The sequence below is a fragment of the Amia ocellicauda genome, chromosome 12 (assembly GCF_036373705.1).
Source record: "Amia ocellicauda isolate fAmiCal2 chromosome 12, fAmiCal2.hap1, whole genome shotgun sequence".
In the NCBI taxonomy this organism is placed as follows: Eukaryota; Metazoa; Chordata; class Actinopteri; order Amiiformes; family Amiidae; genus Amia; species Amia ocellicauda.
In genome coordinates, this window is record NC_089861.1 from 9,917,664 (window position 1) to 9,970,876 (window position 53,213).

The 53,213-nt window shown below is 42.4% G+C and overlaps 3 protein-coding genes and 1 long non-coding RNA gene across 4 annotated transcripts; 1 reads left to right on the forward strand and 3 right to left on the reverse strand.

Annotated features, from left to right (window-relative positions):
- Positions 1-6,999: 6,999 nt before the first annotated feature.
- On the reverse strand, positions 7,000-10,693 carry LOC136763991 (uncharacterized). The gene is made up of 2 exons (XR_010821130.1): positions 10,461-10,693; positions 7,000-7,673 (listed from the first exon to the last, which is right to left on the reverse strand). It is a non-coding gene; the product is annotated as an uncharacterized LOC136763991 (long non-coding RNA).
- Positions 10,694-13,007: 2,314 nt separating this feature from the next.
- On the forward strand, positions 13,008-26,457 carry ankrd53 (ankyrin repeat domain 53). The gene is made up of 8 exons (XM_066719540.1): positions 13,008-13,011; positions 13,525-13,577; positions 23,519-23,675; positions 24,321-24,460; positions 24,668-24,867; positions 24,955-25,119; positions 25,263-25,383; positions 25,660-26,457. Exons 1-8 carry the CDS (start codon positions 13,008-13,010, stop codon positions 26,323-26,325), a joined length of 1,506 nt encoding a protein of 501 aa, XP_066575637.1. The 3' UTR covers positions 26,326-26,457.
- Positions 26,458-27,940: 1,483 nt separating this feature from the next.
- On the reverse strand, positions 27,941-32,815 carry tex261 (testis expressed 261). Its single transcript, XM_066718299.1, has 6 exons — positions 32,623-32,815; positions 30,160-30,239; positions 29,446-29,599; positions 29,173-29,240; positions 28,793-28,895; positions 27,941-28,652 (listed from the first exon to the last, which is right to left on the reverse strand). The coding sequence occupies exons 1-6, from the start codon at positions 32,690-32,692 to the stop codon at positions 28,537-28,539; spliced, it is 591 nt and encodes a 196-aa protein (XP_066574396.1). The 5' UTR covers positions 32,693-32,815; the 3' UTR covers positions 27,941-28,536.
- A 2,280-nt stretch (positions 32,816-35,095) lies between these two features.
- On the reverse strand, positions 35,096-52,892 carry shtn2 (shootin 2). The gene is made up of 17 exons (XM_066718301.1): positions 52,634-52,892; positions 49,375-49,424; positions 48,540-48,600; positions 48,192-48,286; positions 47,687-47,855; positions 47,361-47,458; positions 46,538-46,619; positions 46,149-46,243; positions 43,220-43,366; positions 42,961-43,114; positions 41,710-41,869; positions 41,351-41,409; positions 41,007-41,107; positions 40,629-40,658; positions 38,325-38,378; positions 36,518-36,665; positions 35,096-36,279 (listed from the first exon to the last, which is right to left on the reverse strand). The coding sequence occupies exons 1-17, from the start codon at positions 52,644-52,646 to the stop codon at positions 36,131-36,133; spliced, it is 1,665 nt and encodes a 554-aa protein (XP_066574398.1). The 5' UTR covers positions 52,647-52,892; the 3' UTR covers positions 35,096-36,130.
- Positions 52,893-53,213: the final 321 nt, after the last annotated feature.

Below are 53,213 nucleotides of genomic sequence, written 5' to 3' on the forward strand. Positions count from 1 at the left end.
AAATGCATTAACTCTTGTTTCCACCAGAGGGAGACGAAGATGATCAAGTCCTTATTTACAGTCCTCTAATTAGATAATTCTTTCGATCAGTCTTTCTACTGCGGAAGAAAAACATATTTATTACTTTTTTACGTTTGTTTTTGGTTCAGAAGAGTGTATCTGCATTTTTTTTCCCTTACTTGTTAGAGATATATATGTTTGTGCCTATGTATTATGCAAAACGATGTATTACTAGTATAAAAGCTTTTGTGCATCCAATTTGATTTTCTGTTTCTGTGCGGGGGTTTCCAGTTGTGAATGAGCCTGACAGTTTGATGATCCTTGATTGGACAATCTTTTGACTTTCAAAGAATGCTGGACTCACTCTTTTCGTAGGTTTGCATTTACCACCTGTTCTTTGCTTTTAGCACATGCCTGCCCAGGGTGTGTGGGCGCTGTAGGGCTCTGACACAGTCAAAAGGCGTGCGGTGGCTCCGGTATGCTTTACGCCTTGTGCTCTCATTCTTGTGTAACTGTTAAGTTATTTGTAAAGTGTAGGTCTCGGTGAGGTCGGTTGGCACTTTTTTTAGATACGGAGTTCAGATGCAGGTCTCTGCTGTTGTTATGCAATGTGAAAGCAGCAGCACAGGTCCCAGGTGATTACCCAGCATGCCACTCTCTCTGCAGATACCTATGGGTTCTGACAGTGCCTCCTTCACTCACCCGGCAGAGGCTGCATTTCAGGGTGAAATCACCTTTAGTGGCGGCCTGTACACTTTACATTTCTCTGGCTGACATCCTAAAGACCTCGACATGTGAAGGATAGTGAGTATACACCGAGGCCTAGTCTTACGAAATAGATCATACACTGAATAGAAACTAAAATGCACCTTGTTCTTACTTTCTGGGCATTTAGATGCATTTACACGATTCTTCAGTTGTTGGATGAGTCTCTCTGGGTTGATTTAGCAATATGCAGATGAAAGAGAGGAAGGAATCAGATGCATTTATTTTAAATACACAATGTCCAAATTCTTTCAAACCCTGGTAATCAATATTTAGCTTATCCATTTTGACTGTTATAACATGGAGGAGGATTGCTAAATCACCTTAAAGTTATACTTCATTACAATAAATGAGGAGGCTCCTGTATATATTCTCACATGTTACATACACCGATCAGCTTATGACCACTGACAGGTGAAGTGAATAACACTGATAATCTCGTTATCATGGCACCTGTCAGTGGGTGGGATATATTAGGCAGCAAGTGAACATTTTGTCCTCAAAGTTGATGTGATAGAAGCAGGAAAAATGGGCAGCGTAAGGATCTGAGCGACTTTGACAAGGGCCAAATTGTGATGGCTAGACGACTGGGTCAGAGCATCTCCAAAACTGCAGCTCTTGTGGGGTGTTCCCGGTCTGCAGTGGTCAGTACCTATCAAAAGTGGTCCAAGGAAGGAAAAGCAGTGAACCGGCGACAGGGTCATGGGCGGCCAAGGCTCATTGATGCACGTGGGGAGCAAAGGCTGGCACATGTGGTCCGATCCAACAGACGAGCTGCTGTAGCTCAAATTGCTGAAAAAGTTCATGCTGGTTCTGATAGAAAGGTGTCAGAACACACAGTGCATCACAGTTTGTTGCGTATGGAGCAGCCGCAGACCAGTCAGGGTGCCCATGCTGACCCCTGTCCCCTGCCGAAAGCTCCTACAATGGGCACGTGAGCATCAGAACTGGACCACAGAGCAATGGAAGAAGGTGGGCTGGTCTGATGAATCACGAGTTCAAGGTGTTGACTTGGCCTCTAAATTCCCCAGATCTCAATCCAATAAAGCATCTGTGGGATGTGCTGGACAAACAAGTCCGATCCATGGAGGCCCCACCTCACAACTTACAGGACTTAAAGGATCTGCTGCTAACGTCTTGGTGCCAGATACCACAGCACACCTTCAGAGGTCTAGTGGAGTCCATGCTTTGACAGGTCAGGGCTGTTTTGGCAGCAAAAGGGGGACCTACACAATATTAGGCAGGTGGTCATAATGTTATGGCTGATCGGTGTATATACATATATAAGCAAAACATAATTGAAGCCATACGTAACATTCTGTGTATACACAGGTCAAAAGTTCAAAGCTAAATACTGCCATGGATGAATCATACCGTGTAATAATTAACATTCCTCTTTAGGTTATTTAATCACCCGTGTGTTCCTCACAAAGAGGCATGGGGTCACTCTATAGAGCGCTCAAGGGAGAACTGCAGTACTTTTTAAAAAAAATATTCACTTATACAGCAACCTTACAGTATTAACAAGTCAACCCACTGGAAGTAATTTAAGGAACCAGGAATAATCTATTCTTACCTAACCCATAAAGTCAATCTGAGGCTAAGTTACATAAATGTTCACATTTTAAAAATGTATGTCATACCTAAAACAACCTTATTTCCTAATGACGTAAGATGTTCCTCACAACGAGGCAGTATCATGACCAGTACATTTAAAAGGGCCTCATCTTTTTAAAGAGATGTGTTAAGCTCTAAGAATAGTCCCAGCCTCTTCAAAAGAAACCTTTTAACCGGCACGAGCCCCCATAGACAGTGTTACGGACCCAGGGTCAGGTGTTATCAAGCAGGGAACATGTAGGACCAGATAGACAGTTTTCCAGAAGAAAGTAATTTAAGTTTGTTTTAATAGCAAACCAAAAAACAAATAGCTGGACAGAATAATGGTAGAAAATCTATCCCTTCACATGAGAACGGCAAAACTCCTGAGAGCAGGGAAAACAAGAGCCGAGCCGAGCCGAGCCGAGCCGAGCCGAGCCGAGCCCTTGGAGGAACCCAACCTTCCAACTAACCCCTAGCCGTTCTCACACTCCCTCTTTATACCACAAGGTCTAGCACTCCTCCCCCAAGAACGTACCACTAATAAAATATAAATATCTCAATATCTAAAAGTATAGACTCAAATACTGTAAATTGCCCATTCTCATGATATCAATAAACAAAACTAATTATATCTAATACCATGAAAAAACAAACCAACATTAGTACAAAGAAAAATAAAACAAAACATTATTGCAAACACCCCTTTCCTATAACCCCTTGAACCCTTCCCTTATGGCCAGAGAATTAAGAGTGTCTACCTTACTACAATAAATAGGGTAATGGCCAAGCATATATTGCACTTCTCCATCAAGGCTTCTGTAACCACTTTAACCCTTCACCAACATGGCCGCCAACACACCAACCCCAGCCCAACTCCCCCTTTCCCTTCACCGCAGGTAAGTTCATAAGAGTTGTTAATACCAACCATGCCCTTCTTTTTTAAAAATATTTGTTCCCTTTTTTTAAATACAATAAATTACCAGTTTAACTACAACACACTGCATCACACTAAACCAGCGATGAGTAGTGTAGTTGTAATAGTGATGGAATCACTCCATCACAGACAGATTTAAAAGGATGGAAGCAAGTTATGCACCACACTATACCAACAGCATCATCAAAGCTCCCTGTATTACACAAACACTGCATAATCCACCAGCAAGGGAAGGCATTTGTGTTGGTTGGCGAGAGTTCAGTGAGTACATTGGAGGCCATTTGACCCATCGTGCTCGTCTGGTGTCCATTAATGCTCCAAGGATCCTATCCAGTGTATTTTTGAATGTTCCCAAATAGTCCAACCACATCGCTGGGGAGTTTGTTCAGATTGTGACACCTCTCTGTGTGAAGAAGTGTCTCCTGTTTTCTGTCTTGAATGCCTTGAAGCCCAATTTCCATTTGTGTCCCCGGGTGCGTGTGTCCCTGCTTGTTCTGGAAAAGCTCCTCTGGTTTGATGTGGTCGATCCCCTTCATGATTTTGAAGACTTGAATCAAGTCCCCACATAGTCTCCTCTGTTCCAGGCCTATATATCTGCAGACTACGCGGATAATTTCCAGTCCTTTCTAATTAAAGACACTGATAGTTTTGGACAACAGTGTCAATTGACACCTTTTATTTTCTTTAAAAAAATAACTTAAATCATCAAATAATGTAATTAATGTAATTTCAGAATGGGGAAAATATGGCTGGCATCTCCACAATTCTTGATAATTAACCTGATTTCTAAAATGCTGTCTCTTGATCCTGAGAAAATTGAGAGTTTTCCTAACAGTTTTGAAACATCAAACAGACAGAAATGTTTCCATGATAAATACAGTGCAGGATAAATCCCCCTGATGTTCAAAGCAAGCACCCCCCCGCCAGCCACCTTAAGCAGACACCTTACACCTGTTCTGAAAAGGAATACACCTTATAGTGGGTTTATAATTACTTATACCTCAGTCGTGTACCAGTGCAGTCAGTAGTGGCCATTCATTACACATTCAGTTCACACAATAAGAACATAGCTCATAAGTTAGACTACTTCAGATGAAATTCAAACCATCACACTGGTGCTAGTAAATGAATACAGCAACAGGAAACAAATGAATAAACAAATGTCCTTTACCTCCCAAAAAATTCAACTAAGCTGAAACTAAATAATCACATTCATTTTGTTTTAATGTTACTGTTATTCCATTCCAATCATTCTCATCAGATTTGCACAGTTCAGCTGAAATGCCTGTTTAACGCCTCACTCTACAGTACTGCACAGCTGGCTTTCAAGTTGCTGTCAGCTGAATAATGCCCATCAATTACCACTACACAGCTGACAATAATGATTGGGTTCAGCGTAGCTCTTAAGTATTATCCCCTTCGGTCACCGTATGTACAATTGTGTACACCACTTCTGTCAGGCATAAAGGCTAACTATGTCCCTGAAGGGGTTATATTAGCTTCTGCACTATTATGGTCTGAACATGTCTTCAAATGCAACAAGTGGCCAACAAGAAAAGCCTCTGTTTGGGATCATGTATTACCCAGGGAGACAAAACAACATCTAAAGACTGACAGTAATGTGGCATTGTCCCCTAAAGTCAAGTGATTCAAGTAATAGATTTGTGAAGATTAGAGCTTGAGCAATCCTAAATGTTTTTGTTTTTATGCGCATGCAGAATTTTAGTTCTGAACAAATACATGTAAAATACTTATCTTATTTCTAAACTTGTTAACTGAAACTGAAATGAAATACTAGAACTGCCTGGCTTGGAGATAACTAGTCATTAAAACAAACGCCTTCACCTCTGGATCAGAGGAGACTACGTGGGGACTTGATTCAAGTCTTCAAAATCATTAAAGGCATCGACCACATCAAACCAGAGGAGCTTTTCCAGATCAGCAGGGACACACGCACCCGGGGACACAAATGGAAATTGGGCATCAAGAAAACAGAAAACAGGAGACAATTCTTCACACAGAGAGTTGTCACAATCTGGAACAAACTCCCCAGCGATGTGGTAGAAGCAACAATTTGGGAACATTTGAAAATAGACTGGATAGGATTCTTGGATCACTCAGACACCAAACGAGCACGATGGGGCAAATGGCCTCCTCTCGTTTGTCAACTTTCTTATGTTTGTATGTTCTAAGTGTGGAAAGAGGCCAAGGATGTCCTTTTCAGTTCATGGCTGGCTCTTAAATAGAGTAGTCTTCTTCCATATGGTCAAGGTCAAACACGTTAACAGGTGACCCTGATATGCCACAGCACTTGGCAGGTTTAGCATGAAGGCTGTATATATGTAAGGGCAAACATAATGTTATCCTGTACCAAAGGTCATAAAAGGGTGGTGCTCAACCTTTACCTCACTCCTCTTTCATGCTTGCACCAGCTCCATAGCATAGGAAAGTAATTTGCATGCTCCTCTGCTGTGGATGGTGCCTAACGTTGGTGCTGCTCTACAGAAGACTGCAGATGAGCTTTACACAATGCTCCCTTCCTTCCGCCTCTAGCCTACATAGTGCAGGCTGGTCAGGCAAAGCCGTGAGGGTACCCAGCCAGCTTTCAATGATGGCAAAACTACATTTCCAACCCATTAAACTGAAGACCTTTGGAAGAACCAATTGTTAAGTTATATAAAGGAATGAATTAACCATTTACCAAGCAGTCCAAGCACCCCAGTTGTATAAATAAGGCTTTTTCATTTATTTCTGCCTGACCACTGTGTATCAGACAGCCAATATATATATTAACTTTTATTGCCTATGTAGAAAAGAACCAGAAACCCTCAAAAGAGTCAGTCATCTGAAAAGTACAGGCTTTCACCAGTAATTTACTTCATTTTATCCACTCCTCTTCAACAATTTTCATTAACTAAAATGTACATCCAAAATGCAATATAAAATGATCACGTAGCATTTCTCTACTGAAGCAAAAAAAGGAATAACATTCCTAAGTGCCAGGCCATTATTTTAGAGTCCAGTGTACTTCACTGATCATCTGTTTAGTTCTCCGTTGATACAAATTAGTGTAAATCTCAAGATCCTGATTTTCCTTCGGACTCTGAATGCTAATTTGCTTTTGGTTTGCCCATGACTGGAACCCAAATCTGTCAGGTTTGATTTGGTTTGTTTGAATGTATCAATGGCAGGGTTGTACTTGTGTTATTTTAGAATAGGAGTGCAGGAGGGGAGATAAAGGGCTGTTGGCAGAATGCCTCCAGAGCAAGAGAGCATTTTGTGAGTGATTTCACAGCTTCTACACATATGTAAAATAGTCTAATTAGAGAACCAGGCATGTAGTGTACAGCACATTGTAAATTCAGAAACCTGACCCAAATACTGTGTGGTTTTAGTGCTTTTATAAATTAGTTTTCTGTTTTGTAAATCAAAGACTAATCTACCAAAAAGCAAGGTTTTAATCCTAAAATGTTATTTGGTTAAAATGTGTATATTGTTTTTTTAAATAAATAAATAAATAAATAAATACATATACAAGACTAAAATGGGATGGAGTGTATTTGGAAGAAACCACATGCTGTTGAAAGGAAATTTACCCACTTGCCTCAAGGGAAAAGTATCCAGTGCTCACTTATGGCTCTGAAACCTTGTCACTACTCACCAAAAATGTACAGAATCTGCAGACAACACAAAGGAGCATGGAAAGATAAATCCATTCATTTATTTTTCTGTCTCTTCGACAACAACAAAAAAACAGTGACATCATTGAAAGAATGAAAATGCAAAAAGAGCACTGTTCTGGGAGTGGCCACCCCATCACTGGGGGGCACAGGGGCTTTAAATACTCAAATTATCCAATTAAACTGCTTTGCACTCCTTGACATCTGGAGAGGGAGTACACAAATTAAGACGTGCACAGTGAAAAACCTGAATACAATTAAAGTAAGGAAAGTGGAAGAACATGCAGTGTGCTGAGACTGTTACAGATGTATAGAAAATGCACTCTTATATGCAATGATATTGGACATTACGTTTTACCCAATTTCTGTCTATATTATACTGTAATGTTGTGCTGGGTTACAGATTCACCTTTTCAACAATAAATACATACACTGATAAATAAAAGCTGCTTGTCTATTTAACACGATTAGGGTAGACTTAATCTGAGAACATTTGATGAAAAACAATCACTATTAGACAACTACTGGACGTACAGATTGATGATGATGGTGATAAGCATATCCGTTACAGGCAAAATCATTACAAAGAGAGGTCAAGAGTTCATACGAAACCACGTGGTCGTCCACATCTGCCGCTGTTGCCATAGCAACTGCCTCCGGGCCGGAGACGCGTGCGTCTGATGGACCGCAACCCCCTGCGACAGACATTAAATGGACATATATGTTTCGCAGAGCAACTGTTTCAGCCCACCTACATAATATCTGTTATCTTAACACATTTGAACTTGTGCATTTCCATCCGTAGGGGAAATGGCTCCGAGTGATGAATAATACAACAATAAATTACACATGACAATCTCTGGATCTCGGGGTTGCTATTTTCAGGAGGCCAGGGATCACAGCCCAAAATATGTACACACTCCTACAGTGGGGGAAACATCATTCAGCCTAGTGAAAAGCTAATTTATTGTAACATAAGCACCACTGCGATGTCCATAATCAGAGCTGATTTGGGTCTGTGAAACCAGCACATTGAGTAACAGATGCACCTGAGCTGAATCGATGATTAGCATGTCTTACTATAATCATAACAACAATAATAATCTATTAGTTCATATAGTTATTATTTTATCATAATGATCTCGTTAGTTTTGTTTTTGAATGTGTTGGCTTTGAGCACGTTTCACTGGAAAGCTCTCTCCATTTCAGATGACCTCATCCCATAGTTACAAAACACACCCGCCCACTCACTAAACTAGTTTTAAGTCATTTTAGGGCAATCCTTTAAAAAGTGCTGTAGGCGGCTTTAAAAAAAATATACTAGCGACTTGAGCAGTGTAAGCAGATGGGATGCTACACTCGGCCTGACCCGGTGGAGCTGTCATGTGCGGCAGCCCGGGGCCGGCGCTGGCTGCTCGGTCAATGCGCACTGACGCACGCAGGGCACGGGCCGGGCACCGCGGCAATTATATCATTAGAAACGCGCAGGCGTGATTGGGCACACAGCGGGCATCGTGTTCCAGGGAGCGGGTTCATCTACAGTTCAGGCCACATCACATATAAGTAAAGATCGCACTTTAATGCAAATTGTATTACTACTAATACTACTACTATTATATACTTTTACTACTATACTACTACTGCTGCTGCTAGTAGTTGCACTATGCTTTCATTGTGTTTGTTGTATGGTAGTACTTCTTAAATAATTATTAAGCTAATGCATGAATAATGTGAATATTGTTTTATGTTTGCCTGCATTTGAGCCAACATCGAATAAACACAATTGTGAATATTACAATTCAAGGTTCCAAACGAAATGTAATTTTGAGATAGTTGTGTATTTTACTCCAATTTGAAATGTAATTGTACTAATGTACTGTATATAATTATTATATCTTATATGAAACTTAATAATGTGTGTACTTCAGTATATTATGCCTATGTGCACAGGCTGTTATGACTCAAATAAATAAGTTCTTTTATAGAATGTTAAAAACTTACTGGGTTTCATAACTTATAAACTGTACATTATAATCCATTCACAGAAAGGGCAGCATAAATCAGTGTGACAGGACACAGTAAGCCTTAGAAGATTGCCAAAAATAGCCTGGTACACAAATAAAGACATTTTGAGCCATTTCGACCCTGAAGCAACGCATCTCTGCAATCGGATCCTATTGAACACTTAGATGTAGCCTTTTGCTTCGTGTAGTTAGTAACATTAAGGTATTGCGATTATTATCATTATGATTTAGTAGGAATTACCAGCAGTCCTTGTATTGCGTATAATGTGTATGAATGTTCGTGTCAGATGAATGTATTTTAATGTATACGTTTTATATATTATATAATTACATAGCATATCAACCTACACAAGGCCTATAATATGCCATGTAGCACAGCATTACTTTTCTTCATCTGAGCTTTTGATACGGATACTTGGTACCTCACCAGTGCAAGATGGTATCATTATAGATGTCAAGTTTGCTTAAATTAAGTACCGTTTCTTTTCCTATACAGCTCTACAGACATGCAGCCAAATATATGCACAAGTGATATCACAACTTGATATAATAACCAATTAATAGTATATCCACGCGTATACATTTTGAGTCATTTAAGATAGTTTTATATGGAACACTTTTAAACGCATTTGTTTGTATGGTTTGTGTCCATGGAGAATCTAGCACTACGTTTTAAACACATGTGGAAATAAAAGTTTCTAACCGAAAAGCTGAGCCGAGGTGCGATGAATATCCTTACAGAAAACACGATGCAATGCACGAATGGGTTCAGCAATTAAGATGCATCGGAGTCAATCAGCGCTCAGACGAAGCGCAGCGCACAGACCCGGCGGGCGGTAGGACCCGGCGGCGCGGCGGCTCAGGCGGCCCGGCTCCCCGCGCGCGGTGCACGCACGGTTCAGGGCGCGCGCTGAGTTAACGCGATGTGACGCGAGATCTGCGGAGGCGGCGGCGGGAGGACGGGATCAGCGGGCCTGACCGAGCCGCGACCCCGGCGGAGACACCGAGCGGGTCGGCGGCGGCGCGGAGGCCCGGCGTCCTCACGGGCGGACAGCGGTGTGAGCTCTCGTCGGGGCGGGGATGCATAGTAAATCTCTGCGGCACACACCGGTCAGGCGCAAGGGCATGGCTGAAGCGCTGAATGCGTCCTGAGCGATTCACGTTGACTTTTTGGTTTGTATGGTTTTTTGAAGGGAAGGGACACAGTTACGGGTCAACAGAGCTGGACATGTGCTTTGTTATTCATGCAAAACACCACAACAAATCCACAACAGCGTAGGTCAGGAAAAACAAATAAAACACACGAGCAGCACCAGCAGTCTAATTTAACTCTCTGATCAGTCATTTTTTTCTCATACTGGAGAAGTGCATGGGGTGAAATAAAGTTTAATAGTTCATAAATAAAGTATGCTATATATATAAAAATCACTCTTTAAAAACAAGGGGAAAGTGACTCACCATGTGCTGTTTCTCCACAGCTGGGTGATTGACAGACAGGTTGTCTCCAGTAATGTCAGGTGGCTCCCTTTGCTTTGCAGTTAAGGATTCATGTAGTTGTGTTTTCTTTAATGTGCACCAGGGTCCCAGCTGTTCCCAGTGTCACTTCAATTGAAAGAGTAGGAGTTCACTTCACCGCTGACGTCTCCCTTCTATTACAGTGAGGTCCACAAGCTGGGTGTAAATTGCTTCCCCAAGACTTGGGAGGGTGTGGTGGGGTAGCCCTACATGTGTCCTGCAGACACTGAAACAGGTGCAGAAAGGGCTTGCTTGAATGGTGAGAGCCACTCCCCCATCTATTGAATGCCTTTTAAATTCAAAGCCGGTCGAGGCATTAACTCACTTCTTACATGGTCTCCTCAGGCTTCATCTGCTCTGTGCTGAACACAGAGAAAGAAGTTTTAAAGCTGTGAGAATAAAATTAAACCTGAGTTGTAACATCAATTAAATGTATTGTTTTGATGCTGATCTAGTGCTGTTAGAGAGGAAAGCACATGCTTCTGTTGCCCTGAACACTTGCTGTTCTTCCACTGTAATGTTATATAAAGTTTTTCTTTAACACTCTGTGTAAAAATGTCACCCCGGAATACAATCATCTGAGAGAAAATACATAAATATGTTATCTTAACTGGAACTCTTATGTAACTGGGAATGGTAATACAGTATTCTGATGTGCTTTGTAGAGCTTATGGAACAAATTCAGTAGTGATTATCAAATTATTTATTTTTGCCCATAATAATGAAAGGAAATAATATGAGTAAAGCTATTTATTTTAGAATGAACAAGAATGTTGTGCTTCAAAATGAATTAAGAAAGCTTTCGAAGAAGTAGTTAAATCAGTTTTTCTGGATACTGTCTGTAATGGGCAGCACTGAAACATTCTTTGTTGTTGTTTTTTATTTCGTTATTGTATTTATATGTATATATATAAAACTAAATCAGATTTAAAATGATCCTTTTTATTATTTTCCCTTTCTTTGCTGCTCACTATTTGTATTCTTTCTCTGTGCGATGCCAAGGTGGAAGTAGCAGAAAAGGAAAAATTAATCCAACCACAAAGCACCAGACAGCAGGTTCTGTATTTTTAATAATGCATGCATTTTATATAAATTATATACATGTATATAAGGAACCTTAATGCAGAAGCTCTTGTGTTGTAGGTTTCAGCAGCTAAGTTGACCAAGTCACACCTTTACATTTTGAAAGAGTAATTTAACAGGCTAAATTTATTGACAATACATGAATAAATAATCAAAAACCCATGCAATATGAATATTTAAACAGCACTTGAGACATTAGATAATATCCAATTTCTGACCTTGTATTGGTATAGCGTTTTTTTTTTTTTTAATTGCTTTGTTTTTTACATACTTTCATTTTTGCTACAGTGGATAGTTTGTGTTGCATGTCTTTGTGTTCTCTCCTTGGCTCTATTGTTAATGTGCAGATTTAAAATGCATAACAGTTATGCTAAGATATGTATGTTCACATATTGTGGTAACATTTGTTTTCTAGACCAGCGCACTGTTACACCTACCTGATTGATGATACCCGAGTTTTCATGTTTCAATTGATTGGGTTGGATTTTCACCCCCCTCCCCCCAAAAAATAAAATAAATGGGGTGACAGATTAAATGTTTAGTTTAGAAGGTTGTGGATGAAGCGCCACAGCTGAAGAGCCTTCTTTATAAAAACCCTACATTAATGTCAGGGAGATTTGACCTTGTACATCATAGGTTGTGGAGAGTGGTTTGATTTATTGTACATTCATTTTGTATCTTGTAGAATATAGGGGTTGTGTTTCTAATAGGAAACTGATGTCTTGTGTGACGGAGACGTGCCGGGAGTGTGCCTGGGACCGCACTGACACAGGCCGTGTTGAGAGAGCATTCCAACACAGGCTAGATGTAACTAGGAAGTTACACTCTTGGTGTGTTGTAACCCACAGCGAGACATGCTAAAAAGTGGGCAGAGGAAGGTTTAAATGCATGTGCTCTAGTTGTTAAAGAGGTGGGATGTCAGGGCTGTTAAAACTGCGCCAAGCACATTCACACAGATATAATCTCGCTGAAAGAGGCCCGTTTTCCTGTGAAGGGATTTCGCCACAGAAAAATGAACTTGACAAACAACGTAGAATACTTTTTTCTTTATTTAAAGAATCATACATTTTACCTTAAATACATCCATGTGCGTGCTTTGTCACAACTTCTCAATACACTTTTCACCACATGCGATCCTTGACAGCCATACTGTATTCAAATTTGGCTCCAGTTAAGGAATTATGGCAGTGAACAATTATCACTTTTCTCAGGTTGATAGCCAGGGATGATTTAAAGAAACATACAGGACCTGCAGGACTCTAGCCCTCTAGGATCAGTTCTAACCTTTAAAAGAAAAAAGAAAAAAAAACCTGACAGCTGTTAACAGAAAACCAGCCAGACGAGCTGAAGTTAAAGTTATCATCATGCACACAATATGGACTTGCAGTATCTACAAACAGTCCAACAATGGGTAAGAAGCTGCCTGGTCTGTGTGAGTGTTGTGTCACAGCTGAGGGGGCTCAGTGTGAAACATGTGACCAACTACGCCACCTCAATTGTTGAGCGAGAGAGGAACTCGCAACCCCCTTCGAATTCTCTCCCTGGGCACCTCGATCGGACCCCAAGACACAACAGCAGGAGGTAAGTAATAACAATATTTTATTTAAGCGGGTTTGATGTAACATGCACTGGGCACAAAGGCTGTGCAAGACATGACAATTACACAATCAATTTAATATTCAGGGTGCATAAAAGACTAAAAATACCCTAACCTAAAGAACAGAAATAATAAAAGGACCTAATAAAACATGCTATATTGATATAATACTAATCTTCCCATACTGTATACATTCACACTAAGCAGCAACAGATTTAGAGGCGTCTCCCAGAGATGCTCAAATACAGCAAAAGGAGTTCACAACCAGGGATACTGTTCATTTACTTCTGTCTTTTACTACATTTACTTTCTGTTCGGTGCCTCCAGGGCCGGTAGCCGTTTTGGGCCAGGCAGAAGCTCGGATTCTAGGAGAGATACAGGTCAGTTGTATTCGGAAAACAGTCTCTGTGCAAAATAAGCAAATATGAATGCCTCTTTCCTTTTCTATTATACGTTATAAATCCCGGGACAGCCACCAGAGGAGGGCGCGGGAGGACAACAACAGTCAAACAATGCAACTGCAATTTCAGTCCTGGTTCCAAAAGGACTCCTACCATCCTTTACCACTTTCGGTGGTATTCGAAATAAAGTGCACAAAGTGCTGTGTTTAAATCTATTACTGTCTCAATCCCTTTTCCATCTACAGGGAAACAAAGTACTTATCCACGCTGGGCAGGTCAGTCTTTCTACTACGGCCTCCAAACATCACATTCTTGATCCACTGTTAGTCGGGTTCCACGGCTCTTCCTTCAATACAGGTCCCCGGCGTCTGTTGCTTCCAAGTGTTACCAGGTCCTCTCCATAATTTCCCCCAAAACTGGTCCTAAAAATCCCCCAAATCACAAAATATGTGATTTGGGGGATGTGGCCAGGTGGCATATGGATGGCTGTTAACTTAAATAACACAAGTGAAGCAATAAACCAATTCAAAAACAATTAAGGACTAAAGAATAAAGGAAACAAGGTTATTAATAAGTGGAAATAAAGAGAAACCATAAAATAAGATCATTTAGTGCACTCAATAATAATTAGTGAAGAAGGAACCAACAAACAATAAATAATAAGTGATTAAGGCCAGTCACGCCCCACTTGTGACAGCTGCGCTACCTCTGTCAAAGACATGCATATCAATGTGATCATCCGTGAGCATCCTTTCCCCATACTATAGCGCTGTCAGCACTCCGAGACACTGTCAAGACCTCGGAAATGGAGATTGCCGATTTCTGATTTATTGACATTGAAGGAAAACGTATGGTGACCGTTACAAGGTTCTGATGCAACTCCACTGGAGTGCTTGCCAGTGACAACCTGTATCAGTCCTCTGTTGCTGCAGCTGGCTGTGGGTGACCTCAGTGTATTTGAACGTCTCTTGGAAAGGCTGAAACGGTTTCTGCCGGTTTCATTTGGGTTGGCAACCAAGTTCCCATCCTACCATCTGCTTTCAGCCTCTCAGAATTGTACAGACTTCTGATGATTTATCCCAAGAGAATGTGTTTGTCAAATCAGGGTTTGGAAATGAAACCTTTTTCTGATCAAACTGACACCATCTTTTGCCTAGCTTCCTGCCACAGTGTGAAATTAAGACATACGACGTACATTGTGTCAGGACTCAGAGCGGCAGTTTTACAAGAGCTTGTTTTTTGTAGTTTTCTACCTGTAGCCTATTGTCAATGTCATGTCTGCTTCCTGTAATGCAAGAGGAAGGCAAGATTGCTGGTTACAATTTTCAGAATGAGAGAACGCTCCTCCAGGGCACACATTAGATTCTCTTGTAGTTGGACACCACTGTTGACAGAGCTGGCCATGAAGTCAGTGGCTGTCATCGTGTATAGATTGCAGACTGTGCCTAATCTGACTCTTGGCGTGGTCTTAACAAAATGACGCATGAATGCTCTGAGGGTCCCCAGTGAAAGAGAGAAGAATGGTTATTGCTACCAGGCTCTTTGCACGGGGAGCAAGAGGCAGTCGAACAGGGCAAGGCTGTCCGCTTCCATATATCCAGTAAAGCTCCCGAAGCTTTTCGCCTTCCATACAAGCAAGACGAGTAAAGGCAGAGTATGTGAACCAAAATGATGTCTATCATTCTTAGAAAACAGCCAAGCAATACTTTCTACAACTATGAAATAGCACTGTGATCAAAAATGGGGTTTCATTATTTTATTAAATGGCTGCAAGTTCGACCTAATCATAAAGGACTTTAAATTGTACATGAGCACTGAAGTAGTCAAAGATATATGATGAAGTGCTTTTTTCCCCTTTTTCCCAATCCCACAGCTGGGCATGAGTAGCGATTGATTGAATTGCGTTTGCTTCAGGGGGTTCCCAGGTTAATTCAGCCATTAAAACATTTTAGGACTCCAGCCGCCTTGTAATACCCAATCCTGCACAATATAGGGAATTTTAAAGGCAGCACGAGGAAGCAATGAGCAGATCCATGCGTTTGAGATAAGAAAATAACCGAATGACAGCAGGCCCCAGCTGTATGAGACTTGATGTGAGGAAGTGCTACGTTGTTTTTCCGAGGGACTTGCCCATAACTTACAGATACAGGGCTAGATCAGCTCAAAACACACATTTCAAGTCTTTGCATCAGTGTGGCGACTACCTCCCCCAGACCTCTTCACCAAATCAGGCATTACGAACATGCGTTATATCACATTATTATTTAGAAGCAGTAGAAAGTAGCTTCGGACAGATTATACCATAACAAACTGGAGGTTTGTAAATTGAGGGTCATATGTAGATTCAAGTTTTGAGTTGGTCCATGCCATTATCATGTAAAACAGGTATTGTAGTGAGTATGGATAGAAAATAGTGTGGCAGGATAACTGTGGTGCCAAACCAGGAACCTTTACCCACTAGTCTGTGCTGTGAACAGAACTTTGTCCGAAAGTATATCCTGCCATCAATTATAAATTCTCTATTTCTAGACTTTGAAACATATAATCAAACCAAAACAGTAGTATAGCCTTCCTTTATGAATGCAAACATCAAGTATGAAATTAAAAACATTACAACAGTATGTATTCCATTCGTCCTATAATAGTCTTTACAGAGATTTAATCTTCCTGTTCTGGTTTTACAATATATTACAGTGTAAGGTGACCCAGTCCTGGCACAGGTCCAAATTGGGATTTAATTACCAAAGTTTGTGATATAAGATCCTAATCTAAAGGTCATAAGGTCATCATGTAAATAACATGACAGTTCATGTAGAACCCACTCCCTCTCTGCAGCTGGAAGCTACTGCTGACACTCAAATTCAGCATACGAAAACATTTAATTTATCAGCTTAGACATCAAAAGCTGTTTTAAGATACCCCCTTAGCAAGTGCGTTTGGCAATGCTTACAGAACTGGCCCACTGTATCACAAGGCAGAGCGCACGTGCGGCACGAACAGTGAGTACAATCAGTCCTGATGCGCTGGCATTCCCGTTGAACTCTGAATCTACGCATTCATTTTTTTTTTTTGGTAACTCAAGGGAGGAAAGGAAACCATACGAACACTGAACTTTTGATCTTCAGGTTCTTGCATCTCTGGAGACGTGCCTTCATTGAAGACAGAAAACAACAGTCTAATTCTCACACTGCTTCGCTTTTATTGCAGTTCACAAAACAATTCCTACTGAATTATGTAAAGATTTATAAACCAGCAACTCCGTGCATCCGTAGTCTGATTTGTTTGGCAAGTATTCAGGGCCGGGATCCTGGATTACTGTTTGGATGTGTGCTCAAAAACTGGTTTTCTTGATGCAAGTTCGTTCAGTTATTGGAATGAAGCTGCAGGAAATTAAAAGGTTCTACCGGCTTTATGGTTCTCTTTAGAAATTTGAAAGGAGCGTTCTGGAGATCATTGCTTATTGTGTTACTGCAGGGGTCTGAGTCTTCAGTTCTACCAGTAGATATCTGACAGAGCCAAAGAATCACCCTTTTTCCTGTCAATCTTTGATTTTTGCAGTGGTTTATACAAAAAGAAAAGCTTGATTGTTAGTAATATGGAAAGTAGAGAAAAGCAACCATTAAGTTTGACACCTACACCTTAGTTGTACAAGATTAAAAGAAACATAGATCCAAAGATTTTGTATACAAATCAAATACGCTTTTTAAAATATTGTCTCTAGTGATTGTTCAGAGACATGTCTGTTTCCATGTTCCAGGCTGTTAACATGTACATTAGATCTGTCATAGAGTAAGCGTTTCAGATTTGCTCACTGGACATCCCTATCAAAGCCTTGACACAATGTGCCATTTGCCCCCAGAAGCTGGAAGGTGTTACAGGGTATGTCAGCATGTTCTGTCACATCCTGATAAGGCCCGTCTCTTCCATCTGTCTTCAGCCTTCTCTCACAATGGCTGCCACCCTTGGTTTTGCCAGCGATGTTAAAGGGACCATCTACATCACTGCACTCTTTACTGTGGTATCTACTCCACCAGCACTCACCTTTGTAGCTCTGTGGCTCTTACCAATTGTGTCACAAACCAGTCTCTTCTTGCCACTAAGAAATTAATTCACTCATCGACCATCGTTTTTGTAAAAGACCTTTACAAAAACCTGGAACTATACATATACCAGTTTTAATAGTGAGCTCCAAAATACATTGTGCAATACAACAGCAGCGATTGCATGTGTGGGGATTATTTACAACCTTTTCCACTACTTACACTTTCAGCCGAGCCTTTTTTCTTCTTATAAATGATGAGGAGTACTCGGATCTCCTCTGTCTCGCTCTGCGGTTTCTCTACTTTACTTCTTTTGCAGAGACTGGCTTCCTCACATCCTTAAACCACCCCCCCCCCCATGTGCAGTGCAGCTGAGCGGGGTCGTGGAACGGTCAGCGCTCACAGCCGAGTGGCACTGTGACTTTGAGCTGCCGAATGTGCCAGTGTGCATTAGCGCCCCGCCGCCTCACTGAGCAGCAGCAGCAGTGAGGGGCTCTGAAGGCATCAGCGCACTTACACTAGTGCAGCTCCCCTCCCCAGGGGCAGGGGTCCTCTTAAGGTGGCTCATGAAATATAAACCAGAAATTGTGCTGTGCCTAACCAACCCCCATCCCCATCTTTTTTTATTTTTTCTTCTTCTTTCAGGAACAGCATGTTCTGTGCTTCGGGTAGAAAAAAATTTTTTTGGCTTTCAACGCTTTTCAGAAAAATAGTTCCCTTTGAGTTAGTCTATGTATGCATCCATCTACCTGTCTGTCCATCCATCTACAGCTCTTCAATTCTTTCTGCCTGGCACATTATTTAATCTCGTCTTTCTCCCTCTGATATTTCTATGGATCTTTGGCTTCTGCCTCTCGATATGGATTGGCATGTGTTTTCAGAGCAGGGAGAGGGTGTCCCACATGTTCGGTCAGAGCCAGTTTTTCAGTTGTGCTGGTGCTCTGGGGGTTTGAATTCCTGGGTCTTCACGTCTGGGGCTTCGATGCCAACCAAATCGGTCACCCGGCCTTCATCCAAGAGGAGGAGGGAGGCCTGCGTTCCTGGTTCCTGCAATGAGCTCATTTTCTTCCACGCCTTCAGCTGGCTCTGTCATCTTGGTCCTGCCCGTTCATGGTCTTTAATTCCATAACTCTCTAACATCCCCTGGTGCATGGAGCTAAGAGGGGCTAGAGGTTCATTTCTAGAGGCATTCCCCCCCCACCATCCTACCTTTGCACGCTGCAATAGGCAAGTGAACCATGTGACACTCTGTTCCACATCACAAGACCAAACACTCAGCTTGTGCGCAGGTCCACGGGGGGTGTTGGTGATCTGTGGGGCTAATAGATTGAAGAGGCTTATAGATGGTGCATAGATCACTACTGAAATGCACTTCTATGCAGATATTTTGGAGATAAAGGAAACGACAATAGCGATACTTATTTGTAAATATTCTTTATATTAATTAATTGTCATGTGAAATGTCATTCAATTGCTTTTGATGTGAAGAAGGACAGCAGTGTGTTGACTGTCATTCCTACACATGCTCTTACAAGATTTAGGACCTTCAACTTCGACTTCGACCTTCGTCCATTGTCATGAACGCTGACCCAAAAGATCATTGGCACTGTCTTTGGATAAAACAAAGGCTACAAAAGAACTATTTATCCTCTCAGGCGACAGTTCAGTGTAATTGACTACTCCACATTGATAAAAACAGCAATTCTCAAAGGCTTAAATGCAAAGGACTGTAGGGCAAAGCCAGACCAGGACAGAAGAGTAAAAAAGGAAAGAACAGCAGAATGATCTCAATTCCTAATTCATTAATGTTTTGGACCAAAAGAATTGGAAATATAATTGCAACCCAAAGTGCTTAAGACAATTCACCAAAAAATATTATGGAGGTAAAACGGGATGTTGAGCAAAGCTGATTCAGCCGATCCATCTCAAAGATCAAACAACTAGCTTACTAATGCATTGACCGTCGCAGCACAGAGTTTGGATTTTGCCAGGAGGGATCTATAAGTAGCGTGCAACTCCAAGGTGAAGATCGTAATCCATCTCATTATAAAGACAGATGTGCACCAATCTTCTGCTGCAAACACACTTCTCTGTAGTATAACAAAATATGACAGCACTTTCTTTCTACCCAATACTATATTTCTGTATGCCCACATGAGTTTTACCGCTGAACTCGCTGACCGGCTGTAAGGTTTGTTATCATCAGTCCTGTGATGCAGTTAATTAGCTTTCAGTCTATATTAATGTGCCGTTCAGCTTCTTCAGTACTGACAATCGCAGAGCAGCTATACCTTGATATTGAAATTAACACTGTGGCGACCCTCTAGTGTTTTATTGTGACAAGAAGCAGTGATAGTAAACGTGACAGTAGACACTGGCATCCTCTAGCAGACCCTACACCCAGGTTACTACACGCTTTCAGGCAACAGTTTCAACAAGAGGGTCAGATCTGCGGTCACGGTGCCGTTTCACTCTAACCGGGTCAGTACTGGCTGACCCAGCTCTTGAGGGGGGGATGCTCTTAATCCAGGCCAACCCACTTTCCACCCCTGTCCGTGCTTTCACACTCACGAGAATCGGAAAGTGGGTCACAACCCAGGCTGGTGTGCTCGGATAATACAGTAGTAGCAGTACTGTGTGGATAACACCGTAGTAGTAATATACTTTATAGCTCCAAGTGCCACACGCATCGAATTCTGGAAACACTTTTTTTGTTCTGATCCTTATCGCCTTTGGTAGGATCACAGATTGTTTTCATGTTCATTCGTGGGATTGAAGGCGAAGCTTTCAAATGCAATTTCTCATTCTAGGGTTAAAACAGCAGGCGATTTCACTGCAGCAGTATTGCTTGCAGGGCCGCGGTTCTTGGGGGCCGGAGTGTGACAACAGTGCCTGCTCTGACACCGAGCGAACAGGAGCCTGCTGTGAGAACATCACCCTGACTGTGACAGGCCAGTGCGCGGCTCTCCCTGTGCGGTGGGGGAATCGGTTTTCACTGTGCTGCTCTGTATTGGTTAATGCCATTAAGAACAACAGAAGTTAATTCTCTGTGTAAATTCCATAAAGCTGATTTTGAAACCCACTGCACTTGTGCCGAGGAATAAGCTGTCAATTTTATTTTATTTTTTTCCCCCAACATCACTCTGCAAATGTGTATGTGAAGATGCCAATTAAAATGCTGTTTCAGTGAAATGATCCATGTTTAAATCCTAATTAAATCAGGTTTGTTTTTAACGTTAGCAGTGCATCACAGGGGCTCATTTAAGATGAAATCCAGAAGCGCATTAATTGAACTCGGATACATGGAATGGACCATCCTTCGGCCAGTAGCATTTTATATAAATCTCATTGTCTAATTGTAAAATATAACATTCCCCATGTGATTTATAAGAACATAAGAAAGTTTACAAACGAGAGGGGGCCATCCAACCCATCGTGCTCGTTTGGCGTCTGTTAATAACTAAGTGATCCAAGGATCCTATCCAGTCTATTTTTAAATGTTCCCAAATTTTCAGCATCTACCACCTCGCTGGGGAGTTTGTTCCAGATTATATTGCAATTCTAAAGTAGCTCAATCTTGGTTATGCTGATGAATCAATCAATCAATATACATAAATACATCACCACCTAGTCTATAGTGGACAACTATACTAAATGTTAGGTAATTGACTTACTGTGAACAGCTGAGGTCAGTGGCGATTCTAGAGTATGTGGGGGCCCCAGGCACAATAGTTCCTGACGGTGTTGGTATTTTCTCCCGTGAGAGCGGGGGGGGGGTGGACGGTGCCTTCGCTGGTTAGAGCTGGGGGAGTTTTCCCATTTGGGCCCCCCCCCCCAGCCCGGGGCCCCAGGCAATGCCTACCCCCTTGCGACGCCCGTGGCTGGGGTATCCGGCAAAATATGACAATTAAATTGAATTTTGTTCAGGTTTATGCAAGATAAATCATAACTTTTGGTGTTTTGATAACGTTTTTTCTAACAATTAGAAAAATCATTGTTGCATAGAATTGTATATATATATATATTTTAATTTAGATTGATTATATACTAAATTCACCTTATCTCGTTGCCATAAGTTTTTGCATTTTATCACGAAGGATATATTGGTCAGTTATATAAGAAAATAAATTCAAGCTGAGATGCCCTATCTATTGCACTTTTCACATGTCCTGATGTGACCTTGCTTTCATCAGCGTGATTGCCTGATGACGTCAGCACGGAAACATCTGCTGACTTGAGTGGCTCAAACTTAATTGCGAACAACGTGTCATTAAAATATAATGGGTTCAATTATCAAATCAAATTGTAATTGGTAGACTATTGGTATAATATAATTATAACATACTGGGCTGAAGAACATGCTTTATAGTACCAATAGACAACAGTAATCGTGGTTTGCAAAATTGACAATAATAATAATAATGTATTATAATGTGTATAATTTTAATTGTAATATGGCATGCCTGCTGTAACTCATCTCCGTGCAAATCTTATGACTCAGTGGATCAGAAACACTTTTAAATTCAGATTGATTCTACTCACTCAAGTAAGTCAACGAATGTGAGGTGGAAACATAATCGACCAATAAAGAATATTAATTATTATTATTTTAAATATTTAATTACACAGTGAAATAACTATTTTCATAGATAAGTTATATAACTGACTATCACCCTCAGAACCCTTGACTCCTGGCATCTTAATCCCCAATTTAAAAAAGAGGGTGGGGGTGTTTCTGTTTGCGCCCCCTGCCGGTCAAGATGTGTTATTAATCTATGAACAGCATTAGCCTCCACATGGTAAGGGTTGATCCAAGGCTGCAGTACACTCATAGCCTCACTGTGACTAATAAAAAAAATACAAATAAAAACATAATTAAGTGCATGATTATGCCCAATAGCACTGTTGGGGTAATTAAAGCATTCATGTATACATACAAACATTTGCATTATCGTTCAGTCACCTAGGACAATGCTAATACTAATTGTAAACTATGCTACTACTAATACTATAAACATTACTACTAATAATAATAATACCAAATAGGTTCATGGTGTTCTAGGAGTAAACTGGTAGAACATGCAGTTGACAAGGAATGGGTTTCCATTGTCCTCTCATCCAGGGTCCCTGGGGCTGATGGTCTCAAAATGTCACTTAAACTAATAATCAGTTTAGCCCTGAGTGGCAGTCGTGGGCCTCACCATTTTGAGTCTTTAGACCTGGGAACTGGTGTGGTCTTTCCAGTCAGCTAATCATCGGATAATGTCTCAAGAACAGGATTGGAGCTCAGCCCTTCTCGTTTTCTGGAGAATATCAACTATTCTTGGTAATATCAACATATTGAGTGGCTGCTGCTGTTATTAGCACCTGCTGACCGACTGCAGTCTGTGTTTTCTGTTAGTCGTGAGGTTATGCACATGATAATCCCACTGAATCAATCCATGTTCAGGGAACTGATCTGTGTAACCCCAAACTGACTAAAACTTGATTTTCAAAAGCTTAACACTAACAGTGACATGGAGATCCTTTCACGGTATTGACAAGTCAGGGAAGCCAAGACCGCTTAGTTCAGGAGAGGGCCAGGGTCTGCTGGGTTTGGTTCTGGCTCTTGGCTCCTTGATTGGTCTAATTAAGCAATTTACTGGAGTAATTTAACACTGCTCTTCAGACTCTGAAGTGTTCTGTGGGTTCAGTGTTTTGAGTCATCAACAAAATGCAAGGTATCAGCTATACAAATACAAAATAAAAAGTTTTAGATACGCATACCTGATTATATAAGGACAATAATTAAGTAATTGGGCTCACAAACCAGCAGACCCTGCGGCCCCCAGGCCTGGAGGGTTGAGGCGGGTTTGACGCAGTTGTCGCATGTGCCAGTAGAGGGCGACATACCGCAGAGCGAGGAGCTGCGCTGAAGTGAGCCCAGCGGGGCGGGCTGCGGGCTGCGGGCTGCGGGCTGCGGGCTGCGGGCTGCAGCTGCAGCTGCGTGTGGTCTCTGTTGTGGATACAGATCCAAAGGCGTGCACGATGATGCACAGTTATGCGAAACATTTCGGACAAAACAACCCCCTGCAAGATGCGTTTTAGCTTCCAGTGAGAAGCCCAGCAAAATAATAAAATAATCTTTGCAACATGTGAGTATATTCAAACGCCTGGGTGAGATCCGAGAACTTCTCGGAATGCGATTTTAACGACGCAATAAGCACAAGCACAATCGCCGTGATGCTACATGTTGCACATTTAGTTCATTACTTTATAACCCCAAAGCGCTAGGCTTGTTCCCATAGCAACAGCTAAGCCCATTGCTCAAACCGTGGCGGCACCAGCTGAACATTTCATTTTCACACTGCATTCACACACACATAACTCATGTCAAGGTATCTGACCAACAGGCGAGTGTGACACTGATTCTACGTCTATACTAGTTAGTAACGTGTTTCTGACCACCTTTTTATTTCGTTGTCTGTTTTCTTAGCTGATGTAAACGCTTCTAATACCTCAGGGTGCTAGGTTGGCCTGCTTACATGGGCTTCATAAGCATACATCTGCATGTGTCAATGACAGGTTTAAATGATGAATAGCCTGCATGAGTTACAGAGGGGCTTTTACCCCGTTAAGGGTGTCGTACTAGGTCTGGATCATTTTCACCTACCTTGCCGAGGACGGTGTGGTTGACTGTAAGCGGTTGTGTGCAGCAGGGCCCGGGCGCAGAGAGCAGCGCCGCCTGACAGCGACGTGTTCCAGGCGGCCGCCTCGGGGGACCCGGCCTGGCTGGAGCTCAGTCTGCGGGGCGCCCTGCCGCCAACACAGGTGGACAAACAAGTGAGTTAACTAACGTGGAATTGTCTTTCATTTTCAAGATAACTTAACACCCAGCCTCACCTCTCAGTGGCCCAGAGCCTTATGGTCCTTCTAGCAGGGCTTCATTGTGAAATCCTTATCCGTAATACCGGTGTGTAGTCTGTGTCCGTGTAGTTGGGCCTGTGTGTCAGCCGTTTCTGTCCTTGGTACGTGTTTGTGTGTATGCAGGGTCTGACCGTGCTCCATGTGGCTGCCCAGCATGGCCGCCTGCAGTGTCTGAAGCTGCTGCTGGAGTCTCAGCACCTGGATGTGAACGTCAGCTGCCCCCGAGGCCAGAGGCCCATCCACCTGGCCATCAACTCCCAGAACGGGGATCGTGCCAATGCCTGCCTGGCTTACCTGCTGGCACAGGGGGCCCAGCTCAATGTGTAAGACACTGCCAGCCTCTTAAGCATGTCGCTCTGTGTATATGTGTGTGTGTGTATGCGTTAATGAGGCCGATGTGTGTTACGCAGACGCACTGTGGATGGGGTGACTCCTCTGCATCAGGCTGCCAGTGAGGGGCTGCTGGACTGCACTGTGACTTTGGTGAAGGCAGGGGGTGACCTTGGGGTGAGGGACAGCAGGGGCCACACCCCACTTGACATCACCAAGCTCTGGGGCCACAGGGCCATCGCCAGGTATGCCCCTTGAAGACCAGTTGCAATACTGTGTGATCTGAGCAATATTTTCAAGCAGCCGTACGATCATAAGAAAGTCAACGGTGTGTTGAATGTCTTTCTCTCAGAGTGACTGGTAATTGGATTGTGTGTGTTCGTCTCAGGGTCCTGAAGGACGCCATGTGGAAGAGAGGGAAGCAGGAGCAGGCTGAGCAGCACAGAGAACTGCAGCAGCTCAAACTACGCCTCCTCGGGAGACACGGGGAGCTACAGCAAGAAGCACAGGTGCTGTGAAGTACACACAGAAGGAAACGCCAACCTTTTTCTGTTCAGGCTTTCCTGTCAGTTTTGTAACACAACTAGCGAAACGGGAAAAACAGGAACTACTTAAATATTAGTCTTAGTGTGGTTATCATCATTGCTAAGGAATACTATGTTCTGTATGTATTCACTGCTAAAGTTGCCAATGGCATTCTTATAGTTACAATATAGCATAGACACTTTGTAATATCATTATTATAGGAGCCCTGTCTCACTGTAGTATTGTGCTTGCTCTTCTAGAAGCACAGAGAGCATTTAACCCAGCTGAAGTTTGAGGAGTGGGCACAGGAAAAGGCTCTTCCCATCCAGGCACGGACATCCAGCAACCTACTGAGGACAAAGCAAGCCTCGGGCCAGGACAAGATGGGAGGGAGAGAAGAGGCTCAGGAGGGCAGGAGCATGTCCAGACCCAGGAAAACCAGGGAGATGATCAGACATGAAAACTACAAAGAGATGGGCGGTTCAGCGACTGCCAAGTGTGTTCAGAGTCCTGGGTCTCGGAAGGCTGGCAAGGTGAGTGAGGCCTGGAATAGCAGCACTCATCCCACCAGGCCCCCAGTGGTGGGCATCGACAGGTCGCCGGTGGTACGTCTGGGCACGCACCCTGAACACGACCCCCGGGTGCTGGATCTGAGCGGGTGTGTCGTCCTGGCTCAGGGTCAGGATGGGCAGCCTTACATCGTGCCAGTGTTGGGGGACGAGCCTCTGCCAGCACCAAGCCTGCCAGCGGATGTCCTGCACCGGAGCCTGTTCCCCGGAGCCCACCGCGGCCGCCTGGCCTCCCCCGGCTGCTTCAACCCCGCACACCTGCTGGACCTGCCCAAGAAATGCCCCCCCAGTGCGGACAGGGGCACCTGGTCAGAGGTGGCCATGCACCTGTCAGAAACCCCGCTGCCTGGGGATTAGGATTTAATTTGTTCCTGTACTGTTTTCATAAGAAGTCACTGTTATAAAGCAGTTTAAACGTGACCAACAGAAAACAACCGCTTGTAATTCTGAAACAATCACCAATAAAGATTAACCACCATTATTGATCAATTTTGGCTTTGAATTTATTGAAAGTACAACATTGTTATCCTCAAAAATGGCATGTTATCAATGATAGGAAGTATAGAATTGTGTATAGTTTTCCTTCCATATTGTCTGAAAAGATTCCAAAACTGTGGGATACAAGTTGGATAGGTTGAACCTTAATTATGTGATTTTCTCCTTAAGTGCACAACTGGACTGTAGAAATCAGGCTGTGAGATCAATCTTTCTGAAAGAATGAATCCTGAGGAGAGCTCCACATGTACACGTGCAAGCCACTCTTAATGATTTGGAAATATTACATCCTATATTAATCTTACAAGTCAAACAAGTTGTCCTCGATCGTCCTTTGCTTATGTGTGCACAGGACACTAATCACAGTGGTTACAGAAAACAATCCCAGTTTACTAGGAGAGTCCTATTAGAGCTGCAAAAGCAGATTACACATAGCGCTGCCCCAATGGGTAACTCTATAACATCAAGGAATTCTAATTCCAAGTAATTGGAGCTCTGATGCTTCTCGACAATTTCCTTACCTGAATTTCTCACCAGATTATATAAAATGAAAAACGGGCGGGGAGGGATATATAAAGATATGCATTTAATGGAATACATATATGGTTCCTCAACTCTGGTCCAATTAATAAAAAAAGAAATCATCCAGCATTCAAGATTAACAATCTCTTGCCCCTGATTGAGGAGATCTATAAAAAATAAAGGCTCAGGGATTAAAGGCTGATCTCTAAGATCAGGCTGAGAGACCACCAGACTTCAGTTTTATATCATAGGCTAATTATGATTGCAACTTCCCTTAAACAGAACAGATGCAATAATTAATGGCCGTGGCCTGAATAATACACACCCTTATTCTGTTGTTCTCACCAGCTCACCGTTATTTCTATTTACCCTTGGAGACCAAGAGTATGTCTGCATGTGAAGATCCAGCACTGAAATCAAAGTTTTATTGGTATTGGTAGTTAGTAAACAAGCTGAGACGTGAGCAATGGATCTTCCATTGGAAGAGATCTGCGAGACAGGAGCAGGACTGGTTAATATAAAAGCCACTGTTTTTTTTTTTTCTTTTCCTCAAACAGGTCACAGATATCAGACATGGTGGCTTTCATAGTGTAATTCCTTACCCTCTCCACTCCTCACATGTTGCATGGTGGCGGCTGTGTCTCTGTACAGTGGTTTGGCTGCTCTGACCTAGGTCATTCAGCACCTGGAGAATAGCGGCCCCAGTCTCTCCACGAGCGAACCCTTTCAGCACTCCCAGGGGCGCGCGTCTTGAATGTCACACAATAGCTTTCTTCTTTCAGTCACCAGGCGAGAGAGTGTTGGCGAAATCTCAGTGTCCTGTAGCACTTTACACCATTAAAGCCACTTGTACCAGACTCCTCGGGCGCCCGGAGAGTGACATCACACCAGTACACCCCCGGACACATGGCCGGCTAAAACCCTAGCAACATCACAGAGAAGCAGGCTCCACCACTTGAACACATTGCTTTTGTTTAATTAGTTGACATCACTTTCCTGTGGGTTGTTTTTCCTGCCATTGTACCCAAAGCCATAATTCCTCCACCCCCCCACCTTGACTTAAACCACCAGATCCTTGTGATTGCCAGGCAGGCTTACACACACACACACAGAAATGAAGGATGGCGATCATAGTTAGAAGAGAAGTGCGCACACAGGCAGCCAGCCAGTTCAGTCCTATTGCTGGGGAAGCGGTTTTAAATCCAACCGATCTTTTCTCACAGTCTATCAGTCTATGGTTTCTTAATCATCCACGGTCCTCAGGTTCCCAAATCAGACAATTCTTTAACAGTTCTTCAAAAAGAAAAAAAATGCAAAAATGATTAAATAAAAAAAACAAAACAAAAAACGAATCCAATGCAGGGGTCCATGGACAGACACTGTTGGCGGTGGTCCTCAGGCCTGCCGTGTTAACGCAGTGCTGACGGCAGGGTGTCGGTCTGTGCTTGTGACCCTCGTACCCCCTCCCTGAAACCCTCCCTCCCCCACCCCCAGGGCAGCTCTGCTCGACCTCGCCCCCACCTCGCCTCCGCTTCGCGTCAGGCCGATCGCTCAGTACATCTTTTGCCGGCTGGGCAGCACCGCCTCTTTCAGGAAGGAGAACACTACCAGGATGCCAGAGCGCTTGCCTCTCTTGCCTTTGGTGAAGTAGTTCGACACCACGTCATCTACATGGACAAGAAAGCGGGACACAGTCAACAACACTGCCAGCTACACTTCAAGAGCGCTGCTCTGATCCCCAGCTTACACCCTCCCAAAGAACAGATACCACAACACATCCACGGCAGAGAGTGGAGCCGACACACACCTCCATGCTGCACTGTCGACGGCAGCACGTTCTCTCCCGCTGACAGAGACACAAAGAAGGAGAAGGGGATGATCCACAGGCAGATAGTGAAGTAGGCAAGGACCTGCAATGGAAAGACAGGTCTCAGGTGAAGCGCAGAGTCCCTTCCCTCTCCCTCCTAACTAAAAGACACTTTCAGATATTGTCACTTAGGAAAAAGAAAATAATTAATAGACACCTCACAGCACTTCTAATTCAGAAAATATGGACCGTGATGCATCTACAAGTTGAAAGCAAGAAATGTAAAGAGGATTACTAAATTATCTCCCCAATTATCGCCCCATTAAAATATATAATACAGATGCTACTAAACGGTCTCACACACACACACACACTCTTACCTCAGAGAAGGGGTAATACTCTTCTGCAAAGTACTGGAATGCCATGTAGTGATTCACCACCACCAAGACTGTACAGGATATGAGAGAGAACACAATCTCCTTCAGGAAACGTACATTCCAATATATTAACCATTTAAAGACACTTCAAATGAACAGCAGCTTTATATTGCCTTCTTAAATATAACATGGGTCCTCCTGTGTTATGATGTATTGATCACATCCACTTTGCTCAACTGAAAAGCTGGATAAACCATTGTACTCGGCCAGACTCACCGCAGGACAGGATGAAGTTGGGCGAGGTCAGCATGATGTAGGGGAAGGTCTGCAGCAGGCCAAAATAGACCAGGTTGGTGAAGAGCCCAACCCCCACCATGAGCAGAGGAAACCCCTCGAACAGGTACAGCCCTGTCAGCACTCCCGTGGAGACCTGGGGAGGGAGAGAGCAGAGTAGGTCAGGGGAGTAGCTGAACACGGACTTGGTGAAAACTACAAGATTAACAAAATATGGCAGTCTCACTGGGGGATGGGGACAACCAGCTGGCCTGGCTGCTGAATATGTAATCACCTGCCACAGAACGAGAGACGGACGAATCCCTGCTATCAGGGGCCGCTGCTATAGACACGACATCATCCAAATGCAATGGGACAAGCCTCCCACTGCCAGGAATATTGCTCTGGGGGGGTTATGTACTTTGTGAAGGCTGCACTGTGACACATAATTACAGAATATGTGTAAGAGTATCTGGGACAGAAAGACAGCATGACAGGAAGAGAGGCCAAGAGACGGGGACTGGAAAAAAAAAAACTTCTAATGCTAAAGAGCACATTAAACTGCCTACATTAAGATCAATTAACATGGCTGAAATAAGGGGGTAACACTTTCCAACTTCCTCACAGCGTGGGGTTCAATGTTTCACAAACACGCTATGCAAGAGGAGCACGGATTAATTATTGCCGAAAATAGGATGTAAGACACTACTCACTCACCCATATCATGTACTTTATGATTCTGCTGGTGGCTACTGTGTATTCTTCTATTAGCTCTGCCAGGTAGTACAGACCAGCAGCTGAAAAAAAAAGGAAAACAAAATGGTTAATAAGCAAGTAAATGACTAAATAAATAACTCGTGTCATACAGAAGTACAGCACAGAAACACAAGTAAGAAAGGCTGGCACACAGCCATTAAGGAGAGGGTACATAAGGCTACAGCTCCAAACCACTCACAACATTCACGTCAAGTCAACGCTGACTTCAGTGTGACCCTGTTCACAGCTGTTTGGTCCCGAGTACTCACGCAAAAGATATCTCTAGCCTATTATTGAAGAGATCAACATGGGAGGAAGACAAATATGTCCTCTTGTTCTCAGTGATCAGAATGGCCACATCTATAATAAAATAAGCATGATGAGTCAAATGTTATAGATTTTACCTAATTGTTATGCATGCACACTGCTGCTTGAGGTTTTGAAAGCAAGGAAGGAACACCTTTGTGAGGTTTGAAAGTGCTCTGAGGAGTTCTGAGTTTATTCTGACACCATCTCATGATCAAAGAGAGGGCATATGGTTAATAAATACACGCACATTCACATTAGTCATCTCTCTGCCCGGAGGACAATAACATCTAATTTTTTCTAAACTAATTTCATTAATCTCATCTACAATTGATGCTGACGCGACACAAGGTACCCAGAGAACATTCAGAGCCTGGTCTCAGTCAATTATTAAATCGATGCTGGTAATAATGTAACTGGACGGCCCAAGTAATTGAGTGCTGGGCTGGAACCAAAGCCCCACGTCACCGCAGCCCCCCAGAGACTGAGCTCGACACCCCCTCAACTGGCTGGAAAACGTGATCCGAACCTTACTCTTACTCTGCATCCTCTTTATGTCAAGCAACAGATTCCCGATCCTCCGACTTGGCACGGCGCAGGTTCTGGAGCCCCTGGGCACTACCTGCCAGCGACCGTAGGGGAAGCGTCTCACAGAGATTGCCCACACAGGTCATCAAGCACACACGCTCCCCAAGTTGCACCCCGGCGTACCGATCTCAGAAACTCTCATAACCTTTTACACAGCTGCGGATTGACACGAGAGAGCGCACCAGCAAAATGTCAAGCGCATCTCTCGGATCCTTCACAACAATTGTGACAGCGGTGACCCCGGCGAGTCTGTCAGCCGAGGATGGATCTGCAAGACAAGAACCTGCTCACACACGCGTCCGTTACCTGACCTAAGGATCGCACTCTCCAGGAGGGTGACCTGTATGAAAAACAAGGTCAGCAAAGCCCCTGTGACCGTAGCGCAGCCCTGTCAATTAACCTCTCTTCACAGCTGCAGCCAGGAAAGTGGATGCTGTCACTGGGAGTCTCAGAGTCATTTAGACCACAGCATTGTTCGCAGGTCTGCAGCACTCACTAGTACAAACACAATCAATGCAGGTGGGGATGCTAATGTCACTACATCTGTAACAGGGGTGCATTAATATGGTTATGCAGGTAAGCAGACCACATGTCCCCACAATCCCCTAGACATTGTACTGGAGACAGGGCAGGATCTTAAGTACTCGCTTCAATGGAAAGGAATAAAAACACATTTTTACACCTTTGCCAAGACTTATAAGGTCCAGATCAAAGTGCATTGCATTTTAAAGGCGATACTTCCAACACCTTTATACTTTTCCTCTGACTTTTCCTATTACACTGAACAGCTGATCTGTTTCCTATGTGATCAGGAGTGAATTGAAGACATGCATTTACAATATTAACGTGAAAACAGTCTTAGGACCAGAAACCGCCGATTAGCTGCTTAATATGGATCTGGTCCAAAGTTCACTCTGCGGGCGTCTATCCCGGCGATTGCCAACGTGGACACACCGGTGATCTGGTCTTAATCAGATTATTGTTGCACCGCCTCACCCCCTTTAAATCTGGTCTTTCATATAGAGGATGCTATACATGATCTATATATTGATAAAGTAATACTGCTAATACAGCTTATCTAATTGCAAAATTAAAGTATTGTTTTACGATTGTGCTGCAAGTCCCAGGGGATCTCCAGCCCTGCCAACTCAAACCCATTAAGTATCTTCTGTGTGGGGGAGTTACAGGTGCGGGAAGAAAGTATGTTGCTCGTCTTTACATAATTACCCCCTCAGTGCACACAATGCAAAATTATATGATTATATTCTCATGCGAATTGTTGCTAGAAAGGGACACCGAATAAACCACACTCGGTAAATGTATGGCTAATTTACCACAGCCTAAAATAAAAATAAAAAATAAAAATAGACCCATTGTCTTTCGGTGAATGTTATGATGTGGCGACCTCGAGTTGACGCCAGCCCGCCACTGCTGCCTCAGAGCTGGGCTGTGATAGCGACAGCTCCCGAGGCCGCAGAGGAAGGATGCGGTCGAGTCCGGGGAAGAAATGAAAATGAAGCGAGAACTCACCGATAGCTAGCGTAACAAAGGAGATCTGAATCACCAGAGAAAACCAGCTTAGTAAATAAATAAACCACATGTCTTTGTTTCTTATAAAACTATATTATACATATAAAAAAATGTTAAGACCGATGTTTTAAAAAATAATCGAACTGATCGAAGTTCCTCCCACTGGGTTCCTCAGACAGGGAGGCAAGAGCGGCGCAGAGGGACATGGCCAGCGGCTCTCTGGGACATCGTAGCGCCATCTATAGGTCAGGAGGAAACACGGCCGTGAGTCAAAGCGAGCCATAGACAAATTAAGGGAACACGTAATCATCACAGTATAACACCAAGTCAATTAAACTTCAGGGATATCAATGTGTCCAGTTAGGAAGCCTAAGCGATTGTGAATCAGTGTCACCTGTTTTGGTGCAAATGAAAGTGACAACAGGTGCACTGGAGAGGCAACAGCAAGACAAACCCCAAAAAGGGAATGGTTCTGCAGGTGGTGGCCACAGACACACTCTCCTTATCCTTCCTGACCGATTCTTCTCTAGTTTTGCCTTTTGCTAGTGTCCTTGTCACTACTGGTAGCATGAGGCGGTACCTGCAGCCCATTCAGGTTGCACAGCTAGTCCAGCTCCTCCAGGATGGCACATCCATACGTGCCGTAGCAAGAAGGTTTGCTGTGTCTCCCAGTACAGTCTCAAGAGCGTGGAGGAGATATTAAGAGACGGGCCGTTACACGAAGAGAGCTGGACAGGGCCGTAGAAGGGCATCAACCCAGCAGCAGGACCGGTATCTGCTCCTTTGTGCGAGGAGGAACAGGAGGAGCACTGCCAGAGCCATACAAAATGACCTCCAGCGGGCTATTGGTGTGCATGTTTCTGACCAAACTGTCAGAAACAGACTCCATGAGGGTGGCATGAGGGCCCGACATCCTCTAGTGGGACCTGTGCTCACAGCCCAGCACCGTGCAGCTCAATTGGAAATCGCCAGAGAAGACCAGAATTGGCAGGTCCGCCATTGGCGCCCCGTTCTCTTCACAGATGAGAGCAGGTTCACACTGAGCTCATGTGACAGACGTGAAAGAGTCTGGAGACGCCATGGTGAACGTTATGCTGCCTGCAACATCATCCAGCATGACCGGTTTGGCGGTGGGTCAGTGAAGGTCTGGGGAGGCATATCCTTGGAGGGTCACACAGACCTCCACGTGCTAGCCAACGGGACCCTGACTGTTGTTAGGTAACGGGATGAAATCCTCAGACCCATCGTCAGACCTTACGCTGGTGCAGGGGGCCCTGGGTTCCTCCTGGTGCAGGACAATGCCTGACCTCATGTGGCCAGAGTGTGTAAGCAGTTCCTGGATGACGAAGGCATTGATGCCATTGACTGGCCCTCACGTTCCCCAGACCTGAATCCAACTGAGAACCTTTGGGATGTTATGTATCGGTGCATCCGACGCTGCCAAGTAGTGCCACAGACTGTCCAGGAGCTCACTGATGCCCTGATCCAGGGATCCTCATCAGGAGCATGCCCAGACGTTGTCGGGAGTGCATACAGGCACGTCGGGGGCATACACACTACTGAGTCACATTATGAGTTGCCGTGATGAAATTCACACAAGTTGGAATAGCCTGTGATTTCAATTGTTTACTTTGATTTTCGGTGCGAGTTTGAATCCAGCCCTTCCATTGACCGTTGTTATGTCATTTTGTTCTCAACGAATTACACAATGTACAGTAAAGATTTTGATCTTTAATATAATTCGTTCATCGAGATCCAATGTGGGAAAAGTCAGGTTTTATTTAAGTTATTCACATTTTGTAACTTTACTGACTGGGACTCCTTATAAACATTTATAAACAGCAACAAAAAAAAATAATAATTTATTGTGAATAGCACAATGCTTAAATTGAAGGATGAGAAAGATTAGAATACTGTTGTCTGTGACTGTATGTTGTAAGAAATTATCCATAAAATCTCTGTCAATAGATAGAAAGAAAAACAAACCTACACTAAATGAGCTGGTTATATTTCTTTCAATCATCATTTTATTATTTGATTTAATTGCTTAGTACTGGAGTGCATTTCCCTTTGTTATTCTTCCCACTTGCTTTGATATTGTGAATATAGCATTTCAGTATTCAAGCAATTACTGTATGCAACTATATATTGTGCTTGTTTAAAGAACCTAAGCCTCTGTATTGTTAATTTCTGACTAACAAACATTGTTCGAATAATCTGCCTCTATATCACTAAGCACTTTGCTGGTTAAATTTCCAGTTAACCCATTTTATTATATAACAGATGCTCTGTAACATATACTGACAAGTAGCTTACAAAAGCTCATTCAAGTGGAAGCAAGTCATCTCTCTCCTATTTGAAATGTGAAGGTGATTGTATTGTACGTATTTATTATTTTGTGACATGATGTGCTTTGGCAAAGTTAATTTAAAAATAAAAATAATACAAAAGAGTGACCCCCACACACACTGACTTACTGATTTGTTTCATTCTTTATTTTTTCTGAAGCAATTGTGCAAAAGAGAAAAAAAGCCTTTATTGTCGAGAGGAAAAATGTAATCTATTGTTCCACATTGTATTGCTGTCTTTTAAACTCTCACAATGTTTCACATGGCCATTTCTGTCAACGTGTTCACATAGCTGTGGAGATTTAATTTTGACAGCACAATGGAGCTCACCCACTCCACAGCCGCAATCTTTCCATTTCACTTAGGCTCTAATTTGATAAATGGACCAATTTAATATTTCCTATCCAAGGTCTTGCGCAGGTGTGAATTGAAAAACAACTATACTGCTGACAAGAGCTTGACCCTCAAGTACAGCAGCATCAATAATCCCCTATTAGCCCTGTTGCTGTTCTCGGTCATATCACAATTATCAACTCAGTTTTAATAGGGCCGCAGTCCTGTCATGTTTGTATGTGTCCTGTAATTACCAATGGATTAAAACCAGGGGGAATGGCTACCTTGATCCATTCTATAAACAGTAACACAAAAGTTAAGGTGAATCAAGTTATTTAACCCTCATCTAACCAAGGACTCCACTGGAGGGGAAGATATTTCTGAAGGAGAGCTGTGGAATTTTTGGTAGGAAACAAACATCTCACCCTTCTCACCTCATCCACAATTAATTAATTAATGTATTTGGTGATTGGCTTAACTGATCACAATAACCATTTGTTCCAGGTATTTAGTAATTGAAAATTGACAAATACCTACACAACCTGCAGGATTGTGGCTCTCCAGGCCCAGGGTTGCCTACCCCTGCTGTAGACCATTATGTTATAAGGAGTTTGAACATGTGCCATTTAAAACCAATAAAGCAGAATTACACTACAGTATTATCTGATGGTATTCAGCCAACAGCAGAATAATCTCAGGGTTCAGAAGACAATAGACTGGGTTCATCAGCCTTGAATCTGTGGGGAATTGCTAGTGTGTGGGGTGAGTTGATGATCTGATGACCCCCCTCAGATGGTTCGGTCTCTTGTAAATCTCTGGCACTGTTGTCAGCTTTCCGAAAGCAGAACGCTCTCGGAGGCTCGGATACGGGAGGCCCTGTTCTCCCTGTTGTGTTTGAGGCGGCGCAGGACGGGGACATTGCTGTTCTCATTCGCCCAGGGTAAGGTGGGGCCTGCTGGGCCAGAGGGCTGCGGATCTGAGGGAGAGACACAGACACACGCTTGATGAGGTGGCTACCAGCCGGACACAGTGAGTTGAATGGAAATGACATCTGCACAGACACTGCTATACTTGTGATGAACAATTAGTTCAATTAGGCTGTATAGTCACTGGAAATCTGGATAGTGATTTACACATACAGTCCACTTACTTGATGTAGGTTTTTTTTGGTTTAATGGTATTATGCCCGGGCAATGTGCCAGAATGTGCCATACCTTGTGCTTTGGTCGGGGGGGGTCTATCCTGCTCATCTCCCATCACTCTCCTCCTCCTCTGCAGCACGGCCAGCAGCTCTGTCTGCGCCACCTTGCGGCTGACCCTGCGGCGGGACACCCTCCTCAAACTCGGGCGCTGCATGGAGACCTGCAGGGAGCACCGTCTGTTAGGCACAGACACGCTGCAGCCAGCCCTCCTCCCCCACACAATCATCTCCCTCTCTCTCTTTACATATATATATATATATATATATATATATATATATATATATATATATTAATTTAGCTACACATCCTACCCCACAACTTCCAAGTGAAAAGTCAAAATCACACACTAAGCTAAGTGGCCTCCACCTGTGTTAAATTGTAGTGATGCACATGATTTCAGGATAAATTCAGCAGTTCCTGAGGGATCCCTCTGCTGGATCGTGCATTTCAAAGCAAAAACTCAACCACGAGCACCAAGGAGCTTTCAAAAGAACTCCAGGACAAAGTTGTTGAAAGGTAACAAACTCCCAAGCACTCCGCTAATCTGGCCTGTATGATACTCAAGAAAGCCCAGCTTGAATCCCATTTGAAGAATGCAAAACAACACTCTGGAAATTTTGAAGTCATGTGGCAAAAGGCTTCTGACCTAATGAAACTAAAATTGAACTTTTTTGCCTAAATGCTAAGCGTTGTTTGGGCGCAAACCCAACACAGCACATTGCTCGAAGAACACCATCCCTAATGTGAAGCATGGTGGTGACAGCTAATGTTATAGCATGGACTGGGGATCTTGCTAGGATAGAAGGGACAAGGATACGGAAAACGAATGGAGCAAAATACAGAAAAGTCCTTGAGGAAAACCTGCTGTCCTCTACAAGTAAGCTGAAACTGGAAGTTCACCTTTCTGTATGACAACGACCCAAAGAATAAATCCTAAATCCAATTGGAAATTTGTGGCATGACTTAAAGCTTGCTGTCTATAACAGTTTTGTAAAGGTGAATGGTTAAATATTGCCAAATTTAAGTGTGCAAAGCTGGTAGAGACCTATCCCAACAGACTCACAGCTGTAATTGCTGCCAAAGGTGCTTCCACAAAGTATTAACCCGGGGGGGGGGGAGACTTATCCAATTATGACATTTCAGTTTTGTATTGTTAATATATCATTTAAAAAAAAGTTTTTTTCCCCTCAACAGTATGGAGTATGGTATGTATATAAGTGGAATCCTAATTTAAATGCAGGGAACTCTGAGGCACTGACATAACAAAATGTGAAAAATATGCATATGCAGTGTAAAGTCACGATATTTAATCCAATTTACTGCAAGAAATCAGAGTCACACCGCAAGTGGCCCTGTACCTACTAACATTTTATTGAAAGCTCAATTAAATTACTGTTTATTTTTCTTTCTTATATGACTGCTTATTTCAACATGGCTAAATAAAGTACTTCAAGTAGTTTGTAACTCTTATCACCAGCTTCACTCCACTTATCCAGTCTTAAAACTACAGGACAGTCCCACTGAATGACAGTAATCTGTGTGTCCCCAAAAGCATTGATTCTCTGCCAGAGTGTTTCATCACACAGATGGAGAAAGGGCACTTCATGCAGTGATTGCAGTGGCTGATTTTTCTAAAATGCTTGCCCTCCCACTACTGACCCACCAGGTTCAACCTTGATGAGCTCCTGCCAGCTGTTGGGATCAGGGGTTAAATGGATTAAATGTTTCATATTCCTGCTGTTAAAAAGTGTATTGGAAGCTACAAAATGAATTTGCATGTGTCAGATTGTGTGACAACTTCAAGGCCAAACATTCTTACCAATATACCCTGCAACTCGTTCACTGCGCTCTTTCTTTTTTCATTCCACTGGTCCTTAAAAGAAAAAAAGACAGTGCTTTAATGTATGGTGACCATCAATACGTCAAATTTGTAAAACAATTGAAGAAATGGCTTGCATCCGAAAGCTAAAAGCAAGCAGAAGAGAACAATAGATTGAGTGTAGTTTGTCTAATGCTTTTAAAGGGAAAATGGCTCAGTTCCTATCATTATGGTTTGATGTGTTTTTACGTGTTGATACAGTGTATAAGTAACATTATCATATAAGAAACTTTTTAAATGGTGGATGCCAAAAGCCAGCATGTATGCTCCTTCAGGGTTTCAGGGTGTGTTGTGTCATAACATCCTGCATAGTATAAGTACTACAAATTAATTTGTCTTCCCTGTGGCAACTCGAGTCATTATTAGCAAATCAACAGAGTATTCGTTTTTCTTATTCCATATTCTTTCTCATCGATAGTAATCATTGTTTCCATAGACAACATGAGGTGTTGCTGTTTCCAGGGTTGTGGGAAAAATACATTAAAATAAAAACTACAAAACTGATAGGAATGTGATGCTTCTGATATCTTTCATACAGTATAGCCACCCATCTTATATTTCATATTCATTATATGTCAGTTCTCCTTAGTGTTTGTTCATGAAGTCTTGCACTATTTTCATTGTAGTGCATATAAATGTAATGTAGTGAATTAATCAGAAGATGTACACTACCGGTCAAAAGTTTTAGAACACCTACATTTTTCCAATTTGTATTGAAATTTACACAGTCTCAATGTACTATGAAATTAAAGCATGGAACAAATAAACAATTATAGATTAAAAATAAATTATGGAATCGTTTTGTTTAACAAAATGTAACCCCTTAAACTGACAAACACCTCTGGTACCCTTAAAAGGGCACCAAATCCATGTGCTTTTCTTTAATACTATTTATACTCTTCACTTTTGCGCTGGTTGCCAACAGAATAAGCTCTCAAACGATGTGTGCATTGTAGGAATATAGTGTAACTTCTATGCACAGGAGCTGCACGTAACACTGCCACATAATGCTTAAGAGGGTGTAGTAAGAGTATGTATTTATTTATATACACGCTGTAAGATTTTATAGTTTTTCCGCTATCTGGAAAGTTATGACACAACACATCCTGAAATACTGAAGGAGCATAATTGCTGGCTTTTGACATCCAACATTATTTAATAAGTTTTATATTTGCAAGTTTTAAAATTGGCTTATATGATAGAATCGATCTGGAAGAGTGCTATACATCTTACTTACACATTATAGCAACACTTAAAGACACATCAAACTAGAACTTAATTAACTGTGCCAGTTTCTCTTTAAGTTGCACTTATTCAAGTCCTGTGCCTAAGAAACAAAAGAAATAGACTAAACTTTATCATCATGCACAGTGTATTTTCAATATTTCATCAGTATATCATTTACCGACCCACAAAAAGAAGACTGTGACAATACAGCAGTCTCTTCTAAGACTTTAAAGATGAAAATATGTTGTGGTGCACTTTGAAGCCTGAGGGCTGCAGTCTAGCAGGGTATATATATGCTTTTAAAATACCAATCAGTGTGTTTACATGAGCTGGGGAACTGACATTCTTACACAAGAATAGTTGTACAAAGAGTAAATCTGGTATCAAACGTCATGTTAACATACATATTTTCAGATAACATATTGGAAGATGCTCAAAGAGAATTTTTAGAACATCCATTAGATTCTAGAAGGTTCAGATAGTATTCTGAAAACCAGAATATTATCTGTCATCCCATTACACAGGCACAATTTTTTTTCCCTGCAAACTCTCACTACTACTGTGTATACACAAGCACCCCATGATGTATAAATTATTTATCATTGGGACCCATGTACAGTATGAATGTTGTCTACATATTCTATTAATTACTTAATTGGAGTGTCATGTAAAATAAACTAAAAGGGCACTTTTTAATTCATTCATTTTATACTTTTCAGGTTTCTAAATACATTATTTTTTGGAATTACTGGATCTCATGTAAACACACTGAACAGCTGAAGACATGGCTTATTAAATTGGTCAAATTAAACAGACTTAAAGTGACTTAAATATGCTAATTTTGACCTAGAAAACCCAAATGCTATGTTGAATTAAGTTATGCTCCCCTATTTAAATGTGAGGAAAAAAGGACATTTTTATAAAATACACTGTGGATGACAATCAGCTATTGGCAAAATGTCAGTCTTTGCTGTGCAGTGTAAGGGCATAAACAATCCATCAGCCAAAGCATCTGACCTTCCAGGCACTGTCCTCTTCCGCGCTGGACTGAAAAACAAGGCCAGAGACCACAGTTTAGCCTTATTCATCACTGTTCCTCTGCCAGCACATATGTGGTATTATAGGTTTTACACTGCTTTGTTATCAATGTTCTTGGAGCACCTCTTTTGTAATTTCAAAATAACAGTTTTCAGAGGTCAGTCAAAACAAAGCAGAAGGCACAAGGGAACAGCAAGAACAGACTGTGAGCCACTGTTTTAGGTCATATATAAAACAATTTAAATTAATACGTTCATATCAAGAACTGTAGTGGTCATTTGTTGCAGCAGTCTTCCCAGTTTGCTCATCAGACATAGTTGCTTTTGAGGCAGCTAAACTATTCAAAATGACTTGTACCTGGTGTGGCTTCTGTGTGGGTCTCAGAACAATCCCATTCTTAATCCTCTCCATCATCTCACTGACTGCCTTGGCCTTTACATCTGGCCCAGATGTCGGGGCTGCAACATATACACATTCAGGTGCTGTAAATGTGTGGCTGAAATCCCTTCATATACTAGTCAATGTAGTTCTCAAATGTATTTCATTTAAATTTTAAAGAGATAAAGAGATATGCTGGCACCCAGACGTGCATTGTAACAAATATTAGATCTCACAGAGAAATCCAATTAGATCTCCAGTATGCTATATTGAGGCAATGTTATCAGGAGTAATTCAGGGTGTGTGGTGTTGTGGAATCTCACATTTTGATGCTGGGTTGGGTGGCTGATTCCTCTTCCTGTTCTTCAGGGCCTCCAGAGGGCTGGGCACACAGAACGGGAGGTCAACACACAGCATTATTAGTACTATAAATGCCTTAAGAAAGGAAGTGGGGTAATACAGCCTGACTATAATTATCTAGAGAACACAATCAAATATGAAATAACACAGACGAGAGGAAGCCATTAACCCTGTCATGATCATTTGGTTGCCATTAAGTTGGTTTATCTTATCTTATCTTAGTCAATTCCTGCAGGGTTTCAGCGTCCACCAGCTGTTTGATTTGCCAAGAACTTTATGTCCCCCCACTATATGTTAGCTATTCTCTACCTGTCCCTCTTACCTGACAACAGCAATAGGGGGGGGGGGAGGAAGAGGAGGAGGAGGAGGAGGAGGAGGAAGAGAAAGAGGGGGAGGGGCCGGGGCCTCTTGTTGTGATTGGTCTGATTGAGGGGGAGTCTCAGAGACCTCTGCTTGTTTCAGCCGGTCCTGGAGTTGGGTCACTGAGAGATGAAACAGCAAAAGTCATGCATTAGCATGGGCGTAGATTTTCTAAAAACAAATATGTTCAGTGCACTGATATCCAGTGTACATTGGTATGTATATGTATACACAGGGCACTCGTACATAGGCTGAAATAGGCAGAATAGAAATTAGTGCCAAAGTTTGCTGACTAGCTAAATCATTTCCTAATGAAGTGCATTTGCATGACAGAAAAAATCTTGTTCTTTGTTAAACCTTGCGATATTTCTGATTTCTGATTTGTTTGTTTGTTGACAAATGTGTCTTAAGGAAAATATTGGAATTCTAATATTCATGTACAGTATATGCACTACATGAGACAACATTTCCTCAACAAGAAGTTCATAAGATCCTACAATACCCAAATAAATAGTTGCCCACAGAATGACCATTTTAATTGAGATCATGTTGATTTGCTGTCATGATTTATTTGGGGATGTGCACAAGAAACAGTCTGACTCTGTGGCATAACTGACACATTGTGACACCGGTGAAAATTACAGTAGTAATGCCTTAGATGTACTAGATAAACATTTGTATTAACATTTGTATTAACTGTATTAACATACTAATTCATTCTACTCAGCAGATATTTAATTGTGTCACATCCAATACCTACAACAAGGTATCTATATGGCTTTATTAACACTCTATAACTTAGTTATTAGTTATCTATAAAACTTAGGTAAACAATAATAAAACATTGTTATCACTTATCTTACCTTATCAATCAAAATTATACAAAATGCATGTATACCTTATTTACAACCTCACAACATACAATAACATTATGTATAAATATAGAATCAATAACCTCATAGTTAATGGCCTCCACTGTCGATGAGTATGTTATTAACACACGGTCAGTTCTTCTCATATATATAATCCACTGTAAGGGTATAATTCAGTGTTATTAGCCTGGTTATAGATTTATTAACTGTTATTCAAGTACCATAAACAAAAAGCATAATCACAAACACTGACGAGAAGCACCTCAATATGAAGTGTGTATTTTTCTTATGTTTGCTGACAGACTTGAGCAGAGACGTAAGGCAGGGCCCAAACTGCATACCTTCCTCTTGCAGCTCAGTGATTGTACACCGGGCGTCTCTGAGCTGGCTCTCTGCTTCCCTCTTCTGCTCCTCACACGCCTCCAACTGTGCTTTCACTCTCTCCAGCTCCTTGAGGACAGGGCCCTCATCTAGGGCAGACTGCACCCCTAGCAGCTGCAGACACACAAATGCATGGTTTTACTATCATACACTCTTTTCCAGGGATTACCAGTTGCCCTCTGATGGACCATGGCCTGCTAGTGCCAAGCAGTGTCTGACCTTGTTCTGGCGCTGCAGCAGGATCTCCTCCAGAGTGCTGCTGACCTTTGCCACCTGCTCCAGGGCTTGGAGGAGCTGGGGCTCTGGCTCAGTGCTCGGCATGAGCATCATGCTCTGCCGTGCCACCTCCTTTTGCTTCACCAGCATCTGGGGCAGAGCAGGGAACATAGGGCCATCATGACATGTGGGCTGCTCTACTCCATTCCAGTCCATCTACTCCAGGAGTGCTAAGCGCTGGTCCCAAAATGGTCAAAGTGTCTTCAGGGTTTTCTTTCCTCCTGAGCTCATAACTAGCTAATCTAATTTTGGGGTTATTTGGACCAATCAAATAAGAGTTCCTAGTTGTTAAAGTGTTGATGATTCCAAAAGACCAATAAAACCTGTTGGATTATTATATACCCCCAGAACCAGAGCTATGCCCCACTATGGACTGGTTTCCTTTCGGTCCTGTGCCTGAAAAATCTACCCTCTCCTGAATTAGATCCAGGTAACTGAATAGCAACTGAAGAGAATTTGCATTTTCAATCCCATTTCCTCACCTTGACCAATATAATGAATATTGTAAAAATAGCAGGGGAAAGGCATTTGTAAGTGTATGTTTCATATAGTAGTATTAGATACATTTAAAATGTAGAATACTTATACAATATAGTGGGTCAAATATATAAACATATTAAAATGAAACTAAAGTTTATAGTTTATGGGGTATGGTTTATATGCAAATCAAGATACACAAATGTATTAAGTCACTCTAATGAAACCCCAAAAAGTACCTTGGTGGAATTTTGTTGATAAATTCACCAATTAATCAATCACGAACAAAGTAAGATGTAGACTGTGGAAAAGATGAAAAAATAAAACACATTTCTCCTTATACAGGTAGTGAACAAAAAGAATGGATCCACCAGGTTACGAGGGCATATGCAAACACATATGCAAAGTTGCAATTCCCCAGTCTGACAGACAAGGGATCAATTGCCATTTAAGTAAGGTGCCGAACACTGATATACAGCATAGGAGTATGGAAGAATCTGGGTACGGAAACGACATCACTAGAAACCATCATTCTTCAGTCTCCTTGCATTTGTGTAGGCTGTGAGGTGCGACTGGAGTTCAGCTTCGCGTAAAGTGGATATGAATTTCATAAAGAATGACGTGGAACTCTCTAAGTTATAATAGAAGGGGATTTATTTTCATGAACTGAGAGTCATATTGGTAAAAGAGTGTGACTTTCAATTTCACAACAGTGTATTTGACTCCGAGTGGTCTGAGAAGTGAATACAGTTGAGTTGCTACTAATCATAGGCGTTGGAGCCCTGAAGCTGTAGCCAAACTATCCCAGAAAAGCTACTTTGAAAATGGCCATGAATTTTAGGACAATATTTCCATAGCTATATCCTCGGAGACATTTTGCGATCACAGAGCTATCTTACAGTGAATATACCTGTTTCTTCTCTCAGCGTTCTCTCATGCCCTTCCCCTTGTGAACATGGGATTTGTGGGTGTTTTTGAAAAAGCAGCATGTGATAAATCTGAGCTGACATAAAGATTAAATAAACACTCCTTTTACAACCAGGACATCTATAAACCTTTCACCTCACATGTCATTCATTCCTTAATGGCAGAAGGATATTCAGCGCATAGATGGATACTCAATGAATTTCCATGCATTATCTGCTTATTCCATCCCCTGGTTTAAAGGCTTTGTTGCTGCTGCCATGCACTGCAAAGGGAATGAATGAGCATCTGATACAAATAAAATGGCTGGATAAATAAATAAGCCCTGCTCCGACAAGGGCACTTCCCAGCCCATTCAGGAGAGGGCCGTGCTGTGTGCGCTCCAGGACTCCCCTTTCACTGCGGTGCTTGGAGAGGACTCCTGAGGTAAGGCTATTGTGAGGGTATCTGTATGCAGCCCATACACGGTCAATACACTGACGAAACGCAGACTATACATCGGTGCGGACAATGGGAGGGTGCTTTGTGGCCTGCGCTGGATGTGGCGGCACCGGGCCTGGTGTGCGTGGGCTTCGGCGGTTGAAAGCCGCGGCCGTGACAGGGCCTAATTAACACGGGAGCCTGGGACGGGGGACTCAATGGGATATTGTCTTGCTTTTGGCACTTAATGGGCCGCCCCTGTTCTTCACACATTAGCTGTCAGAACTGCAGCACGTTCAAAAGCCCTCTGTTTTCCCTTTCACACCTTCTTGACCCCCCTCCCTTTCCTCACTACGTTTTATTTGCACAACACTGCTAATTACTCTGGTAGCCCCCATGAAGAGCCCCATGCACACAAAAGGATAAACCAGAGCCTCAATAGGGAAGTGTCCTCTCTCTTCTCTCTCTCCCCGGGCTTGTCCATTCACACCGCACAGAGGGATGGGGTATTCTGCACCTCCCAGGCGATGCACCCTCTGAATTGCGCCAATTAGCAGAAGGGTGAGTCATCTCTCTTTGTGCTCGGAGCTTGTCAGAGGATTCACGGTGCCTTTGTGGTATCAATCAGGTTTTTCCCCTGTTTTGCCTGTCAGCCTCTGTGATCCTCTTCTCCATCTTGGGAATTTGGCCCTCCCTCTCGCTGGATGGCATATAACATCAGTGCTGAAGGAAACGGAAAACTCGTACACCTAGCAGGAATCCGGGGAAATCCCATCCTTAATTTACTTTTTTCTCCAGTAATTTGAGAGGAGAACACGGCTCACGTTTTGACAAAACAGCGCCTGATGTCTGATGAGTCCATAAGTCCTCAATCCCTCCAAGACTCCAAGTCTCCTTCATAAAATCCCATTTTAAGACTATAACCAAATCAGTAGTATGGACCTACCTGTGTGTGTGCTGTCCTGCCACTTCAAAGCTAGTGGCCTTGATATAGAGATAGCAGTGTGCTCTGGCATGACAGGAGTAGCAGCTGTGAGACAGTGGAAAGTACCTGGTGTGCAAAGATCTCTGCATGCTGCCTCAGGTTCTGCTCCAGCTCCAACTTCTGGGTCAGCTCCATATGCTCATGGGACACTAGTTGAGACACTGTGGAGGAGAAAAGCACACACATACACAGAGACACACACCTCGGGTAAATGCAGTGTACTGTACTCTTGTCCTCTTGGCAACAGATGCCCATGGGTAATACAACTCACTGTACAAATGAAAGGGGCACACTGGGGGCCGTCTTTGTGAATCGAGCCCCCTGGTTGTCCAGGGACTGTATTCTTTGGCCAGGGGGCATTGTAGCTGATGTGTGTGCACCTCTCAGTGTACCAGTGTTTTCTGTGAGTGTGTGGGTTGGTTGGCATCGCAATATTTGTGGCGCGCTCTGCTCACCCCGATTGAGTTTCTGCATGGCTCGGTTTTGTTTGTTCAGTTTCTTAAGCACGAATTCCTTCTCCTCCTTCTCTGCAGACAGCTGTGTAGGACAGCAGACATAACTGCATTAACGCATTGACAATCAGGACACAATGATGTTAGAGTTGATGGAAACTTTGTTTCCTCTTGTAACTATGTTTTAGCTCCCACATCCCAGATAAAACTGAGCATGCTGAAGCAGTGGAATTTTTCAATGTTAAGATTTACCTCTCTCAATGTGCTTTTGTGCAACTGGATTGTACCGGATATACAGGGGGAGCACACTGGCTTTGTTTTATTTTCTGTTCAGCTCCCCACTTTGTCATGGAGAATGCTACAGTACTACAGCGAGCCTCCTTGAACACAGCCACCAAAAATTAAAAAAAAAAAAAAACACATAATGGAACAAACAAAAATTAACATCTTTGGGAACTTGGCCTAATGCTGATGGTCATGTAGGAGATTATATGACAGGCCAAAGGTCAAATGGTAGGGTGAAAACAGACATTTTGTACTGTTCCCAGGATACTGTGGCTTGTGTGGAATATATCCAGGAAAGCTGGAATTATTGTCTTCTTTTTCATTTGCATAAGTCAATTAAGGAAATACTAACCCAAACCCAAACTAGAGGGAGTTCTACCAAAGAAACCACCGCAGCTGATTACTCTACCACCCTGAATTCTGCAAACCAGTTACTCAGTAAGAGTGGCGACAATCTGCGGCTTTGCTGGCGGTAGTCTGGCCTGTTTCTGGAAAAGGAAGTTAGCTTCATTGGCAGGCAGAAAAAGTGAGTGACTGTTACCTGCTCCCTGAGTTCTGCCTGCTCCCTCTGCAGTGTCTCCACCTGGCCGGACAGCTGCATCTTATCTCCTGCCAGCTTGTCCAAAGACCCCTGCAGTTCTTCGAGGAGAGGAAGAAACGTTAAACCAACATGCACACACGAGAGCCTTATAGAAAACATCAGCACCGTCAATCAGCAGTTTACTGGCTGCTAGAAATGGTGAACAGCTGATCAGTAGTGTCCGTAAGCCGCACACGGCAATTAAGCAGAAATATTAATCTCTGCAAACTCGTTATCCCTTATTTGCATGTTGGTTTATTTAATGGGGAGGAGCAGGGAGTATATACCTCTGATCTGAGTCTGGCACTGCAACAGGGATTCGGTGGCAGGGTCAGGCTCGGGGTCGAGGTCAAGGTCAAGGTCAAGGGTGATGGTCCCCAGGTCCTCTGGGAGCTCTGGGATCAGCGGTAGCAGTGCCTGGCTCCTCCTCTTCAGCATCTTGTTCTCCTTCGATACCTAGGGTCAGGCAGGGGCAGTCAGCACATGGACCACACTCACTGTATGTCAAGTGGTCAGTGTGTCTCTGCTCACGTTATATTTATTTCCCACCGCAAATAAACTGTGCTCAGCTGATTCTAGAATCTACTGTGTACTCTGCTTCTGGTATACTTATTGAATTCCTCTTATAATTTGAGACTTAAGGATGAGGTCAAGACCAGGAAATGAAAGCCCTGTAGTTTACCAGCTCCATCTGAAAGCTAAGGAATCAAGTAATGCTCTCTGGAGCTGGTTGTGTGCCAGTGCTGGGGTTTACAGTCTTGCCCAGTCTCCGATGTAAGTCCGGGGTTATACCTTTGCAGCAAAGACTTCTGCATTCTCCCGGCAGGTGCGTTCAATCTCATACTGCATCTCCAGAGCACTGATCTCATTCAGGATCTGCAGGGACACTGCTCACACACACACACACACAAACACACATAGACTGTAAGGTTGTATTTATATTTAGAATCTCCAATAAGTGATGCCCTTTAGTCAGACACTAAACAACCCCACTGTTACAAATCTATCTTCAGGAGCAAGGAGACCAAGCAAAACATATGTCAAAGCCAGTCTCTCATCTCTCCACTGTAGGCCTAGCATGCCTTCAGCCCAGCTCTTAAAGCCATCATAGGATCTGATGCAGGACTGGAGACACTTTACCTTGCTCAATATCGGCCAGCTTCTGGTGGGCCTCGTCCCTCTCCAGCTCCAAGATCTCGAGCTGCAGGGAAGAGAGAGAGGCATGAGATGTCAGCAAATGCAAAGACTGCTGCAAGGATTCAGAGGCAAGCCAATGCAGGGTGGATAATAGATTCACCACCTCAGGGATAGCTCAGCTTCAGGTCATCCGCTGTTTTCCCCACATTACCTTTTAAAGGGTTGCTCATTGCGACTGGTTAAAACATGCTTTCCACAGTCCTTGACTAACTGACCAAAGTGCTTTGGTACATCTAATTGTAATAAATACTACCTCATTTGCACCCCCTTTTTGCATCCTATTGCGGAAGAGCCCAGAATTAAATATTCATCAGCAACTTAATCGTAAAGAAAAATTATTTCTGCAATGTAGTTTTTTTAAACCAAGCAAAAGTCATCTTGCTTGTTTAGTACATGTAACCTGACATGTCCGACTTGTGTGTGACAGGTTTATGGCTCATAAACATGAACAATCCTTTAGTACACCTAGCCCTGTGTGTTAGGAAAAGACAAGGTGGAATCCTGAAAAAGACAGCAAAGCATTTAAAGAGCCCTACCATCTATTTCTCAGGACTGTACTACTGTGCACAGACCACAATTAAGATGTCCCAGCAGTGCTGCAACTGACAGCCCCAGTGAATGAGCCGATCGATATCTTATTTTCCTTTTCAATGAGAGCCGTGCATCATCTGTACAGAGCTCTTCTATGAGTTGGCACTGTTCACCCATTTTTTCAGGTACCATTATTTCTTTGTAGCAGTGAGAGGGGCACCTTAACCCTTTGTGTGTAGATCCCTACCTGAATGTCCTCTTCATTCTCTGAAGAACTGTTGTTTTCTTCAAGGACATCTGGAAAAATTAAATATAATTTAAAGGATTATATAAAGACACTCTGGCACTCTCACAGACCCAGATCAACACCAGTCTTGGGCTACCCAATGTTTTTTTAGGTAGGGCAGTCCAAGATAAGTGTTAATGCAAGTCTGTGAAAGAAACTATAACTCTATTCACTGTGAAGCAAGACAAAAACAATGTTTCCAGTGTTTCTAACGACAAATAACATTCAGCCATATCAAATAAATGCAAAAGGAAATGTCAAATTTGCATAAAGGAAAGAAGAAGTGAAACTGAGGAAGTGAAAATGGAGGCGGCCAGCATTAAGAATGTTTTAAAGATCATCAAGCCGACACGTGTTCGATCCTTGCACTCTTTAAAACAACGTCCCACTCCGGAAACCCACATCTCTCTGGAACTTGAAGCTGTACACCTCAAGTTCCAGAGAGATGTGGGTTTCCGGAGTGGGCCGTTGTTTTAAAGAGTGCGAGGATTGAACAATAAGAATCACAAATAGGAACAGAATACGTTTCTTAATGTTTTCTGGTGAGCGATTATTTGGGGATACGTCTCCAATATCATTTCTCTAGTGTTCCTATGGGTGATGCACTCACTGTGAAACTTCAGAGAAGCCTACTGTTGCTGCATTGTTGTCCATACAAAGCTTACCATATATTTCTAACTTTGGAATTAGTCCTTGTAAGACATGTTCTGTATATTGCGTTCTCTACAGTTATTTTCCATTTTAGTAGCTGTAACATCAGACAGACAGGAGCCCCCAAGGATATACCCTCTGCAGCAGGACTGGCCTTTTCAAAGCAGTGGCACTGAATATATGACCTATACCCAGACTACAGAAATGTCATCGGGATGTGAACAGCAGGAATGGTACTTCAATAGCTGAAGCAACAATATCTATTTTATTCTGAACACTGTTTTTGTAATATGACATCTGTCTCTTAGTTATATGAAATCAGAAGGGAAGCGAAACCAGCAAAAGTGGTCAAAACTACATGCTCTACCTGCCGAGGGGAAATGTATACTTTTCACAGGGAAGCAAAACTAATTTTCCCTGCATGGAGGCACTGGATTGGCTTGGTAGTGTAGTACGACCTTTATCGCAATCACTGTTCTCCAGACCCTTTTTATTACAAGTCTGCAGTGCAGAGATTTGGCCAAAAGGCCTGGAAAACTGCATCTGTAGCCAAAACAAAGGCCCCCAAAGGATAAAGAGTTATTTGCATATAGGAAGATGAACGAATGAATGGACTGTAAACTGCCACCTATTTCTGAACTCCATAAAAGGAAAATAAATGGAGAAACTGGCACAATTATGACAGTGTAAAAATCAATCCACCATCTGTTAAACCATTATCATAACATTCCCATTATTTTGTTGCATTCCTGTGTTAACATTAATTAAGACAGTATTGTAACAAAAATAACAAAGATTTTGTAAAAGTGTCCAGTGGCATATGCTCACTAGCTGGAAACAAAAGGCACGGACAGCTGTGGATGAAGTGAACACAAAGTGAATTATCTTTGCCTGCGGTGTAGATGGCAACATACACTAAACTGTCTGCCTGCCGGGCCCAACCTGTTAATGACTGATGTTTGATAGAAGTTAACAAGCTTTTAGTATCATATCTAAAGAGAAGAGAAGATTATCTTACCCTGGATTCTAAAGTGTTGGATCCACCGTTAGGACAGAGGCAGACATCTATCTATATGTTGATCTTGGTTTAAAATGTTATAAAACCCCACAGTGTACTTAAATATTGTGGTGTATTTTGCATTCTTTTAGCTCTGATTACATTCAGAAACCCATTCTCTCCCCCATGCATAGAAAGCTGAGAAAGACCTCCCTGTAGAAAACAAAATCCAAAAAAGAAACAGCAAACACAGTTGTAATGTCTTTAAGTGTATGTAAATACCAGACAAACCACAGATTTCCTCCTCTAGAAATCAGCAAGAACAACAATCAATCAAATATTTTAATTCTAGACCATTTTCACCCTCAACTGAACAATTGCTGTGAGATTGTAAGCTCCCTTATTTTTTAATACACATAAATACCACCTACACTAAGGAAGTTTATTGATGCCATATAGAGTACAAAAAAAGTTTCTGATTAATGTATCTCATTATTATTATTATTATTATTATTATTATTATTATTATTATTATTATTATTATTATTATTATTATTTCTTGGCAGATGCACTTATCCAGGGCGACTTACACCATAAGTGCAATAATACAGTTAAGTACAAGGCATCAAACATTACAAATTCAAATATATATTATACAAAGCAATTCAAGATATAATACATTTTACAACTTCCAATTTATACAGTTAAGTACAGTAAGTGCAGACATAATAGCAAACTAAATGCTTCAGTTTTTATGAGATACATATCTCATATAAACAGAACTTTATTTTTTACGTTATTTTTATTTTTACAGAGATAAGTATCTAATAAAAAAGGAAGCCTTTACAAAAACACTGCCGTTTTGTGAGCACTGGGTCATCTGAACAGGAGAACATCAGCCATGGGTAATGCACTTGTCACAATCAGGTCCTATTGGTGAGGTCCGAGTCATACGGACGTTTAGGAGTGTTTAGTGCATTTGGAGCATTGTGAGCATACAACACTGAAACAGTACAGGAAAAGGGGAAGACTGTTTCCTAGAGAAAACTGATGTGCTAGACGTCTCTGGACAATAACATAAATATGTGCCCCCCTCCCAGGCCTACATCGAAACGTACTTATTAATCCAGTCTACACATAGTGCCAAACAAATAAATACTGCCTAAAACATTCTCCATGCCACAGTGTTTTTTATTTTATTTTACTCTGGCGCCAATCCATACTAAAAAAACACAACACATACAATGCAATGCAAAGCATATAACAGGAACCAACAAAATCCCCTTCCGATTGTGATTCCCATAACATGGCCATTTATTGACTGATGATCTGATGGAAAGATTAATGGATTGATTGATTGATTGATTGATTGATTGATTGATTGACTATCAACAAACAGTCCCTAGTTACAATCAGGGGTGCAGTTTAGCCATTGAAAAACAAAAGAAAGTAAGAAGTAAAGAAGAAGTATCCTATTACTATATCCTGAACTATTTTGTTATACGATTCCACCTCACTTCACTGTCCCTCCTATTCAACACTGTTTCCTGCACCACACACTGCGGCTCTTACCTGAGTTCCACATGGCCTGGTGCTACAACAGGGTGCGTCCTCTCGGTTCTGGGAGCTGCAGTTGCGCAGTGTTTTCTCTGTCAGACGACACTGTTTCTGTGCCAGAGCAGATCTCTGACTGAAAGCGCAGCCTCAGCACATGCAACAGGGAACTGAAATCAGAGTATTTGGTGTTTTCTTGTTTCTGACCTTTGTAGGAACGCAGGCCCAAGATCCGGAGATTACATTTCTGCACCTGAGGTTATGGGGGCGGATAGCAAGAATGATACTTGTGCTGAAGCAGTTTCACTTCCATGTGGTTATGACTTTATATGTACATAGAGGTGTTCTGTGTGTGTGTGTGTGTGTGTGTGTGTAAGGGCAAGTTAGATGTGTGTGCGTTGTTCCTGTTGTGTGTGCATGTTGCTGTATTATATTCCTGAAGCCCCATACACTTTTTATTTTATCATTGCTCGCTGTTATTTAAATGTACAGATTGATTGATTTTAGTTCATGGAATTTGCATAGGTTTGTGGTCGGTCCATATTTAGACAATGAGGGTCTGGGCACATCTACACTCTTACTTAAGCCAAAGCCAGGA

Coding starts and splice junctions, on each gene's coding strand:
- ankrd53 (XM_066719540.1), top strand. Junction 23,676..24,320: donor GGCGTGCACGATGATGCACA/GTTATGCGAAAC, acceptor GTTGACTGTAAG/CGGTTGTGTGCAGCAGGGCC. Junction 25,384..25,659: donor AGCTACAGCAAGAAGCACAG/GTGCTGTGAAGT, acceptor TTGCTCTTCTAG/AAGCACAGAGAGCATTTAAC.
- shtn2 (XM_066718301.1), bottom strand. Junction 43,115..43,219: donor TGCTGCAGCGCCAGAACAAG/GTCAGACACTGC, acceptor GTGTGTCTGCAG/CTGCTAGGGGTGCAGTCTGC. Junction 41,870..42,960: donor CACTGAGCTGCAAGAGGAAG/GTATGCAGTTTG, acceptor TTCATCTCTCAG/TGACCCAACTCCAGGACCGG.
- tex261 (XM_066718299.1), bottom strand. CDS start 32,692: ATGTGGTTTATTTATTTACTAAGCTGGTTTTCTCTGGTGATTCAGATC. Junction 29,241..29,445: donor CAACTTCATCCTGTCCTGCG/GTGAGTCTGGCC, acceptor TATCCTGTACAG/TCTTGGTGGTGGTGAATCAC. Junction 28,653..28,792: donor GTCGACAGTGCAGCATGGAG/GTGTGTGTCGGC, acceptor TTGTCCATGTAG/ATGACGTGGTGTCGAACTAC.